Source organism: Diadema antillarum, unplaced genomic scaffold, assembly GCF_040938485.1.
Source record: "Diadema antillarum isolate AM-2024a unplaced genomic scaffold, OU_Dant_1.0 seq00000829_RagTag, whole genome shotgun sequence".
In the NCBI taxonomy this organism is placed as follows: Eukaryota; Metazoa; Echinodermata; class Echinoidea; order Diadematoida; family Diadematidae; genus Diadema; species Diadema antillarum.
Genome location: NW_027271705.1, coordinates 73 through 72,161, shown reverse-complemented (window position 1 = coordinate 72,161; position 72,089 = coordinate 73). Strand labels below are relative to the sequence as shown.

At 38.8% G+C, this 72,089-nt stretch overlaps 3 protein-coding genes across 3 annotated transcripts; 1 reads left to right on the top strand and 2 right to left on the bottom strand.

The window, feature by feature from the left end:
- Nucleotides 1-5,646: 5,646 nt before the first annotated feature.
- LOC139740044 (uncharacterized) lies at nucleotides 5,647-15,608 on the bottom strand. The gene is made up of 4 exons (XM_071650636.1): nucleotides 15,563-15,608; nucleotides 6,621-7,136; nucleotides 6,405-6,473; nucleotides 5,647-6,374 (listed from the first exon to the last, which is right to left on the bottom strand). Exons 1-4 carry the CDS (start codon nucleotides 15,600-15,602, stop codon nucleotides 5,647-5,649), a joined length of 1,353 nt encoding a protein of 450 aa, XP_071506737.1. The 5' UTR covers nucleotides 15,603-15,608.
- Nucleotides 15,609-35,720: 20,112 nt separating this feature from the next.
- Nucleotides 35,721-65,070, bottom strand: LOC139740053 (uncharacterized). Its single transcript, XM_071650645.1, has 11 exons — nucleotides 64,766-65,070; nucleotides 62,875-63,034; nucleotides 62,311-62,481; nucleotides 61,718-61,809; nucleotides 60,456-60,687; nucleotides 59,636-59,881; nucleotides 57,031-57,253; nucleotides 56,478-56,567; nucleotides 55,576-55,784; nucleotides 54,890-55,093; nucleotides 35,721-36,120 (listed from the first exon to the last, which is right to left on the bottom strand). Exons 1-11 carry the CDS (start codon nucleotides 65,017-65,019, stop codon nucleotides 35,821-35,823), a joined length of 2,181 nt encoding a protein of 726 aa, XP_071506746.1. The 5' UTR covers nucleotides 65,020-65,070; the 3' UTR covers nucleotides 35,721-35,820.
- A 2,753-nt stretch (nucleotides 65,071-67,823) lies between these two features.
- On the top strand, nucleotides 67,824-68,399 carry LOC139740043 (uncharacterized protein B0403.1-like). The gene has a single exon (XM_071650635.1). It carries the CDS (start codon nucleotides 67,824-67,826, stop codon nucleotides 68,397-68,399), a length of 576 nt encoding a protein of 191 aa, XP_071506736.1.
- Nucleotides 68,400-72,089: the final 3,690 nt, after the last annotated feature.

Below are 72,089 nucleotides of genomic sequence, written 5' to 3'. Positions count from 1 at the left end.
TCACACTGATACACAAAATAACACTCAACGTACAAACCAAGATTCATCCCAACACAATGCACACCGCACTGCACCGCACGCCCTTCGCACAATTACTTCCCACTCAGTGAGTGGCAAGATTTTCTTTATGTATCTCTTCGTTGAGCCCATTGCACAATTACCCCCCACTCAGTGAGTGGCAAGATTTTCTTTATGTATCTCTTTACCTGGGGCCATCATCCTCGTCAAGCTTAGCTTATGATGATGGTCCCCTGCATTTCATTTTTATCATTTCCTATTGCTTCCTTTCATATATGATATTCGTTCTTGAAAAAAAAAGAAAAAGAAAATGTATGTAAGATCCAAACGTTACGAATATTAGCTGTGTAAATGACTATGTAAGTATTTTGTTGATTTGTTGATTTGTATTGATTTTGAAATGCAGAAATAAAAACTGAACTGAACTGAACTGAACCTTAGAAACAACGCCACAAATTTTCGGATTAACGAACATCTAGGTATCGGGAATTTGTGTCTTTCGGAATAACGAACCTTACTTTTTTTTCGTAATAACGAACATCATCCCTTTCTATGGACCTGATGCTTGCCTAACACAAAGAAGGTTCGTGTTTCTCCAACGCACTGGTCATACCGAAGCATAAAATCTATTGGCAAGTTTCAGTCATCTGGTCATTGTTCATTCCTCTATCTCACTCATAATCATTTACCTATAAACATAATTATTTGTACGCCTTCCCTACTGGTAGATGATATTTCCTAAGGTTTAGCACCATCGAGATGCAGTGAATGAACGCTAGGGTGCAGAGTTTGTGTGAGGTGAATGCTTGAAGACTTGTCAACGTGCACAACTTTATAGAACATGACATTACTGTTCGGTGTAGCGCTTCGTCTCATCTGACGAATTGGTACCAACATACAGGTCTCTTTAATCGCGGGAAATGAGGTAACTACGCCAGAGTTTCCTGCTGTTTCCTGACTTTCATCAATAGGTTGCTATGACAACCACGTTCCTCTTCCAGCTATGGCATGACGCATGCTTTAGCAAGTCGAACTGGCTTACAAACGTATCATCAGACAGCTTCGGGGCGAGAACTAACTGGAAGTGTGTTTGAATCTTGTGACTTACGTTTACGATTTATGCAAGTATTTCTTTGTCATTTTCTTGAGTTAGGCACATGAGTTTAGTACAACTAACTTTATAAATATTGATTACACTGATGATTCTGATGATGGATCTTGAAGCAAATGTACCAAATTTCCTTATATGTTTCTTGTGTATAGATTATAAAAAACAGTAATTACAATCTTTCTCCACTTGTGAACACATTGTTATGGTCATGTTTTATTGTTTGTTAGGTTATTTTCAACTGTGAAACGAATTTGAGTGAGAAACAGTAAAGTAATATTTGATATCCTTACAATGTTTTTTCTTATTATCAAGGATAAATATGTGATGCATACATCGCATGCATATGAAGAGAGACATAATACAAAATCTTCGTATTGTTTAATCCCAAAACTAAAAGGATTAAGCTTTAAAAGAGAGATAAGGGGAAAAAGCACATTGTTCTCTTAATAGAAGACAGCTGGTAGGGGCTGCTACGGTCACATATTCCTCCTACATCTCACGAAAGGCAATTTGTTTTCCCACATTTATTTTCTATCATTTTTCGAAAAGGTAACGGACTTGATTCTTAACTTCAATTTCATGTTTCCATGCAAAGAAAAGAAATATCCGTCAAAAGAAAGTGTTCAGAACTTTACTATTACTATCCCGCGATTATATTCTATTACCTTGTTTTTTCACATTTTTTCTCGACATACTTTTGAAGAGATCGCTGTCTCTGATGAACGTTTTTGTCTGTTCTGTCGTCTCATTCATTGTTAAGTTAGTTTTGTTTCATTCTGTCTCGTCTCGTAGTGAACTCTCCGTTGTACTGTTGCTCCTATTTCAGTCTCGTTTCATGTTTTCTTGTGTGTACATGTGTCTGTTTTTGTTGATCTGTCTTTCTAGTGGGCTTACAGACTTTTTCTTTGCTTTCAACTGATGTTTTTCTTCTCAGGGGCCCACATCCTACAAGCTTTGTCTTTTTAGTCGGTCCCTCAATTTTTCGAATTGGGCATATTGTTTACTTACTTCTAATCGCTTGAGTTTTATGACTATGTATAATTATCGTAAGGTGCTACAATCATTGTACATTCTTTTCGTCCTGTATACATAGTTTTACGCCTCTTATTTTCTGTTACAAAAAAAAAGTGATGTCTATTATGTTCTTGTCGAAATGAGAAATAAAAATTGAATTGAATTGAATTAAATTGAATTAAACAAAATCGTGTTTTGGGTTTTTTTATATTTAGAATTAAAGGTTGAAGAGAAAACATCAAATTTCTTTCAGATAAACCATTCAGAAGGTAAAAGCGCATGTTATCCTTTACTGAGTCATTCTGAAAGCTTTTTAATCGGCGAAACCTCGCCAGTAAAAAAATGAGTCCAGCTTTGACAATGCGCTATATCACATAATGATTACCATAAGAAAATACTTCTCTCAATAGTTGCGAAGTCCATAAGCCCACAAAAGTACGTATAAGGGGAAAATCTTCTTTTTTTTCTGGACGATTATAGAGGCCGAGAACACAACTAGACTTCCCGAGATTAAACATTCCACGCTTGTATGTTAGAGGAAAAATATCTCTTATCAAGGTTTCACCTTGCTTTTAGGAATCTTCTTGGAATCAGCTCTGCCAAGCAAACAAATGTTGCTTTTGTTCGTTTACTTGGCAAAATGATTTATGTTTTCCGTGTACTATTAATTGGAGGAGCCTCGAATGATTGATATGATTATCATACTTACAATCACACTCGTGACATCGAGAAGTTTGTTGGTTGTGTCTTAGGGTTCTGTTTGCAGAACTCACTACGACGATTAAGGCGTTTTAACTGTCCTTTCAAATTCTGATGTAAAGTCTTCAATGAGTGTGGATATTGTGCATAATGTAACGAGGTTATCATTTTCTGGGGATTGTTTTTCATGAGATTGCAGCTGTCTCTGATTTACTGATCAGCGATCTTAGACCTATATCTCTCTGAAAGATTAGTACCTTAGTGGAAAAAGACTTTACGGTTCTTGTTGACGAATCTAAAATGATCATATCTGTTTTATCATCCTTGAGCCCCTATTCTCGTAAAGGTTATAAAATCATTGATACTGAATATCTGGGGATGTCTGCGCAGAATGGAAAACATGAGTTTCGTCTGTCTTCTTCAACACATACTTTCCTGGCTTCTCTTGTTTTCTCCTACTTATCTTCTTTTTCAAAGTGATCCTTCTTTTTCTCCAATAACAATGCATTTAAAAGCCTTCGACTCCATGCCGTTATCATTCTCATTCTCCGATATACGCACATTTTTTTTTTCGTATAGCATATTGCTGTATGCATGACATTGTGTGTGCAAGGGATTGTATTTAATACTCATGTGCAAGTAATTTGTCTTTTGATCTTTATAAAACGACCCAATCATGTTAACGATTTTTTTAATAGCGCAACGTCATCATTGCTTACTTCAGCGAGTGATAGTCGATGTTTGCATGCAATATGAACCGCTCACTCTAGAAGAATAAGGAAATATGACTTTGTAATATCAACTTTTCAATCTATGCCGAGGTTATTTCTGCCCAAGTCTCGAACTTTTCAAGGATGGCTTGACATTCTCAAGTCATGCTGGCCTCACACTTCCCTCCCTATTTTTACGGTCAGAATGACAACATGCTGGTTAATCTAAAAACTATTTCCCTCCTTACCGACATTCTAGTCCTAGTTCTTCCGTGTTTGGAATGGTGTAGCTCACGGAGGAGATGACAAGACGATTAAAGGAGGTGTGGTCGTTTGTGAATCATTTTCGTTCACTGAATGGGATTAGGTCCCCGCTGATTACGTTTTAATGAACTTCATATGCGGATTATGCCCTTTGTTGTTGGCTCATGTCGTCAATAGTTTGTCCCATGCATTGGAAGACACGTGAATGATTAAAAATAACATGTCATCCAAGCTTATAAAAATAGCAACGGCTTTATTTCACAACTTGAATTGTCACATGACTGTGATAAGACAAAATTATTTCATTATGGACAAAACGGAGAACAGTGCATGATATCATCCGAAGCAATTCCTGCGTTGGTGTCAGTTTATCGTCGAGATACCATGACTAGGTTGTGTGGATACAATGAGGGTAGAATAATGCATCGTCAAATCAATTGAGAATATAGATAACATGAACAGCATTGGTTAGTTGAAGTAATACCCTAGCTAACGGGAATACACTGTCATGTATACCTAAATAAATCATTGTCTTTCGTGAAACTGCTATAAGCCGCAATACATTGTTCAAACGCACAAGATTGATACAGTGCACTCCCGTTATAACGAACACGGTTATAACGAAATTCTGGTTACAACGATGTAAAGATTCAGTCCGCACATTACCCGCTCTTATGTATTTCTATTGTTTAACTGTTCGGTAACAACGAAATTTCGATATAACGAAAGAAAACTGCCGGTCCCGAGGACTTCGTTATAACGGGAGTCCACTGTATATGGTTAGATAGGCCACTTTCGATGATTACAAATAGGGGTTGGAACCGTGGTCTTTATATCGCTTATTAGATTGGATGACAATTTCGCCAAGCAGAACAGTATCATAGCCGACTGTTACATAGACTTTCTTTAACGAAAGCCGATAGCGGTATAACTCATAGTTGAGATTAACCTTTTGGTGACACGAATCTATCGAATAGATCAATTTCATTGTGGCGCGCGACACCATAATTTCAAGTACAAAATACAAGCACGTAAGTAAACAAATGTCGACTTAATGAAAGAGATCACATTCCCAATGATTTTGATACGGCAGCATTTTGTTGTAATTACTCACTATACAGTTGCATAGACTAGTGTTTTCATAAAAGTTACGCAAGTTTTCAAGGCTCAGAGACAATTAAATCACATTTTTGTGAACATTACCGCCTTGCCTTGTATTTCTTCCTCCAGGAAATGTCATCATTCTCCGCTATGGCAATTCCAACTCTTTGGATCGTTTGTTTACTTTTCAGTTTAATAGCAGAACAGGTACATCAGACACAATCAAAATGTAAGTAATAATCATCACACATTGTTAGCGCCCTTTTAGCAGGAGGTAATATAGACATTTTCTTGAGATATCTTTGCGCGTGATGTGATACAGTGTAAACAAATAAAACAGAAAAGAATCAACGTACCTGGAATGATTTCATGCATGTGCACTACGCTGAAACATCATAAACATAGACCAACTTATATTGCGCATCATGCTTATAACAAGGATCAAAAGTCAATGCATTACAAGATAGCATGTTATTTCATTTGTCAATTTACAACTGAAACTGAGATCAACTTTTCCCACAAAACCGTACGCGATAGACTGATAAACCAGGTCGGGAGCACTGTCAGATTTGATTTTCATTGAGTCTATGATAATTTGTGAAGCAGTGACACCAGATGTGAGTAAAACTTTTCGCGGATTTGAAATCTCTTACTTCTGTGTAGTGTTTCATTATGATCAACAAACGCTAGCATAGTTCTTTTAAATTAAAAGTCTATGATATTCCTGTATCATGCATCTCCGGAGGATGATGCTCTTGGCGGCATTGTCTGGTAGTTTGATGACGTAGGTATGTTACGTTGTCTCCATTTTCTATAGCCAAATATTGCCGCAGCTACTGATCCAATGGCAACAGTTAATGACCCCACTGTGCTGGCTAACACAGCCGCGACAGACGCTTTCTTTCTTCTCATCTGGTTCACGTGGTTTACGACGGGACCAATAGTTTGAGGAATAAAGGGGACCTGGGGACCGGCTCCACCCCCGATAGTGGGATTAGTAGGTATTTTAGGTACTGGTTTTATAGGGAAATTGGAGCCTGGTCTAGCAGGGTATCCTGGCCGCCGAGTGGGCACGCCAGGCGCCGAGGTTTCAGAGTTAATAGGTTGTTTTGTTAGCTGTGGGAAGATGGGAAATATCGTAGGTGAGTTTCCTCCCGCGCTTCCACCTCTTCCTCCCGTTCCTCCTCCCGTTCCTCCTCCTTGCCCTCCTGCGTTGCCGGTACCACCTTGGCCACCTGTCGAGCCTCCATTTGACCCACCTGCCCCTGTGCGTTCACCCATACCCCCTCCGGCTGATCCCGTCCCACCATTTCCACCAGTTCCGGTGCCACCAGCACCTCCACCGGTTCCTGAGCCAACTGTTCCACCACTGCCGCTGCCAGTACCGCTTCCCGAACCGCCTCCTCTCCCAGATGTGGCACCTCCACTTCCTCCTGCTCCTCCTACTCCACCTCCCACTGTTCCACCGCCACTATTTCCTGTCCCACTTCTTGAACCTCCTGCACCTCCTGCTCCTGCACCTCCTGCTCCTGCACCTCCTGTTCCACCTCCAGTACCTCCCGTATCTCCTGCTCCTGCTCCTCCTACACCTCTTGTTCCACCTCCAGCGCCTCCTCCTGCACCTCCTCCTGTACCTACACTTCCTGTCCCTCCTGCACCTCTTCCTGCACCTCCTACACCTCCTCCTACACCTCCTCCTGCACCTCCTGTTCCTGCACCTCCTCCTGTTCCTGTACCTCCTCCTCCTGCTCCTCCTGCTCCTGCACCTCCTCCTGCTCCTCCTGTTCCTGCACCCCCTCCTGTACCTACACCTCCTGTCCCTCCTGCACCCCCTGCTCCTCCTCGGCCACCGTTTGCGCCACTTCCAGGGACATTTGGCAGAATTACAGTAGGGTATGGGTGCTCCTCCCAGTCGGGAAGGTTTGGTTCGGGAGGTTCATATTCCACGCTGGGGTTAAATTCTTCGCTGGAGTCACCGAACCTCTGTCGAATGTATCCCCAAGGCCCGATTAGTGGTGCTGGACCCCCCATTCGAGCTCTCAACATAGCAACATTTTTCCCGGTGACTTCCACGGGCTTGGCTTCTTGTAAATTAATCGTTTTTGTTGACTTGTCCATGTGTCTGGTACAGTTGCCGGTCAGTGTCACGAAGCATGGTATGTCCCCTTTGTTAGTCTTTGCTGTACCTTTGAAGACTGGCAAGGCTGATACGGCATAAACTGAAATGATAAAGGGGAAAAAAGCAAATAATATAAGCATATAGACTCGGTACTTTATGAGAAGGAGCGTAGTTTTGTACGAAAACATGAAGACAGTTGATAACTGTCTACAGATATAATTCTCCAAATTGTATCATCTCTCATTTCTTTTTTTAATTACTCCATAGTTGTATCCTTATGATCAAATGGTATTTGTTTCTGTCTGTACATTTCATTGCCGTCTGCAGTGGGAGGGGAGGCGGAGGGAATTGCCTCCCCCGGAAATGTTTAAAACCCTCTTTTTCACATAGAAGCGGATATATTGGATTATCAAATTCATGATTTTGCTAATTACACTTCTTGATATTCTAATTGAGAATAAATGACATTATTGTGATTATCTGTCGCCACTCCGTTTAATGCCATTTATTTTTCGGTAGCAGTGAGCGCTATCCACCTTCATAGACTTAGCACAGGAAGGTGAAGACGCGCACGCGGAACAAGAGGTGACACGTTCCATGATTTAGCCATCACATCAATGACATACATGAATTATACATTGTGATATGATTGTTGAAATCATTCGTTAAAGCTGTTACTTTCTTTTAGCAGTCCATATTATGGCTTTGTAGATTATTCATGATGACAGTGATGTCCAGAGCATTCTGATTGTAGGCCTATTTATCAAATTTCAATACTCGAATACAAAACATCCGTTAATACCGAGCAATTGTAAACTGTAACGGTAACTATGTAAGGATGTGCCCTTTATTTGTATTGAATCAAATTCACCTGCCGGTAAGTGTCACAAAGCAAACAACTCAACTTGGTCCAAAGGTATATTCATGCTCCGTATATATTTTTCTATGGACACGATTTCCACCTAGACATTAACGCTTACCAAGCTTACTTTTCATAGGGCCCATCCTATTTCTTTTACCTTTTCACTCAGGTTTGAATTATGTTATCATATTTGTTAAATTTGACGTATTTTCATTGCGAAATATGAAAATATATCAAAACTTAAATTCTAATTGAAATTGAAATATTGAATACAAAACGATACTGTATGAAAACGAAAAAGCAAACTGCTATCAGAAATATCGTCAATGAAACCTGGCACAAAATTTAAACTTCTCAGAGAGAAGTCAAAAAATGTGAAAAAAAAATGTAACAACAGCAATATCAAAAGTTGCGCACAAGAATTTATGATTCATGGTTTGGGGTTGGTCGAAATAAGCGATCGAAATAAGCGATGCCTGCGTAAAATACTAAAAGTATAATGCCGTCGAAGAACAATATCATATTCCCGCAGATTGTATCTTCCTACAGGGTGCAGTGGCCTGGATATTTTTCGACACCTGAGTATCACATGACGCGAGATAGAGTTTTTCCTTATGATCATCCGGACCTAGCATGGACAGAGTTATGATTGCAGTCACCCTCAAGGAACATTTTCCATGGGGAAAAAATCTCACACTTGGAAGACTTGCTGTAGATATCGCAGTAGCTATGAAAGGCAAGTGTTCATGCTGACAGGACCCTGTTCTCCACTTCTTCACTGTTTTAGGCATTTCACTTATTTGATAAGTATGACAAAGATTGCTGAAAGTGGGCCATGTGGCAATAAAAATTTACGTATTTCATGAGTACACTTATTGATATGTTTGCTATTACACTAAACTGAAATATGTTGTATAGCGTAGCAAAAGTATCTATATAGTTAATGTAATGTTATCTGTAATATGTATTGAGCAGTATTCAAGTTTGCTGATCAAACAAGCAAAAATACATAGGTCCTACTACACCTACCGTGACTTCAAAGTGTTTTATTATATCAATACCACAAGTTCACTAATTTGATTAGCAAAGATGAGAATCTAATGAAAACAAGTTATAGCCCTCTACGCCATGTAAACAACATTTGATTGATGTATTGACGCACGATCATGGCGTGTATTGGATGTCAAATCCCTTAAATGTCCAAACCTCGAGAAGTTACAGAAAAATAATAGACTTTTTAATGATTGATAGAATTTACTTTTAAGTATCGGTTATTAACCACAGCGTTATCACTCTCACCTGGTCGCTCCATTAGGCAGGGGTGGTTTGCGTTTCTTCTGTATTGCTAATTATAGGATCAACAAATTACTTGTTTCCGAAAAAATACCACGAAAACCTGCGACCTGTGGATTTTGTTGTTGTTGTGTGTGTGTGGATTTTTTAATATTTTTACAATTTGAAGGTTTCAGATAACAATCGAATCTTCCATTATTTGTGTTGGAAAAAATAATTTTGAAATGTTAATACCACACTCTTTTTGTAACAATAAGAGAAAAGACTATACCTGCCACACTTCAACAAGGCCAACATTGTAAGTAACAGATGCCAACAACAAAGTTAATGTGGTTCCAAAAAGGTGTCTCATGGAATGAATTCGTATTAGCGAGTTATTATCACATACTAAATCGGCCAAGCGCCATGAAGGCGGGAAATTTCAAACGATCTTGGCGTCATATCAGGCTGCGATGTTCATTCACTCGTGTGCGATTTCGAACACGTGTTGGCGGATGACAGGCGGCTGAGTCTCACACGATTAGGGAAGATCTCAAAGATGAATGAGATGAAAGGTAACCTAGATGACGTGCCTGTGAACCTTGGTGTCTCTGACATGAGGCTTGCACTCGCCGTGGATGTCGCAGTATCCTCATAACGCCGCAACGAAACAGCCGAGGAAATTTAATCCCATTCTTTCTATAATCTGGCAATTTTGAAACATGCGTTCATGATCAATTTCCCAAAACAACTTTAAGCGCTGAATGACTCTTCAAAGAAATGTAGGTCACTAGTAATGGCAAAGCAAATTCAGCACGTGCAAATTAATTTGCCACAGCGTGACACATTTCCTAGTGCTGCTTCGAGATCTTTTCTTTCCTGGCCTCCTTCTTATGCTTTGCCATTATTTTACAATATTTGACATAACGATGTCACGTAGAATACTTTTACACCTAACAGTTTAAGTGTTGCTCTAACTTTAACATTGTTTAAGCTGCAAAGAATGCATTTCAATACTTTCAAGTTTGGACACATACTACCCTGAATGTATCGTGCCATTGTGACCCCTCCATTTCCGTCGCATTGTAATTTCGCAAACTAACACTGCGTAGGTGTAAAGATTTAGAGAGAAAACTTGAGTCAGTGGCCCTACTTACGATAACGTCAATTTGTAAGGACAGTAACCATATGGTTAGTTAGTGAAGGCGGAGGATCCGGGTTCGATTCCCGCCCAGTGCTTACGTCTTTGGAGGCGTTTTTATGACCCTCTCGACTCAGGTGTATAAATGGGTACCTGGCAACGCTAGGGTAATGATAATGGCAGGACCGTCTGGTAGAGCAGTGGCAACACTGAAGAGGCTTCCCTGGATTAAAAAAAAAAAGACATTTTTTTTTTCTACTACTGCTACTACTACTACTACTACTATGATTATTATGGATAGTTCATCTCGTAGCCGGTATAGGATTTGGCAATCAGTATTTCAATAAGGAGCGTGCATTGCTGGGTGGGTATCTGGGAAATTGCATCACCTGTCGATAGATCAAGTAGTCCGGTATGAGGAAGCATCGGTCATCATTACTTTGGCAACGACTACAGGAAAAGCTATGCGAAAACGAGAGAAAGAAAGCTGAGCCAAAATGTCCGTGGAACACGCACAGTTTGAATGTTATTCCCATGGACTGAACGTAACGCTTGAGAGGATATTAAAGGCAGTATCTCTCTTCTCCAACACCTAAAAATTTGGCACCAATGTCGTTGGTTTTAAAATCAAATCAACAGGTGTCCAGACCGCCTTCAACGTAACCGAGGGGAAACTAATCACGAAATCACTGTGTTATTTTTACTATATTTCTTTGGTTTTACAGTCTGTCAATTTTACCTCGATTTCCAATCACACTTACAAATAAAAAATGAGATAATCATGACAATTAAAATGTGACATAATTCCAAATGCTTCATGCTTTCAGGTACTTCATGTCGGATACATATTTGGCTTTTGAGAAACATTCAAAAGTTTTCAGCGATTGATGCTCCAATGATCTTGAAAGCAGCTATCTCCTCCCAACATTTCAAACAATCATGTCATGTACGTTCCTTTGTAATCGTAAGATGAAAGGAAAGCCTTCATAGGCCCCGCCCCATCTCTCTCCCTCTCTCCCCCTCTTCCTCCCCCCTCTCTCTCTTTCTCTCCCTCTTTCTCTCTCTCTATTTCTGTCTATCTGTCTGTCTGTCTGTCTCTGTCTCTCAACTTCCCTTTCCTGTACCAATTGCTTCGTGATATTCACCTTGACTTTAGAGGCATTTACAGCACGCTAAACAGGGTGGTTGCTTAATGTGTCGACCGTGAGAAAATACTACCGCTTTGGAAAAGAAAACTGTGACTCATACACAGCTTTCTTGATCAATCAAATAACGTATCAAGGACAATCGATGTCAGCCCTTACATTTCGTCTTGCCCCGACAGCATACCCCTTTGCCACAAGCTGTCATCTCTACCGTCTCCTGAAGAACAGATGCTTCATTTTTTCTTCATATTCATTTTTAGATGTACATCACTACATTAACATTTGCACATTCCATCGTTATTACACTGCGTAAGGGTATAGGTGTGGATGTTGTCTTGATGATTTTTGCTTTCGCTTGGTTAGTGACATTACTAGTCTTATTATCGCATTGTATCTTTTAGAAGTTACTTTGAACAACTACTATTGTCCTACTACCACTAATAATAATGTTTTGCTGTACTAATCCCGCAATATTCGTATTACTAATGACAATCGCAACAAAAAATGCTTATACATATAACAACACATAGACAATGAACAAGAAGAATGATAATCGATTACTAACATAAGGGAATGATATTGCGGTGTGAATAATGAAAGTGAAGTTACACTTTTCCTTCGGCCGAAATTACCTGTTAGTTCGTAAAAGACCTAAAAGATATGTGCAGTCAGAGAATTGCCTTAATTGAAAATACCATCATTCCCAATTTTACTTAAAGATTTTCTCAAGTAACTTCTGAACCTTCTTTCTCACCCTCCTCCTCCCTTCCTTTCTTCCTTCCTCCCCAAGGACCGAGAGCCACAGTTTGATTGCCTGTTTGATGGAGGATGTCAGCAGACGACAAGGTTTTGGCGGGAAATGAGTCAGGCCGTGCAGAAGGAGTAAGACACTAACAACTGACAGGGAGTGACTACGTGACGCGAGTAGAGTGAAGCCATTAATGCCCCATGTAAAGGCTCATGTCACAGTATTACACATTCTAAAGTACCCGTTGACATTCCCCAGTTTGTAGTGATAACAGAAGGGGAAAGCCATATTACAAGTATTGAGTTTTGATTAAAGCTTATTGAAAAACCTACTCGTGACATACATAAATGAATCGAAATTTTACTATCTTTGTGGGTTTCACAAAGAATATGGAATCTTTATATTGATACAGGTAAAAGAAAACATCCTTTTTTTCACTAAGTCGATACAAAATCAGCAAAATTTGTTGGTTTGTTTGATTTCATTTCTGCATTTTTCATTATTTCAATACAAAATAACAATGAAATTGGTGTTAAACTTTTGATCTCAATACAAGATATTTACCTCCGGAATTTAACAGCTGAAAATTCCAGAGGTAAATATCTTGTATTGAGATCAAAAGTTTAATACCAATTTCAGTTGAATTTCCAATACGGATGAACTTCTACTCTATCAAATTAACATTAAAAATATATATATATTTTTATTTCAATACAAAATACCATCATTGATAATATTTTTTCCAACATTACGGACAAGATGTACAGGTTAAACATAACTTGCAAATCTATTAGCAACAACTATTTTCGACGTCAAATAAAAGGAATGTTCATGATGAGAAAATGCATCAGACCACATATCGTAAGCGTATGCTTGAAATAACAGTGGCCTGAGAATGTGGAAGTGGAGAGAGGGAAACGAAAAAGGAGTGGAAATATTGTGCATCGTGACGTTCTATTTGGGGACATGAAAAGAGCATGGACCATATAATAATACTTACTTATCGAAAAAAAAAACAAATATGATTTAACGAGTCCGTATAACTAATAGTCATCAAACGGGATTCAGAAATAATTGCATTAAAACCGTGATGCAAATACTTAAAATCAAATTCCTATGTCATATTTGCACAAGGAACACACAATATTTTGAACTAAGTCTATTTCATTATATAAGGGTGATTGACCATCTCTCTGATTTCTTTTTAACAACTGTATGAAAAAAAAAATCATAATTTTGCGGCAGAGGCAGTTAGCCCATCACCGACGGTTTCCATTCTTCTGATTTTGTTGTTTTCTTTTTACAGGCAAATGATATCATCATTGGAAACGAGACTTTCCAATGAAGAGGTGTTTTTTTTCTTAACCAAGAGCGCAGAAATGTCAACCATTTGCTAATTCTGCAGTTACTATATTTGAACCAAGTTCTATTTAAGGACGTGAAAAGGGAAGTGACCACATCCTCGGTGCAGAAGAGTCCAGACGGTTGCTGAGGAATGACTTGGGCGTGGCTGAGGGGTATTATAGGTGTTGTTGCGTCCCTAGTCACATGAGGGAGGTATAGGAGATGATGGATTTGAGGGGAGCGGTATAGAGAGGGTTGGTAATCGGTCTGATCCAGCGGTGACACGACTTTACACAAAACCATGCGTGCGGTCACTCAAGAACTTTAACAGTCATTTGTTTGCCCTCCCCTCCCTCCCCCTCATCGTCCTCTTCAACACTATAATTAACATCTCCCCCTACGTCACGAGGCAATGTACAAAATCACTTCTGTATAGATCTACATGTTGTACATAGTGCAAAGTGTACATGATTTGACTTTAGATTAGCTGATTGTTAAAGGGATAGTATAGTATTGATGGCGATGAAAATTGGGTTTTTAACTTTTTTGCGATATATCAAGAAACCACTTATGAAATAATTTAACGCTTATCATTCTACTCACAGTTTATTAAACGAAAATCGGTTTTGGAATGGCTGAGACATCCAAAAACAAAGTAAAACAAAGCGATCATAATAAAAGGTGGGTCCCACCTTTTATTAGGATTACTCTGTTTTGAATATCTCAGCCATTTCAAAATCAATTTTCATCAAATAAACGATGAATCCCTTTTAGAATTACATGCTCTTTCATATTTCATAAGAGGTTTCTCGTTATGTCACCAAAAAGTATTAGAAACCTGGCAGTAGGTCTCAACAAAAAATATGCGCTCCCTTTAAGTTTGGAATAAGCTCCTGTTTGCTGCATCTTGGGAAGTGACCAAGCACGTAATAAGCTGTTTGTTTTTTAGTGCTTCAAAAGTATTTCATATTATGAATGAAATATACTTCAAGTTCATAAAAGGCAAACAAGTGGAAGGCAATAAGGAAAAAACAGACAGAGATGCCATTATGCTACCTTTCGAACTTCGATTGCTTTCAAGTATTGCCACGTCTAAGACTGAGGTCACAGATAACTGTAAGAGACTATACTATTTGGTAAATCGCTCACCCAGATCATGAAGAGTCATAATATAGATTTGGCTAATCAATAAAACTTAATTACTAGCATAAAAAACAACACTGCACTGCTGGACAGATCCATCGAAACAAATTAGAACAATAATGGTTCCTATGGCAGCTGTGAGGGTTAAACGAAAAGTGTTTATTATCAATTCGGCTATACACGTTTCAGTTTCATTTTACATTCAATTGATCCAAGTAAATATAAGTCACCAGAAAGCCCTTTCGTCAATTTCTTAAGTCTAAGTTTTGTCTAAGTCTTATTTCAGAACAGTAGACAAGAGAGATTAAACGTTGTGATTTAAAATAACCAGGAAGGTCTAATTATAACCACTACCTTCGCTATATTTGGCGTTGATACTAGCAACGTAAACGAAATTAATTCGTTTCCTTCGTGTAATCCATCGCCGGTTGTCTTTTACTATGTAGCCAGCCGATTCGAATTTGCGAACACTTTTAGAAGTCGATCGCAGGTTATGATTCCCATCTGCGTTGACAATTTCAGTGACATATTTATGTGACAAATAGTTAACAGAAATATCGCTCTGAATGAAAAAAAAAAATTAAATGAATAAATAAAAAAATCTACCTGGAGGGCATCTTCGGTTGGTCTCGCATACCGACGCAAAATGATAACATAATAATCGATGTTCGTTCATTATTCAAGCATTACCCACTCATGATCAGAAGACATGGTTACCAAAACAAAAAGCAAGTTTTCACAACACTTGTTTCAAATCATTCGAAGACGGGATATGAAGACCAGCTTAAACAACCCAAGAGAAATGAGATTGAAATCTAAACAAGAAACGAACATTTATATTTGAAACAACATTACAGCAGTGAACACTCACCTGTCAAGAGAAATATGGTCACAGAGTAAAGTCCTTCCATTTTTTCCTATACCACAGTAGTAATTGTCCCTCTTTTATGACAGTTAGCAAAGCTGTCTGGACAATATACGGAGTACGTCTCAAGTAAGTAACTCTGAGAGAAACCACACGACCTTCAAAATGATATTTGAACTCTTTACTCCACAGCTCCAAGCAGGATATTGTCGTCTATAGTCACCCTTTAGATATCCATCATGGGTCTAGGGGCTGACTTCTTGCTCCCGCGATGTTTCTTGTCAGTCTTCCGACATACTGCTTAAGGGTTGCTCCTTTTAACTGCTTCCTCTGCACGCACATTGGTCTCTGCCCTGTCCCCCCCCCCCCCCATCCCCTCTCCCTTCCACAAATTATCATTTTATTTTAGCCTTACCCTGAAAGTTTGGGTTTCGCTGTCGCGTGCATGATGCGTGAGGGCGCTTGATATCTCAGGGGAACCCCCTTACATCGTTGGATTTGTAATTGCGTTAAAAGTTTGCAACGTGCGTCACCACTTTAAGAGCTCTTGACAAGTGCTAATGGACTTCGCTTGTGCCAACTGAAATCGGTCATATTGCACAATATCATTCCCTCTCGTAAAGTACATATTATTTCACTTTAGATGGCTTGATTTCCACACAGCCATAGTAAACAGCAATGTCCCGTGTTTTCTACAGATGAGGCCTCATGTTTTTTACCGTTGAGGCCACGGGAGCATCGAGCTATGGGAGAGGTGCCGTCACAGATAGCACCCTTACATGTACATGACGACAAGAGGGATAACAGCTGCGCATTAGGAGAACAAAAATATTGACTCATCTGAGAGATGAGCTTTTCAGACGTGCTTTTCATTTGCTGAACGCTAATTGGAATTCTGAAGTAAACGTGAAATGCGCTCCAGAGTATCATACTGTGGCACAATTAACATCGTTGTGTATCTCCTCAAAGTTACTCCCGACCGCTTTCGCCAACATTCAGAGAACCCCTGCCCGAGACATACTCAAGACTTTGATGCACTGGTAATTCTTCACAACAATGTTGCACGCACGTGCGCTCATTTTTTTAATGATTCTTTATTCTTTCATACAAGAATGGTTTTAGCACGTTTTGCGATACACATGCGAACAAAAGTAAAAAAATATGCAACTGTGATTCAGAGCTTAGGATAAACACTTGACACAATATTGCAAGCACAGAGTTTCTTTAGCACTACACTGGAGTAACCAGCAAAATATTGATGATAGATATGAGTGTGTGTATCATGGGCTTGTGTGGTACAATATAGGGCATACATTTATCAAAATCATGTTATAAGTATAAATACTTCTATTGTTCAATTTTTTGTCGCTAGTCTATCAGCATATTTGACACCATCTCATGAATAGCATTTTTTGTGATTGGTATTTATAATGTCAGCAAGATAATAAGATCGGGTAAATGCATATTTTCATGTGTGTTATAAGCTATTTTACGTAATATTATGTTCGTAGTTTCCACCTTGACTGCTTTCCGAAATTTTAACAAAAATAGCAACAACAACAAAAAAGCACAAATTGATTTTGACACTACAATATTCCTTCACCTGTATACTTTCACATGTTGTAATATATCTGGAGAAGGAGCTCGTGTTTTACATTTTCAGCCCAAACCTGGAAAGATAATTATGTATAACTGTTCACTCCAACTGTTCCCTTTTGGTGGCAGAAACAACTTGAAATCCTAAAATATTCATTTTTTTTTTGCGTGATACGATCCTCCTCCGCTACATAATCACTGCTGGTGTAATAGGAGCTTGAATGTCGAGCCCTCGTGTTGAAATATAAATGACTCATAAGAACGAGGTCTCATGACAATTTCCCCCGAAGTCATGACGAATTAACATTACATTCGATTGCAGTGAAAAAAAAAAAAGAGATAAGTAGATCGAGAGGGGTTACCCCCACCTACACAGACGTGTAAGTAAAGAACAGCCATACTTTCATATTATATCTAAAAGGGAGAAGTAAATAGGTTTTTGAAATTTGAAAGGCAAGCTTGGCCATTGATTGTTTTCTTTTAACTACATTTTTATCATTATATTCAATGATTCTCTTTTACGTTTAATGCTTACTGAAAGGTTGATTACGACAAAATTTACGGGATACATTTGTATTCTGTACATACATCTAAAGGTAGTGTGTTGGATGATTGATCCGGATGCTGGGTTTCATCTAACCTCCTAAAGAACAATGCCACACGATGCTCATGTTTACTTTCATAAATGAAGTGAAATCAGACAAACAGGTTGGTAGAAGTTTGTATCAAATAATAAGATGAGAGAAATGCAACTTTAACATTTATCATATTCTAATGACAAGGTGATATTAGTCGCATATGCAAATTAAATGCAAACGAACGAACGATGATGACATCACCTCTCAAGTCGTCCTTTGGACTATAACGGGACAGTGGAAAACTTGAATACCAAGGTAGTCCGTAACAATAAACAAAAGGTCATGTTGCGTTAGACCAGTTCTGGAAAGTCATTTAATACGGAGAGAGTAAGTGAAGTTTACAACATTTGTCTTTTCTTTTTTGTATCAGTCTGAATTTTGTATCTTCATAGTGCAAAGCAATTAGAGGTTTCATTTAGGAATTATCGGTTGCAGTTCGTTATTCCGAAGAATCGTGTTTTTTTTTCTGGAGGTTCATAATTCCGAAAGTGAAATAATTTCGCTATTTCGAGGGTTACAATATTCCGAAGTTTCCTTATTTCGGAGGTTCGTTAATGCAAGAATGAAATAAATGGTTTGCAATTCCGAAGGTACGTCAGTGCTCACTTTATTCATATTCGGAAACCTAAACCTTATTTCATTTTCGGAGTAACGGACCTTCGAAATTTCGACCCCCCCCCCCCCCCCCCCCCCCCCCCATTTTTGGACGAACGAACCTCCGGAATAGCGAACCTTCGGAATAACTACACACTTAATGTTCGGACTAAGAAGGCCAATTTTATTATCGGATTAACGAATATCTGAGCATACAGAATGTATGTGTCAAGAAGAACGATCCTTTCATTTTTCATCAATTCATTTTGAGATTAACGAACCTTCGGAATAACGAATATCACCCCAGATTCTTGTATTTTCAAACCAAAGTATCCCCTAGTGACGTATTAGAGGACATAGCGTGTGATGCACCTATGTGATATGACCGTAATCGAGTGTGTGAATTTGCTCGCGCGGTGAAAAGATCGTAACCGACTGTATGGTTAGAGAGAAATCCACGGGAAATCATGTGTTTCTATACGGCGAATGGCAAACACGTCGAATCTCACCAACAGAATACCGTCATTACAGACAGATTAGAGCGAGGAAGTTGCTGTTACAGAAAAAGTGTCTTGCTCTAATCCTCTCTCCCCACACCCCATATTCCATATTCTCGTCTTCTCATCTGCTTATCACCTAACAACGGCTGCGGCGTCTCTGCGACGTCGCCTTGCGTTTACAGACAACATAATTCAAGTATGCGGAAAAGAAAAACACCATTTCATAAACTTTGAAAATGTCATCGCTTTTCTACTTTCATTTTATTTCCGCACAAGCTACAGAACTCATGTTGTTGCTGCTGTTGTTGTTGTTGCTGTTGTTGTTGCTGCTGCTACTGTTGTTGTTGTTGTTCTTCTTCTTCTTCTTCTTCTTCTTCTTCTTCTTCTTCTTCTTCTTCTTCTTCTTCTTCTTCTTCTTCTTCTTCTTCTGGCAACATCACTCAACCATTCCGACGGCGGTCGATGTTGAAACACTACAATAACTTCTATAGGATTAGAACCCAGTAGATTTTCAGATTTGCACTAATAAACCTCAACTCGCGTTAAACTAATTTATACAAAATGAACCATCATACACACTTCTCATCTTCGACGATTCATCGCAATGGAATCCATGGCGATGCTGCCAAAGTGTCGCGTTTAATTTCGTACAAGCCGTAATCCAAACTATTACGTGGCAATTAATGGGCTGCCACAATGGAGGAGGCTTTCGCTATCATAGTCACGTGTTCTGAAATGAATGTCTGCCAAGTCTTGGAAATGGAGGTTAATGATTATCTCCCATCACAGAAATGGGTTGTCTTATATAAATGCAAGTTGCTTGAACGATTCTTTCCTTCTGTCCTTCCTTCTTCTTCTCATATCATTTATCTGTCGTCTATTCAAACATGCATTTCTTTGATATTATGTCCTTTTGTTCATGTTTTCTTTCATTATATTACTTGTTACATTCGTCACGTCATTCATGTATTCTTGTGTTCATTCAGTCATTCTCTACCACCTCATCCATGTATATCCGTTCACTTAAGTAGACAATATTATGACAAGTTCATTGATTCTTAAACCAGATATTCTAATTATACACCAGAACTACAACATCGTTACTTTTTCTTGTCATTTGTTTTCATGTTGGCATTTTGCTTTTATGTTTTTTTCCCAACGATCAGACGTGACAAATAGCATGAGATAAGTGATACGTAATCCTCTGCCTACCCCCCCCACACACACACACTCACACACACACACACACACACACACACACACACACACACACACACACACACACACAAAGACGCTAAAAGTGAAGCGGAGAAAGATACAGAATGAGTTACAACTATAGGGATGAACTTGAGATGGACTCTATTGTGGGAAGGATTGGAAAAAGTCAAGGTGATGTCAGTTTTGAAATTCATATCAAGATGTACGACAAAGTCTCGACCCATTTTTATCGCCTTGTGTCCTAAAACGAGACCACTGAAGCAAGTCACGTCAGAAATAGACTTCCGCATCCAGAAAGACGACGAGCAGGTTTTTAATAGACGCATTGTGCCCGCAAAGTGCTGATTGTTCGTCACCACAGAGAGGAACTCTTTTCCCCATCTCGCCCTCCATCTCTCACCCTCTCTCCCCCTCCCTCCCGCAACTTACTCCTGGCTTTGTCTCGAATGAGGAAGAAGTTGAACCAATATCCTTATCAGTCATACGTTCTTTGAGTCAGTCTCAAGGTTTCTCACAGTGAAGCTCAACCACATGCTCACTTTTACGATGATGAACTGAACAGCAAGATCTTCATCTAAATGAGACAAAAATGTGAAAAGTTATTTAGTCAAACATACATCTTCGAAACAATAAAATCGTCCACACTCATCATACATAATCCGATAAGGTGATGACGTCATTGTTTCACAAGTATTCCATTCGCTGATATCTTTGTAACAAATAATTCCCCAGTTGTTATAATTTACCAATACAGAATTTTGAAAATAGCGTTACCAAATTAGGATTATGACTGACATTCTATAATGTTTCACGGTGATTTTTTTTTGTATGTTAGGGAAGGGGGATCTGATTTGGTCGAAACATAAACGGGCCTTCTCTCGTAAGCTTGTTAAATGATGCACATTTATCTTGATATTCACTTATAATGGATACGCACATCGAAATAGAGTCATTTGATGACGATGATTATAATGACGCTGATCATGATATACAAAAATCATTGTCATTAATTGCTGTTTATTTCAGTCTTACATAAGGCGCAGGAAGTACTACTGCAAAGTGATCTATATAAGTGAAAACAGACAATTTGACTCTTATCTGATACGTATGACAATCGGCTATATAGCCGCTGGTATATCAGAATCTTCAATACAGTGGTTTCCGTGTCTTTTAAGAGAATATCTTGGGATTAGAAAAACACGTTGATAAACTTATCCATATATTTTCAGATTAGAAATTGCTTTCTGTCTTATTCTGACCCGCACTTGAGCTAGTCCCTGTATAGTTCGTTGCCACGACAACGGAAAGCACATTACCCGAAACGACTCAGACTCCAGAAGAAGGATGCTCCGTATTAAGGCCACGGAGACGTTGTGGGAGCGTACGTTTATAACAACCTCATCCCCTCTGACAAGGCGTTTCCGGTAAGACGGTTTGCTGGAGCTATTTTCTTTCCGATGGCAGACATTATGCATAAGAACTTTAATGCCCAAAATAGATTTTTGCGATGAGTGGTTAAATAGCTATCGGAGAGAAAATTTAGTGCAGAATGATTGGTTATGCAAAGCTCCATTAATTCTTAACATGATGAATTTGAAGAGACAGATACAAAATCGTTAAACCTACTGAAGGGCGGGATAGCTAATAGATCGATTCCAGATAGCTAATAGTTGGGCATTCAGATTCGAACAATAACTTTCCCATTTTTTTTATCATAATGGTATGAAAAATAAACATTCTTTTAAAAAGTCTAGATTGGAGAGGACTAATGTCAGTAGGTACATGATGCTGAGGTATCAATTGTTGAAGGCGCACTAATACTAATTATACAAGTCAGCTGATCAGGATTGAGAATCAATTGATCTCAATCGATTCGTGCAACTGTTTATTACTGTCTTGTAAATTTCTAAGTTTTCAGAACATCTAATATTCCACTGTAAAAGAAATCATGAAGAATTCAAGTCATTCTGAAAACAAGAGCACGAGCTTTTCAGCGAATCATATTCTTGGAAACACACAATAGGTATTTTCTTCCCCTTGCGGCCTAATTAAATAACGCCTGATTAATAGGATGTTCTTCGTAGCATCGTGTTAGTTGTTGCAATCTCTGATACTTCAGCACCGTAATGTATGTATTGTCATTCAACTGACATTTAGTAATCAGCAGAGTTAACGCAACACTTTGATTTCCAAGCAGATTTTCTGGAAAGAAAATGTAAATTCATGTAAGCAAGCAAGGGTCCGGATCAGATGGTTTAACAACTCATTCAACAAACTGATTAGACAAAATTTGTAATGATGCCCTTTTACGGCATTGGGGAGGAGCATTAGAAAACATTTTCGGAGTATTATATGCGTGTTCTCGTCAGTCGTCTATCAGACGAAACGTATGCCACAATAATTATGCTCGTCGGAGATGATGATTGCTATCTTTTTTATCAAGAGAAACAGGAGACAAAGCTTTATGGTCGAAAACGAGCAATCGCTCACAGAATTTATTCATACACCGTTGTCTCTTCAAATGTGACCTTTGTGAGAAATACTGTCTCCCGCGCATAGGTCTGTTCAGTCAAAAGTGATGCTGCTCCGGCAACTAGGATACTACACAATCATGGTCATTCTTGGTCGAGAGGTATATTAAAAAGTCGAGAGGCATGTTAAAAATTACGGTTTTCTGCTCAGAGCTTTTGAAAGGCAAGGGTGAATGAAACTTCGTGAGAGACTGATATTAAACAAATTTTCGCCCATGGGGCCTTGTCAAGTTATTGATAAGAAAATTGCCTTGGCAGTATAGTACATCATTACTTTATTGAAGTATGTCACACAAAGGAAAATATTCTTAAAATTTCGTCAAAAAAAGAAAGAAATTGTAATGCACGCTCTCATGAAGCACAAGATCGAGCGCAAGCATGGATGGGAGCAATTTAACTGACATGAAAAAGAAGCACTGTGTATACTACATACATTGGTAGTTTGAGCAAGGAGGACCGCCTTGGTTTGAGCCCCTCCACGTCATGGGACCCAGTGGTGACCCGCTGAGTATACTCGGATGTAGCAGGGAAAGGTAAAAGGGCCGACTCATTACTGTGTTACTGACACAGAATGCCCATCACATCATGCCCGTCGTGGGCCTCATAGGCGGATGAGACCGTTTACATTCAAATGCCACTTTCAATAACTTAAGCAACTGCTTAAGATAACGATCTCCTTCATGTTTGAACTTCCCTCTTAAAGAGTGCAACAAAACTATACGTGTTATACAGATGTTGTCATGTTGCTCTGTGTTATTAAGTACCATGCATGACAGCAGTGAGGAAAGTTATCTAGCATCGTAGGCAGGTAGCGCGATAATTTACAATACTGTGTGATGTAATAAAACAATATCACTTATCATGATTTTCAGCGTTGATGCCATTCGCTTCTACCATTTCAGCCTTATAGAGAATTATTTTTTATAAGACTTCCCTTTGTTTCAGTTCATTTGAGAAAATAAAAAGCGAGTGCAGTAAGTTTGTTATCGCCATATGCTCTCTTGAATATTTCCAAACCCTCTATTGCTGTTTGTAAGAACTGGTGGACTTTCTGTATAGATGAGTGACGAAGATGGTAGATCTGGAGGATAACACAGCTGAAGAGGCGGTATCAGATTCGAAGAGCTACAAAATAAAAACATGTGAAATTGTATTTTTATGTCATGGTTACCCTGATATAATTTACATTCACTGTTCGTTCCCAAAGAGTATATAGTATATGAGCTGTTATAAAATGTGTTTTGCAGACAATGATACACATGCAGGACATTATTTAGCCTAGGTGAAGGTACAACAATCCATGAGACTCCTTTGGGGAGACTTATTAGCCCGATGGATGTACCTCCAGTAAGTTGAAGGGCAAACTTGGTACACAAACTCCGATTCTATCGCCTAGTTGTCCACGTGCTAACGGGTAATCTCCCTCAACTACTAGCCACGTGCCTCGCTCTCCCCGGTGTGAGTGGGAGTGGACTGGTATCGGGAGATTATATTCCTGGAAGATGACATCATTTTCTATTATTTCTCAGCATGACCGGGTTGTCCTCCTCAGTTCGTTGATGCAAAGTTGCCATCATGCTTTTGTCTCGAAGACTTTACTTAGATTTAAGGGATCTTTCATTGCTTAGAAAGAAATTATGTGCAAATGTGATTACCGAAATGTCATGCTCATTCTTCACGTTACTTAGTGTTATATTAGCCGGTTATTACGTATCTGTTTAATATAAGTATGTGCTCGTCCAGCTCAAAACCCACAAAAATTAGACCAAAATGAATTTACACTTTCTACATAGTTTAAAGCGTATCTTTGGCCAAAAAATTATTTTGGATATGTGAAAGAGACACATTTCAGTAATCCATTGCACCATCTTTCAGAGAAAATGGGTCATTAATCAGTGAAATAATGCACCTCAAAGTTTCTTAACACACTGTGTCTGGGAGATTCAGGAACCGCTGTGGTTCCGTAACCCACTGCAAACAATAGGGTTTGCTGTAGTCTTGCCTCCCAGACCCATTGTGTTTAGAAACTTTCAGATGCATTATTTGACTAATTAATGACCCCTTTTCTCTCAAAGTTGGTGCAATGGACTACTGAAATGTGTCTCTTTCACATATCGAAAATAATTTTTTGGGCAAAGATACAATTTAAAAGAGTAAGCTAAGAGTGAGCTCTAAGCCTTAAAATGATAAATAACTTGTAAAAATTGTCCCATCCTAATCCATTCAACAGGTGATTGAAATAAGAGAGAGTTTCAAAGAAAGACGAGAAAAGATGATTTAAAGATTGAGTTCACTCCTCAAGGTGTGCTGTGCAGAAATATCAATGAAAAAAAAATCCAATAAAATCGTTATAATATCTCAATTTACCAAGGTACAGAAAAAATTATCCTCTCAGGTAAGACAAAGTTTAAAATTTGAATTGGTCAACCCAAATGATATATTTCTGTGCATTACAAAGAACCCTAATCTGCGAGTTTTTCATGGGTTTTGAGCTGGGTGGTCACAAATTGATTTATTTAACATATCTGTCCAATATCTGTTAAAATACAATTTTACGCCAATGATCTGACGGGAGTTGCCATCAAATAAACTTGCTTTAATGTATGTATGTAGGCATATAGGCCCTACTTTTTTCCTGTTGCCCTTAATGTCCTTACATATTATCATCATTAACTATATATTTGTATGTATATGCTTAGTAAAGTTAGTCAGTTTTATTGATTGTGTTATCTCAAAATTTTCTTCATTTGAGAAATATAAAAATGAATAGCTGGAATGACGATAACACAGCAGTCAAGTTACATGCTGGCAAATTATGTATCATTATCATCTTTTTTGAAACTATGAATTCACAATCTCCATGTGTTGAGAATGTGTGGAAAAAAATACGCAATGGAACTAACAAAAATACAGGCGACAGAGGAAAAAATGGAGACGAATTCAAGGAGACTGTTTGTAATCACGAGTTTTGCCCAATTTCACTCAAGACTAGTATAACGAGTAGCACACGGAATTCATTTAAAAATAGTTTTCGATGAATGTTACTATAAGCCTTCCTAAAGCACCGAAGAACAACTTCAAGAGTAAGAGTGACGCATGTGAAAAAAAAAAAAAATCATTTTCGCTGTCGTCATTTGTCCTGTTGTAGATAATGTGGTTTCCCTCATAGAAAACGCAATGAAGTCACCAAAATCTGTCTTGCTTTTGACAATCACGTAAGAGGGCATGTCATATAGTTTCGAAATGGAATGGATCTTCTCAAACTTTTGACACGAAATCCGTTCATCTTGTTAATACGGAAAGGTGAAGAGGTAAACCTGAAACCCTGTCAAGGGAGAAATTTAATTCAAAGATGACGGTCATTGGAATTAAAGGGGCATAAAAGTGAAGTGAAGTTTTTGAAGGCTGAGTCAGATAATGCGAAGCAAGGATGTGTGAACTTAAAAGGTGAAATCTGGCTTTTTTCTGAGTGCGCTTTTCCGTTGCTTCGTAAAACCCATCGAGACTTAGACCAGGTCCTTCTCGATTTAGAACATCAAAATCACCACTTAATACACACACAGAGAGAGAGAGAGAGAGAGAGAGAGAGAGAGAGAGAGAGAGACAGTCACCGGGAAAGGAATCATCTCAGTTTGCAACTATAAATACAACTGTGCTGTTTATCTCAGGGACATCTCTGAGAAGAAAACGAGTGGTTTTACACCTCTCCCCCCCCCCCCAAACCAATGTTATTTTTGTGTGCATGGGTCAGATAAAATGCTTCCAATCTGTTTAAAGGAAAAAATAGATATTTTCAAAAGTACATAATACGGTCTGCGCCATTCACCTCTGTCCTGACCAACTTTGGAAATATCTCTGTATCTTAAATGTTCTTCCAAAGGTTCTTTATTCCGAATGTATGTTATACGAAACACACACATTCCTTATATCTCGATTTTCGTTAATACGAAAATAAAATAGGGTTCCTTTATCTGAACATTGTGGCGTTATTCCAAAGATTCGTTGGTACCACTACGAAAGTGAAATGAAGTTTGTTATTCCGAATGTTTGTTAATCTGACATAAAAAAGTGTGTACGAACGAAACTTCGCAATTACGAACATTATTTCACTTTCGGATTAACGAATTTTCGGAATAAAGAATCCATTTTTTTTTTTTTTTTTTTGATTAACGAACCTTCGGAACAACGAACCTCATTACATTTCTGATATACGAACATTTGGAATAACGAATTTTTGGAACAATGAACCTCAATAACAAATCGGAACCCTTAAATGCTCCCTCTTACACTTAGAAACTTAGATCGCATGGATGACACGAAATTCACGTTTGCCTATTATATTTTCCATGCAAGAAATATCTTCGTCTACGTTTCTCGGACTGGGTCTACATTAAGTTGCAACCTGTTCGTATGTCGTGTAGTGAACAGCCTTATCTTTAGAACGCATCCCATATTAAATATCATGTTCAGATTCGTCAAATACCCGCCGTTCTAGATATCCCAAATCTTTACCGACAGAGGGGGAAACGTTGCCGGAGAAGTCGCTTTTCGCGTTGAAAAGTCATTATGCTTCTTAGAATCATGTTATTTGATTACCGTGGTAATTTCATTCCATAGATCAGCTTAACTTTTCACGTCAGAGCCTATATTTCATCAGCTCTGGATCAGAAATTACTATGCATCACATACCATTTTTCCTATCATGGACATGTTCCACCTTAAAAGGTCACTAACCTCACATGATACGACATGAACAAACTTGCCTTTTAAGAACGCTCACTCCGAGGGAAATGGAGATCTATGTCATTCACTCACATAAAACTCTAAAAGAAGTGTAACCCACTGAAATCAGGAGAGAAAAAAAAGAATGATTTCAAAAATATCAGCTCTACACAACGACAAGATAGACGTGATGACGATGATGATGATGATGATGATGATGATGATGTGTGTGTGTGTGTGTGTGTGCGTGTGTGTGTGTGTGTGTGTGTGTGTGTGTGTGTGTGTGTGTGTGTGTGTGTGTGTGTGTGTGCATGTGTGCTCTAATAATCTTAGCCATGAGAGTTGGTATTGCCATTGGTTGGTAAAAAGATTGTAGATGCGCACTCCACCATGCATTTTCATATTCCCTTCCTCTCCCATCCTGCAAGTATGACTGCATGGCTATCCCTGTATTATTCCTTCTGTTTTAACCCTTTCCTATACTGTCCCCCTTTTTTCTTCTCTCAATGATGTATGTACAGATTCATAGTCGCCTCTCTGCATGTAACTCAACCCTACCTTCCCGTGGCACAAACTAGATGCCTGGGCTTTGCGGCCTGGGTAGCAGACAGGGGTTCTGGTTAGGGACTAGGGAGGGGTAGCGGTAGTCCGGCAAATACTAGAAAAGGCTACAGAAAGGCGTATTCCACTACATTGGAATTTTGTAGCCTTTAAAGTTTGATACTGTATGGAGGGAAGCACGGTGGAAATGCCTCCGCCAAAGGAGTGGAAAGAGGCTTGGTTCATCTTATCAGTGTATGAACAATCCAAATGTGATGTGCTCGTCAATGGGAAAGTTACAAAGTGGTTCACGGTTTAGACAGGCCTCAGACAAGGATCTCTCTTATCCCCAAGCCTATTCAACATCTTTATCGAGTTTGTAATGACAGATATTTAAAAAAAAATAGACAGTAGAGTGAAGATGGGTAGTATGCGCATTAACAAAATCAACTATGCTGATGATACTACCTTGCTCGAGCTGGGTCTTTGAAAAACTTCATACCATCTGCCAAAGTAGAGGAAGCCTGTGGGGAGTGGGGTATGAATATAAACACCTCAAAGTGTAAAGATATGACGTCCAGAGATGATGTCATAACAATTAATGACACTTGTTTAGACAAAGAGAAAAACGTTTCATTCCTTGGTAGCGAGGTACCTTGAACAGACGCGCTGCTCTTGCTGCCTGGTAATTTGGCAGACTAAGGAATACCATATGGACCAACAAGGACATCACCAGATTGCTGAAAGAAAGCAGGTGATACAGAGGGCTCATAAGACCTAGTGCAACATATGGGGCGGAAAGCTGGACATTGAGGAAAACAGAAAGGGGCAGGTTGCCGGTTTTCGAGATAAGATGCCTAAGAACTATTGCCGGGTCACATATGGACAAAATAAAGAACAGTGACATCAGAAGCCAACTTCAAATCACGATTACCATCAACGATGAAGTGGCTAAAAGACAACATAAATGATTCGGTCATGTTATACGAATGCCAGGGAACCGTATGACCCAGATGGCTTACAGGAACATATCTTTGATACTCCCAGACCGTCTGGACGTCGTCTCCCATTCTGCTGGGGTGACCAGATTAGAAACAGTAGAATACAGGAAGCTGAGGAACTGGCCAAGGATAGAGGCATATGGAGGCGGACCACCCGAAGGAGCGCTAGCGCTATGGGACACCACGTCCTGTGCCTCAGTCAAGTAAGTCAAACCCATTGCCTAGATTTCACTTTGCACAACAGGAGGGAATAACTCAGAAAGTCAGACTCTCTATACATCGATTGTGTATGCATTACGTGGTGATGTTGGTGGCGAGTGTTCTCTTTTTGTTTTCCTTTTTTCTTTATAATATGATTATCCATTCATTTTTTGTATTGATTTATCTGCATCTTTCTACCTCCAATTATTTAGAGAGCAATATAGTGTATCTATTTATTAATTTGCCTAGTACTTATGACACTGAAATTACTGCAGAATGTGGGGCAATCAGGTCACCAATGTCAATCTGACTACCAAGGCAAGCGATTCAGCAGAAAAATCTTGCAGTGAATATGTTCTGTGTGAGAATTACAAATGCACGTAATGGAGAGGGGGGAAATATTCTTGAAGTCTTGCAAGATGAGAAATTCTGAGGAAAACACTTGATATATCAAGAAACCGTGGATTTCCCTTCGGAACAAGGCGTAAAGTTGTCGTTTTCGTAAAACGTCAGAGGTGTGAATCACAATGACGCGCTGGGCCGACAAATCAGCATGTCGCAATGATGATGTCACAGTTTTGCGGTCGAAATCCTGGATTACAGGTCAGTCTCTACATCATGCGGAGGAGTCTGGTAGCTACACATCGCTATGTCACGTCTGAGAAAATAAGGTCGTGTTTTATTGCTCATGACGAACAATATGGGCTGCACACATGGTATCCAACTCATGATGAAGTGAATCAACCTTTCTTGACAAAAAAAAAAAAATCAGTACATCATAATATTATGGAAGTTTACTGAAAATTTTCAGACTTCATTGGTAAACTTTCTTCGCGATAGTTAAAAGAAACTACCAAGAACAACGGCCAACAGACAAGCACTTTGAAAAGTAAATAAAGATCTGACGGAACAGGAGGAATCTGAAAATCGTGCCAACCACATTGACCTCCTTGGTAATATCTAAGGCCTGGTTAATGTTTTAGCGTCTTGTTCTTTGCAATTTCATGGTTGCAGGGAGAACTCTATTCTCCTCAGGGCTGAGATCTTGCTGCATATTGCTCACTTTCTCACCCTTTATTTGGCTACGTACGTGAATTATACCATCCGTCCACCAATTGGTCAACATGATCTACAGTATAAGCACTGAACTCAGACGATATTATGTTTTATCATTATCTTCTCTTAAACGTTAAACTGGAATATCGCAGAAAATGGTAAACAACATTGTTTTCTTATAGGTAACTGATTGTCTCTTTGGGAGCCATTGAGAGAGAACACTCTGTGCATCTTTTTTTTTCTTTCTTTCTTTCTTTTTTATCGTGTTCTATGTTCAATGCTCTATTGTGAACTTCATCATGTTACAATTAGGCACTAGCTAAATTCACTCCTTGTCAGTGCAGCTATCGTGGCAGACTATAATTCTAGTAGTCATTTTTAACTGTATTCTGAATCCACTAGAGTAAATACAAAGTTCATTTTCTTCTTTTTTTTTTCATAACTACAATATAGTACTATAATTCAGTGCATGATTCATATAACCTTAAAAAATAGGCCAATTTGCGACTAGCCAGGCAATGATTTAATCAGCTCAAAACTGCGATTGCAAATCAGTTTCTATATCTAGCTTGTAGTTGATTCTAATTTACTAATGTAGGAGACATAGAAGAGTTTTTCAGCTGTTGCACCCCCACAGTATACTTTTTTTTCTACTTTAAACGTCTTCAATGGAAATACATTCACAAATGAAGAGCTCTCATCCAAAAGGCTCTAAATCCATTGATAAATGTTGGATTTAGCGCCTCTTGGAAGCAAGCTCTTCAAATACATGCTGCTGTAAACGCGCATCTGTGACGTCATTTCCATCCTGGCAATTTCGAGAAAGATACAATTGCTTCAGAGTACATTTCATTCTCTGTTTGTTTGTTTGTTTGTTTGTTTGTTTGTTTGTTTGTTTGTTTGTTTGTTATTGTTGGTTTTTTCTAGGGGGAGATGTATTATTCGATAATAGCCATTATTGATTTATGACTGAAACATAGAAAAAAATAGTTATCCTTCGTTTACCTTCGATATTTTGAATTTCCCCGAGACTAGAATCAACCAGGCTCCGATTGTAAACGGGTTGAATGTCTTTCTGATTATGTGGTAACTACAGAGGAAAGGGGCACAAAAATAGTAATCTTCTATTCATACTCGTGTACTTGCAAATTGAACATCTTGTACTTGTATAGCGAAGATATTTTCTGAGCATATACACTAACTTAAAATTTGACCTCTTCCTCTTTAACATTGCATCAAAAGGATAACCCAAAATATTATCTGGCTGTAGAAATTAACACCACGACCGTAAGCCACAGTGAAAACATAAATAAAGTAGTGAAAGGACAAACCTGTGTGAGAATTCTGATGTGGTGATGCATTTTCACCCTATCTGATTTTCTAAAAGATCAACGTTTCATGCAGATGTAACAGAAGTTACAATTCAATCAACTGTTCCTTTCTTTTTTATATAACAATGTATAAGTCAAACTGTCACTATTCCGCTTTATCTTTATTCGTTTGTACTTCTTAAGTAGAAGTTCAGACAATGAATACCACTTCGTTCAGTAGACGTGGTCGGAGGCACAGCACCGTGGCCAGTGATTTGCTTCATTGCAGACTGGACTTCCGCTACTCTTACTCTCTAAAATGACAAGAAGGCATGTTTGACTTCATCCTGACGTCATAATTCAGGCCGACAGAGAAACTGGGACGTACGCTATTATTGGCAAGTTGTCAATAACTGATATAGTATTACACTTGGCCAGGTGGTTCAGATAGACTGTGGTAAATTATCGTGGCAACTTATTTTGTGAATTGACCTCAACCCTGAGTCTTTACTTCCGGGTGACACCCAGGGCGTTTTCTTCTTTACAATTCAGAAATCAGAGGACCATACACCCGGTAATTGATGTGGTCTTCACCGTGCATGACAGACCTGTGTCAACTTGATAGAGAGGATTTGACACAAATTATTAAATGCAGAACAATTATTTCACTTAAGGCCTTTATAGCATTGGCAAAAGACAACTATAGACGCTCATACTGTATTTTTGTAACTCCTCTAGAGTATGTGTCAGGTAACGTTTAATTATCACTTCATAACTCCCAGGTCACGAAGATAGCCAATTCAGCCCATTTCACTGTTGTCACTTTTATTAAACCAGTGAGGATATTTCACAGCCTCAGTCGAATGGTTCGGAAAAAAATTGCGTAAATGATAATTCGCGACTCCCCTTCACGGTTATGGCTTACGATGGTATAGCCGGACAACATTGAGCTCACTCAACTGTTGCTTTACACCGTCAAGTAATTTTAGAAGGATCGGATAACAGTTATAATTGCAACAACAGCGAGCCCATGGTTCTCCCTAATACTCCGTCCATTACCGAAATCCTTAGAAAAACTAAAGACAGGCTGTATGAAGGATGCATTTCTCCAAGAAGCGAAATGCAAAATAATCGTCTAGCACATATACAAGCCGAAGTAAAGTTTGGTGTCAGCTTTCATTGTCGTTGGAGAGCTAATATTCACCATTATTTCAAATTCATCTTTACATAAAGTGGGCACTCGTAAAGACGCTGATATAATACATTACAGACATAACAAACTCATTCATCTTCCCCTACTATTTCTGGTCCACTGTTTTCGACATATCTAATATCGTGTGCATATGTTTGTGTGCGTGTCTGTATGTATACATACACATAATTATGGATATATACGTAATACGTGCATATTCATGTATATAATTTATATACATGTATGTATAAATCATACAAACATCGCGTATGCAGCTTCAAGAGACAGAGAGAGTGAGGGAGAAGGAGGTCTGGTCAAAACGCATTTCACAAAGAATTCTTTTGAAGTTTTACTAGGCCGCGAATCCTTTTTTGGTCTTCCTGCAGCCGGGCCCAGCTTCCTCTCCCCCACCCGTTTGAGTTTCCCCTTGTCACCCCAAATCAGGGGCGGCGAGGGGTCAAGCTAAAACCAGACTTGCCGCAATGGTCCATAAGTCATATAGACATCGGGGCTTAATTTGTTTTATTTACAGCACAGTCTTGACAATCCGTCTTGTGGGAAGGAGGTTGGAAGAGGGTAAAGAAGGCGGTTAGATGTTAACTAGACCACCACTAATTTCCCATAGTAATCCAGATATCATCCTATCTCCCCCTCTTCTGTCTTTCTCTATGTGCCTCTCTTCCTCCCTCTCTCTCATTCTCTCCCCCCCCCCCCCCGCTATCTATCTATACCTTGACATTGACTTACATATAAACATAATGACATCATTTTTAATATGATATAAATCAAATGGGAATCAAAATTATAAAATATGCCGAATTTTGAGGCCAAATTATACTGTTGATCATAGTGTGTGACTGAATAACTAATTCAACATAGCAGAACTATTGAGAAAAAAAAATGCAGTTACAGGTGTAGTTTTACTCTAACTGGGGCAGATCCAGGAATTACATAAAAAGAGGGGGCGCCTTTACACCACTGAAGGGGGTGCACGCACCCCACCCCCCTTTTTTCTTTTTATTTCTTTTGTTTTAACAAAAAATAAAGGGGGTGTGCACCCGGTGCACCCCAACCTGGATCCACCACTGTCTAATATGCCCTACAGTCAACTTGAATGTTTAAGATATACTGTATCTTCAGGCTATATGAATTAGCAAAGAACAATTACCAAGAACAACTAGACTTAAATGCATTTGTGTACAAAATTAGAACTTTTTAATTTCAAGAACATCAGCTGTACCTTCAATCTCATACATACATGCTTTAATGGCATAGCAATTCATCAAATCTGACAGAAATCTCAAAGCTCATGGTAAGATTATACCTAATGCACATTACACATAAATAAGTCCATGAAAATACAATATGTGATGACATTTTTGATTGCCAACAGAGCATTTTCATTTTTGATTGCCAACAGAACATTTTTCAAAATTCCTCATCTCTTATTTACCTGCTTCAAAGATAAAGTGACAGAATTCTGACAAATATTATCACAGCATTCTTTTTTTTTATTGTATAAAAAGTCATAATTGTGGCATACAATGTCACTATTGTAAAATAATGAATGCCTGCATTTTAAGATTGATAAAGAAATTGTACACACACAAATATTTCTGCATGGCTTATAATACATGTAGTAGGAAACACAACCTCTCATTTCATTTCATCAAGTTAACACACACAATAAAGGTAGCCTCCCACTAAATCATCAATATGGAATGATATTGAGGGAAAGAAGAGCATCTTTAAAAAGATAATATGAATTTGAGCTTGATAATACCCCCTTTAAACAAAGCACAGGATATGATGATGATGGTATAATTTACCCAGGGCAGCCTCTTCAGTGTGAATGGTCTTATCCCAGGGGGCTCCTTATCACTTTCCCAGTACTGGCACTTACATGTACCCATTTATACACCACACCCTGGTCAAGCAGGAGGGGGATAGTTAGAATAAAAATCTAGTCAAAAGATGTAGGCAGTGGGTTGGATTTGACCATGTAACCTCCTATTCATGAGTCATCAACCTTATTAAATATATCACAGTGCCCCCATAATATCTTTACAGTGAGGTTGAATTTAAAACAGTGCTCCAAAGGGGAGGATTGTGCAGTGTATGGCACCATATAAGTAGCTACAGTACCTGCTAGTTGGCATAATACTATTATAGATATTGTAGGTCCAAACTGGAGCAAATCCATCACTGTCTCCAAAGTAGTTAATTAAATCTAAATATGATTATTTCACCTTCAATACTACAATGTAGTTTAAGAGGAGAGAAATAGGCAAACTGGATTACTCACAAACATTTCTATTGAAAAAAAGTTAATTGCAGATTCTCCACGTTTGTGTTACTGGTTTATGTAGTTGTTACATTGTATTATTTGTTTGTTTGTTTGTTTGTTGTGTTTTGTGTTGTTGTTTTTTGTTTTTGTTTTTGTTTTTGTTTTTGTTTGTTTTTGTGGGTTTTTTTTTTTTTTGGGGGGGGGGGGGTATTCATATACTCTTATCTCACTGTTATGAGATAACACTGGCAAAGATATTCCCATAACTGCTTTACATAGCAGTGGTCGTTTAATCTACCATTAATACCAGACACCGTTTGTACAGCACACCTTGCAAACACTATCTAGTGTACAAACTCTTAAGTACATACAGTGTCGTGGAAATATTAATTTTTGATCCAACACATTGATGATAGGATATTAGAAAAAACATTTGGCAGCTGTCCCAATTTGTGTGTGAAGGTTTTGGGGTTTGTTTTTGTTGGTGGGGGTGGGGAAGTTAGCACCAAAAAAGTCTGCAACAACTGCTCTTTATGATGGAGACTCTCACAGACTTGATGTTTCTGTCATTTTGGAACCCATACCCCCCCCCCCCACCACCACCCCCAAGTACTGACAGCATGTAATAATCTGTAGGAACTCAATAAAGTATCAAGAATATACATTCTTTAAATGGTTAGAGACTGGGTAGGATCATCAATAATAAAAAAGCACACAAAGAAATGCACTGTAGGTAGCAAAAAGTAAACAAATAAGACAGAGACAATATTGCAGGCAGGTTAAATTTTCTCTCCTGGCAGCATTCAACCCTAACAGTTCATGCCTCCTCTCAACCAATCCTTAGCCGGAAAGCAGACTGAGTCAGCTTTCTGCATCCACTACCCAGGATAGGGGCACTTTGACAAAGGAGTTGCAGCACCTACAATCTGGAACTTTGAGGAAAGCACATTGGAGGGAACTTTCACTTTTTGTCCTGGTTGCTGGCCGCCTACATACACCTCAACGGTGCAGGGCTCCAGAACCCATTCATCAGTGTATACCGCCATGACTCTTGGGACGATCTTGAACTCTGCGACAATGCTCTTCCCTGCTTGAACCTCCCTCCTGGCAAAATCAACCAGCTGGATCCTTGGTGTCGGGACGCTGACACCCTGCCAGCTGATGTACACCTGTATTACCTGGAGGACAATCAAGGAGAAAGAGGGTTGTTTGATGAGAGGAACTAGAATATCCCAGGGCAGCTAATAATCACTCATCACAAACTCGAGGGGATTCCAAAGCAGTGGCAGATCCAGAGGGGGGCGCACTGGGCACGCCCCCCTCTTATTTTTTGTGAAAACAAATGAAATAAAAAGCAAAAAATGGGGTGGGCGCGTGTGTCCCCCCCCCCCCCCCCCCTTTAATTTAGTAAAGGCGCTTCCCCTTTATGGAATTCCTGGATCCGCCCCTGCAAAGAGCATGATTTTCATATTTGGGAGGCTTTTCATATGTCTCAACAGGAAGAGATAATTTCATATCCAAGTTTTCATGAACCTCCTGCAGGATCAGGGAGACTAGAAAGCTTTTGTGCCTTTCCCTTAACTCCACACAGAGAGAAAACATTTTATGGTTCTCTCTATTAACAAAATAATAATGATAAACAAATGAATAAAATATATATGGCTACAGTGATCTCCATGCTTCACAGTGTATAATTTCTTCTTGTGAGAACACTATTCATTCTTGCTAAAAAATGTCCAGAAAGTATAAATACATGGATACATATTAGTGCTCTCATGTTTATTCATGAAGTTTAGAAATTTGCCTAATAACCACCCTTCAACATCTTTTGCACAAAGATGCAAATTACATGTACACAGTGTTATGTGATAATGGTAAAATTGAGGTATAATGGAATATCACAACATCATATCTTTGTATAATTGCATGCCCACATTCTCAAATCTTCAGTATTTTTCTATGATAACATTTGTATGCAATTCATTGAAATTCTGTATACCTACATGTACATTGTAGGAATGCACTTTTTAAATGTAAAACAGCAAAATGGGTGTAGGTGGTTGACAAACATTTATGAATTTGCATGCATTCACTGGTTGCACTTCGCTACTGAAATGGGCTTGAGCCGCACATTTGGTCTGCTCTCAAATTGAATTTGAGGAATGAATACATGATTAGATCAAATCTTATCAATTTGGTAATTAATTTATTGGGTATACAATCATACTCCCCAACAGATGTTAAAGTGGTGTTATCACTGATCTTCCTTTACTATCTAAACTAATTTTTTTTCTGCTAAATTGACTCATGAATTTTACAAATGAGGTATTCGTCACACAAAGCAGCACCTGTTACACAAAAACCCTTTATGACGGACAAGCATGAGAGCAAAACAATTGAGGTTGACTCATTTTCAGCAGAAAAAAAAAATTTGTGTGCAGATTGGAGAAGTTTTTTCCACAAAAATGTTTCCCCTTAGTTTAGTAGGCAACATCATGGCTCTTTGACACAATTTCCATTAAATGGCTACACTTAAATTAACCAGAACTACTATGGCATCTTTGGAAAACCAAAAAGCTTGTCAACTGTTGTTCTGGTGGTTAAAGTTAACTCATGACTGTCACTTAGACAAGGTTATCCTCACTGTGATATTGATAACAAGATTGATAATGATGATGATGATAATAGTGATGATCATAATAATGATGATGATGATGATGATGATGGTGATATTGATAACTATAATACTGATGGTCATGATGATTATGAAGATAATGATTTTATCCACCTAGGGCAGCCTCTGCAATACTAACACTTCTCTTCCAGAGGGTCTTGCCATTATCATTAACCCGTTGAGGACGAGTCCCGAGTCTACTCGGGCAAGTGTCTATGGGATGGACATGTTGTAGTAAAATCAGCTCGTCTTCAATGGGTTAACCTATAATCACCAGGTACCCAGCTTAATAGATAGGTCGAGACAGACACTGAGGGTAAGAGCATCTTCTCCAAGGATGTTTTCGCCAGGCAGAACTAGGTCTAATGATTTCCTGTATAGGAGTTTGAAGGCTCATCAATTTTACCACAGGGCCCCCATGTACAGCACATGTCCTTTTCATGTTTTCTGTATGTCATCCTTTGGCAGATGTTTGGTGAGTTTGTACAAGGGGGCTGCTGCACATTAACTCATAGCCTGTAGGATTAAACAACATCCAGAGACTTTGCAAAGGACACATCACATTCCCATCATCAATGGGTTAAAGCTCTTGAATGAGTAATTTGGGAGAACTTGGATTATTAAAGGCAAAAGTAGGCCAACACAAGGCACCCAGCTTTTCTGTCATGAGCTTAGGCCCCTGAAGAAGATTCAAAATTTGGGAAAGGAGAAGTTTTGCAGATGTCTCCCAGACTCAAGTATAGTATAATTGATCTGGGGTGAAATTTCAATGCTGCAGACAGCACTTTTGCCCTTGGAGAAACAATTGAAAAATGAATCATTTCCAGCATCAGTTCCTATCCTTCTTCTCCTTAATTATAGAAAAGAGTCACACTTTTATTGCCCTTTTCAAAATCAAAGGTACATAAAGACTAAAAGATCATCACACATGGATTTCATGAGGGCTTCACTCATGATGATTTGACTATGATAATAACAACAGTTAATGATGATGATAATAGCATAATGCATCTGACTCAATTACTCAGGTCACTCGTGACGATACTATCAATGCCCTGATAGTGTACTGAATTAATATCATAACCATTTATTGTCATGACATAAACTACACTCATTCATTACAGAAATTGGAGAAAAAAAAACCCAAAAGGAATAGAAACATTTTCTTCTCAGGGCCTATTGTGGTAAATTCATTTGGTTGCTATTGCGGACCGTGAGTGAACTTTTCCTTTAACAGACACAATTCTGTCCTCTCTATAATGAAACAAATGAATCATAATCATCGATCACCTGGCTATGTTTAAAATCATACATCCTTCAATGATTAGTTCACACACACACACATGGTTACTGCTTGTCTAAATATAGCACAGAAGTCACTGAAATAATTATCATTTACTCCAGCTGCCATTGAACCATAGTGGAGGTAACTAATCACTAAAGCCGTTCTAAAAATCTTTCTATTTATTCAAATAGCAGATATTCTGTATATCCTGCCCATATTTTTGGGCCTACGCTAGATCCCCATGAGTACCATAATGAGACAGCATCTGGATTTTATTTCTCTGTTCACATTATCAACCCCACTTGGAAATCCTCTGGATATTTCCCTTAATTCCCGTGTGTCTGTATCAATCAATTATGCAGCTGGGACTGAGCCAAAAAGCTAAAAACCAACAACAACTGTGGTTCATTATTGTAACAGCAATTGCTCAGCAAACATTAATGAAGGCACTTCCCCATGATGACAATTGCTTTGTCACTTTTTTTCTTTTTTTTTCAATTTGCAATGTAAATGAACAAGCATGGACTCAGAGTTTGTAACAAGGCTGCCATTGCAAAATGATCACCTCAGATGAATTTCCTATGCAATACTGCATGGGAAATTCATCTGAGGATACACAATAATTAAAAACTAGAATTATCACTGAAGGTGATTAATACCCCCGCCCCTAGTGTTGCTTAATAGTATGTGATGTCATGAGGGCAATGACGTTAATACCAAGTTTGTGCACTTGTCGAATTGGAAACAGAATAATTTTAGTTTACTGTACAATTACAGAGTTGACACTGAGTACAAAACTTACAGCAAATGGAAACATGCTTTCCCCCAGCATCACTACACTTAAAGACAATCATACACACCAAATTTGACCTTCATAGCTTGAATGGTTTATTCTGACACAAAAATGAGTGGTTACCATGGCAACACATTTTCCTTAAACTAAAACATTGGTGTCTTGCAAAAACTACACTTCTAGATCATGATACATACTAAATTTGACTTTAATTGCTTGAATGATGGAAAAGTTATTTGATCTGCAAGGTTTTGGTAAAATTTCGGTTACCATGGCAACGGTTTGTGTGACAAACACAAAAATTATGTGCTCCACATCTATACCTCAGGGCCATAATGCCTACCAAATTTGGTTTCAATAGCTTGAAAACTGTGGAAGAAGTTCACTCCACAGGATGAAAAACAAACAAACATGCAGTTACCATGGCAACGCATTGTCATATACAAATACAAAGGACATTTTGCAAAACTACACTTGGTAAAGACCATCATACACACCAAATTCACCTTCATAGATTAAATGGTTCAATATGATACAAAAATGAGTGGTTACCATGGCAATACATTTTTCTTATATTAACACATTGGTGTCTTGCATAACTACACCTCCCGATCATCATAAATACTAAATTTGACCGTAATTGCTTGAATGATGTGGAAGTTATTCAATCCACAAGGTTTTGGTAAAATTATGGTTACCATGGCAACGCTTTGTCCGACTAACACAAAAGATTATGTGTTCCACATCTATGCCTCAAGGCCATAATGCCTACCAAATTTGATTTCAATTGCTTCAAAACTGTGGAAGTTGTTCACTCCACAAGATTTCAAAGAAAACATGCGGTTACCACGGCAACGCTTTGTCAAGTACAAACACAAAGAGTGTCTTGCATAACTACACCTATAGATCATCACAGATGCCAATTTTGAGATTAATTGCTTAAATACTACGGAAGTTATTCAATCCACAAGGTTTTGGTAAAATTATGGCTACCATGGCAACGCATTGTCCGACTAACACAAAAAACATGTCTTGCACATCTATACGCTGTACCTCAATATCATCATTTACCCTAAGTTTCATTTAAATTGCTTCAAAACTGTAGGAGGAGTTCGCGACGCAAGATTTTGCAAAAGACCGACCGACCGCCCGACCGCCCGACCGCCCGACCGCCCAACCGCCCGACCGCCCGACCAACATCACGGTGATTCCTATACCCCCTTCACACTATGTGTGGTGGGGGTATGATAAGGTCACCTCTTCTTTTACAGTTATAATTATATCATGTGTTAGCGTAACAGGTGTAAAATCAGAATGCTGCAAGGGAACAAAATATGAATGAGTAATGTTGCACTTAGTTGCTTTTTTTCATTTTCAATTTTGCCATTATTGCAATCTTTCAAGATGAGGCTTCATAGTAGACAAGTGAGAAAGAGAGATATCTTTAAATGATACCATTGGACATGACTGGATTAAAATGTACAGTAGGTATACAGGACAATATTGTGTACAGTGTCTGCGCTATCATGCATGCACACACAGGGGTTGCATCTGGGCACATGAGCATGCAGAGGCTAGTAAAGTACATGTGTCACACTCATACCTTTGAAATAAAAGCGTGAATAGAATCAATGGTGTGGTAAAATATTTATCTTGTGTATCAATAGATGAAAGCCATGAACCAAAGCTAGGGATGTGATATCTCAAAGAAAAAAAAGAAGTTTTTGTTGTCTATTCTGTATTTTTTTCTTTCTTGTATCAGGATGAAATGCATTGATGTCTTTTTGTCATGATCCTCTCATACTAGTCATACTGTACATATTAATCCTCTATTTATAACATCAAACCAACTGATGTACTAGATCCAGCTTCTTGGCCTCCAGTCTAATTATGCTTTATAGTACTTGGGGTCCGCCTTCAAGATCACTGTCTGCTATGACAATGACAGCATCATGTGTGAGATTCCTGACATGCACGCCAAGAAAACCTCATGCTTATGGGGACGACGCTCAGCAGACCAATTCACACAGCCACCAATAATCATGATTATTTGAGTTGTGATTTGAAATTGGGATTCAAAGACCTTTTTTTTTTTTTTTTTGGTATGTGTGGACATAATATAGTGACTATTGGTGAGATTCAAATCGTCATCCACATACCACTAAAAGTGCAATGTTTCTGAAATTGTCACACTTTTTTCTGAATTGATGTAATTATTCATGATACAAAGTATGAATGAACACTGTGCAAAATTGCACAGTATTTTGATATCCCATGATGCAACGTGTGAGGGATAGTTGGGTCAAAGTAAGGTCAAACTGTGAGACTCATTCATGTGCAGTTTGGCTCCGCTTGAACAGGTGCAATTTGAGTTGTGATTTTTCTTATTGAATTGCTGCAGTTTAGATAGTGATTTTTTTCTTGCCTGTGAATGTGTGAACCAGAGTGCACAAAGGTGTGATTTAAATCGCGATTCAACCCACGCTTTTTTTTTTTTTGACGTGTGTGAATGAGCCTAGTGTCACTGAGACATCTTGAGATCTCTGACTCTCTGGAGAGGAAGAGATCAAGGAGGCTCAAAGAAGGAATTCTTATCCTGGACAGACTCAGACTCAAAATAGATCACCTCAACCATTCAATATTGGACTTCAGCCCAAAACTCTGCCATCCTTGCCATCATTCATAAGCATTTTCCAAGGATGCCTCAGCTGTGATTACTCACAGAATGAGAAAATATCAAGGCTAAGGAACTATTCAATTGCATTAATGGGGAATGGGGAAAATTTTGGTCACAATCAAGGTTGTCCATGAGTTGTATGTTGGTTAACTTTCTTTGTTCAAGCTAATTTTACAGACATCCAAACTATGACAAAACTTCAGTATGATCAAGCATCAAACCAAATTCAAATAACAAAGACTTGATTCCCATTGATCAAATATCCCATCAACCATCTAAAATGTATAGTTAACATTTATGCCTATATCCAGGGCTTGACACTAACGGTGGCCCGGTGGCCCGGGGCCACCAAAAATGAAAATCGGGCGACCAAACAAAAGAGTTAGTGTCGAGCCATGCTATATCCATTACAACATTGGATATTTTTTTTTTTAAAGCACAAACACAATCACGACCCTATCCCATGCCATAAATCTACTAGAATATTAGTAAACCCTATCCCATAACCATCACTGCACATCAACCTGTCTCCAGAAACCTTGAGGAGCTGAGGGGTGTTCACTTTGCCCGTCCACTGAGTCACATGTGATTCAGATCCTCCCCCCCCCCCCTCCTCCTCCCCCTCTCCATGGCTTATCACAAAGTAAAATCCCTTGAGTGGCAGTCCCTAAACTTGGGTCTCGCCTGCTTGACGGCCTTCCTGAGGAATACGTTATTTTGAGGGATGCTTGCAACTCTCCTGCGACTATTGCATGCAGGATTGGAGTTCACCTTGAGAACTCTAGTGAGGGATCACACACTGATTGTAATCAAACATTGGGACTGCTGTTGACAGATTTTGCCATACTGAGAGTGATTCAGTAATTCAATGCTTCCTGATTTTGACAGGATATTCATATGCCTAACATTAATCTTGAGTAATTGAACACTTTTTTTCACAGCAAAATGTAAACATTATCTTTGTAGAATGATACATTTCTAAAAGTATTTCCAGATATGAGCAAGAGATATCTCTCCTCTGAACACTTTGTTGTTCACTTCAAAATGTCAGAGTGTATAAATGGTTGGCTAATATACAGTGTAAGCAGGTTCCACAATTATCAACTTTGCAGCTTTGCATCACCAAACCTAGGAATGCAGAGTATATAGATGTATTGTTGTTTTTATACAAATGATGCACAGGATAGAGTGCGTTAGTGGAGATGTAGCGCTCGAGGGTATTTACAATTGTGAAACATGCACGAGGCGAAGCAGAGTGCATGTTGCACTACATTGTAAATACCCGAGAGTGAGCTGCATCTCCACTAAGGCCACGAAATAATCCTGTGCATCATTTGTTTTATAAAATGGGTCGAAAACTAACAGCCTTTTTCACGTACCTTTGTCGGTCAATACCAGTCAAAGAGTCAAGATGTCCGAAGATGTTCGTCCCAAACATTTACGTACGTCGCACTCGGAAATCCCGCACATACAAGTATAAGTACTGTACGTATAAGAGTATACGTACGCCACACGTGTTATGCACACAAGAATGGCCGGCCGGCAGCCCGAACTAGAAGTTCTGTTTACAGGATTGACAGCGCGTATAGTAGCGCGTGACGCACTTGTAACAACTGATTGAGTGCGCACTGCTAGTGTAAACATTGTGACGTCAGGCCGTGCATGTTAGTGAGAAATTAATACAGGCACACGTGACTCATTTCAGCGCTTCCAATTGGCTACATTCTTGAACCCATTTTATAATAACCATTTAATGCATTGCCAAAAGCTCTGTCTACACAATTCAAGTGTCATCCATGCAGAAATAGCAATGAAATAAATTAATCAATTTGGGGGGGAAATTCTAGATTACAGCAGAGGGAATCATAAAGTTACCACAACGCAAGCACTCACTATTACTGAAATCCTTAGATACCTGCAATAAGATTACTATAACAACCAGCTACAAAAAAAGCATGAATATTCAAAACTGATTGGCACATGCTTAAAATATAAAAATAACAGCAACACCTACTGGATAAAATTGATTATAAGTGCAACAAGCAGCAGCCTATCTTGCAGTCAGTGAACCCAAATTGCCATCAGTTTTTACAATTCCCATCACTATCTTGCAACCACAGGAATACTTCCTTTGATTTTTTTACCGATTACCTAAATGTTTCAGCAAGGTGACAAGACACAAACAAATAAACGACTCTATTCTTTACCATTCACGGGAATCAACCTCACACCCACTGTGCACTCACTCCACTTCCTGGGTAGCATTACATCCAGACCCCTTTTCCCTTCCTTGTCTAATAAACAAAATCAAACAAAAACAATTACTAGTCAAAACATAGATACTATATGATTACACAAAGCAACAATAATATGTTATTTAAAAGACTTTACCATAAAATGGAACATAATTTTATTTTCCTTTTTGGTACATGATGCTACAAATGTATATAATCTCACTGGTTAACACCAACACTCTTTTCTTTTATTGGATTATAAGGTGAAGTATCATTATGCCTAGAGCTGTTTAGGAGTCATAATTGGTAGGCTGTAATATAAGCAATAACCTTTTGCCAGTAGTAATATGGTCTTGAAATGACTGTATGAAAGTTTTCTTTTGAAGTTACGATAACTCCAAGAAAGCTGGAACCCTGTGAAAGTGAGAGGGGAACCATGGTCTAGGGAGTCTTCACACTCAACTGACAATCTACAGGATCCCTGTTTCTTTCCTGTTCTTTAACACCCGCCAGCGTTCCTGAGACCATAGAAGTGATATTGTAGCACCCTCTCTGGACACTTTTAACATATGCACTTCACCATAAGCTTGCATGTCATTATTGGTTTACATGGCGACAAAAAACAGAAACTACAATCACTTGACATTAGCAGTAGCCCAGTGGACTGGGGCCACTAAAAATTGATGTCAGGCTACCAAACTTCCAAAAAGCTTCCCAAAAATGTTGAGAGTATTTAACCCTTTGAGGACGAGTCCCGAGTATAATCAGGCAGGTATTTGTAGGAAATGCGTGTTATAGCAAAATCAGCCCGTCCTCAATGGGTTAAAGTCACAACCATGGAATAAGGAAATTGACGGAAATATGTACATGTGCACATCCCATTCATGTTGGAATCAGAGTTAATATTTTCCTGTTTTAAAATAAGCAAATAGCACTGGACTCACAAAATACATGGCATTATGGAATCATAAATTTGCTCAAGATTCATCAAAATACTCTTACTATTATTACACACGACAAGATCTTTAGCGTGCATTGTAGTTTTGCGAAACTCGGCTCGCGCGAAATTCACCAAATTAAAATGCATGCAAAAATTCCTCTTTTTACAGTAATGAGTTGCTTTGGAGTATTTTGAGATCAGAAGTGTGAAATGATAAAAGATGGTGTACTCGTGAAGCACCTCTATGTTCAGTAGTGGGTATGTAGAATGCTACAAGTACATGATGATCGGATCATGCCCTAGCAGTAGTATTGAATCACATACAGCTGACAAGCTGCATGCCCAATTTATTGTAATTAAAATGTAATTGAATATAAAACAGCAGTAAGATTGCATTACTCTTGGCGTACCTTTTCAGGTAATATTTAACATTTTTGTCATTATCCAAGTAAAATTGTGGTATCACACTGTTATTTCACATATTTCTTATCTAAATATGTCTCCATTTTAGAGCAGAAATTGACAGTTTCTGCAGTCACATGGAAACCATGTTTTGTTGTACCTTTAAACACTGAGCATGAGTAAAACAAAGGCCTATGTCTTGCACACCACTGAAAGTTGTATAGTATGCAAATATGGCACACAGACAGTAAAATTCTATCATTGGCAACCTCTTGGGTTTTGCTTTACAAACAAGACAACCTGATGACCCAACGTGTACAAAATATTTCATGCCCTTAATGCGTATGGATGTGACTTCTTATCTCGGATGGGCAGACTTGATACCAACTTTGACCTAGCTGATCTCAAGATCAATGCTTGCCTTTTGACAAGGAAGCAGAGGAACACACAACAAATGGACTGTTTGGTCTTCAAAGGTTAATCACAGAAATACCTCACCTTGAACACAGTGATGTAACCGGCACAGATCCTTTTGTGACTGCCCAGCTCAACCCCCCTCCAAAAAAAAAAAAAAAAAAAGTAGAGCCACAATGACATTCCACTTTTTCTAGATAGTTTTAATGAGTAAGCTCTTTGCTTTAAAATGATAACATGGTAACATTTGACCATCCTAACCCATTCAAAAGTGATTGAAACATGACAGAGTTAGGAGACGAGCAGTTTCATAAAAAGGAGAAAAACGAGAATTTAAAGATTGGATTCACTCTGGCATGCTGTGTAGAAGTATCAATGATAACATATTCTATTTCCCAGTGTACGCAGCACCTGTCTGAAAACAATATGGTCCAGAAAAACTGCTAATATCTTGATTTTGGTTTCGCTTTAAGCCACCAAATTTTGACAGTAGGTAGAGAAACAATTACTCTCCCAGGTAAAGACAACCTTCAAATGACATATTTTGGTCCATTACAGAGAATCCTAATCTGCGATTTTTTGTGGGTTTAAGCTGGGCGTCACATGTCATAACCTGTGTTAGGCCATCAGCAGGAGTCATCAAAGTGTATTCAGATTTGAGGTATTCACCACACAATGATGAAGAATGATTAGTAGGGTATTTGCCAAGAGCCCTGGATATTACCCTCCTGCTTGGCCGGGGTACTACATTTTGTAGATAGCTGGAAAACTCTTGATTGCATGACACAGACGGGCTGGCCATAACTAATCCTTCAATGGGCCGCACAAAAGCCACAAAGCTCAAAAGCATAGTATCCTACAATATCTATTCTTTTGGAATGCTGGGATTTATACATTCCAGCTGCATCCAATATATAGAGAGAATTAATTTTCTAATTGTAAGGAAAGTACACCCAACAAAACCACCAGTGTTTTGTTTTGTGCTGTGTCATTGCTCTCATTTTTGAAAATTGCATTTGCTATGCAAATTTCTTGCCCATTGGAAGAGAATATCATTTCATCACTCTGATTTGTTTCATGTAAGCAATCATATTTTCATCTATTTATCTAGAATAATAGTTGTGATTTGTTATTTATCATGGAGCATATATCCCTGTAGTACATGACTAATAAGTGACCAGAGATTGGCACTGGGACCCAGCTCAAAGAAGGCATTCAATGTACACACAACACACTTGTAGGATTAACCTCACATCCACACCATGTCTGGCAAATTTTGTGCAAAAGTCCATTGAGGTCAGAGGTTTACATGGCTGACAAAGTAATGTGTCTATGAAAGGGCTGGAGTCTCGAGCCATGCTGTTGATAACCTACACTACGTTTAGATTGACCCAATTATTACAAGCAGCAGTTAGTTAAAAAGATTTCTACACAATGGCCCGAATTCGTAAAGGTGGTACAATTGAAACCATGGTTTAAACCATGGACAATTTGTATGGAGCGCCAAGTGTCGCATGGCCTATTTTGTTACAAAATCATTCATTTCGTTGACGAAATATTGTCATTTCGTTACAAAATGGTCATTTCGTCGACAAAATGACTGATTTCGTAACGAAATAGGCCATGCGACACTTGGCGCTCCATACAAATTGTTCCTAATTTAAATCATGCTTTCAATTGTACCACCTTCATGAATTCGGGCCTAAATGGCTGGCATTTCAAGTACTTAGTGATCCAAAGAGGCTATGAAGGGAAGGGTGCAAAAGAAGTGGCAACAAGTAGGTTCCTATATGGAGGGTCAACGTGAGGTGTGTGAGTCAGAGAGTTTGTGAAGCAAAAGCATACATGAAACTAAGCCTGTTCAGAGCTATAGACATTGAAAGCTATCCCTCCGTGGGGTTGGGTGTTTACAAAGAAAATGAGAACATAATTTAGGAAGAAGAGAGAATCTATGCAAATCCACTGAATAGAAGATATTGAAATCTGTGTTTACTTTGAGTCACTAGATACACTGCAAGTACTTCCATGAATGTAAACTGCAGTTGTTTGATTCTGAAAATAATGTGGTGAAGCTGCTCCTCAATGTTATCTAGTTCTGCTGCCTGTTTTCTTGTTTACTAGTTTGTGTACCTGCAAGTTTGTTGTTTGATTCTTTGTCTCTTTGTTTGTGAATGAGTAAGAGAGTGTGTTTGTTACATGAGATAGATATTTATGTAATCCCTCAGATCATATCAAACCTACTGGAAAACATTTGATCACATGACTTCAACACCTCATTCCATCAAGTCACATGACAAAGCCAGAAGCAAAGGAGGACCTAAATGATGACCAGTGGCGTATCTAGGGAAAACGGCGCCCGGGGCAAGCGCGAAAATTGCGCCCCTAATTTCTGAAAAAGTGTTCAACCCCAACCCCATCCCGGTAGGGACTTTAAACAAAGTCCACATGATATGCTTTTCAAGCACTTTAAAGGGGTCTTTTGAGGGTGATTTAAATGTAATGAATTTTGATAAATTTTGGCGAGCGAGCGCAGCGAGCGGGCCGAAAATTTTGGTATTTCAGCTTACAAAACATGGAATTCTTGTCATTTTTTGCTAATCAAATCTTACAATTTCAATCAAGATGTAGTGACGGCCTTATAGATAACGATTTATACCAACAAACTGCATAAGGAATTTCAAAAGTAACCTAAATTAGTACGCGCGAGTTAGCCGAAATTTGTATATTTCCACGTCATCATCACGTTTTGTTCTTATCTCTTTTTTCTTTTTTTTTTCTTGATAAATTTTGGCGAGCGAGCGCAGCGAGCGAGCCGGAAATTTTTGTATTTCAGCTTACAAAACATGGAATTCTTGTCATTTTTTGCTTATCAAATCTTACAATTCTAATCAAGATATAGTTACGACCTTATAGATAACGATTTATACCAACTGAGGACTTACAATACTAGTACATGTACTCTGAATTAGTACGAGCGAGTGAGCCGAAATTTGCATATTTCCGCGTCATCATTACGTTTTGTTCTTATCTTTTTTGATTCGGTTTTTTTTCGCGCCCCCCCCCATATTTTCGAAACCGTTGGCGTCCTCTCTTGATCCAATCGGCGATCGCTTCAGAACAAAAGAAATTGCAGCCGCTGCTCCGTGTAACATTTTTCTGCTTAATATAAAATGACATGTGTGAACACAATAGACATTGTCATTTTGTGCGCGTCATCGTCACGTTTTGTTCTTATCTTCTTCTTTTCTTCTTTTTTTTTGGATAAATTTTGGCGAGCGAGCGCAGCGAGCGAGCCGAAAATTTTTGTATTTCAGCTTACAAAACATTGAATTCTTGTCATTTTTTGCTTATTTAATCTTACAATCCTAATCAATCCTAATCCTAATTCCACGTACTCGAACAATTTTCGCTAAAAAAACGATAATGTATACGGGCCCTAGATACTGGAATGACCTCTCCCCCGAAATAACAAGCTGCTCGTCTTTACATTCCTTTAAACGTAAATTAAAAGAGTTTTTATTGAGTGCATATTTTGCAGACACTGAACAGTCGTAATGTCTTATGTAATACTGTGGTATGTTATTGTCCAATCAAACATTTTGTCAACACGTTACAGATTCCATTTAGGGTCTTGCCATGGGGCTCTCTGAATTCATCATTAGCAATTCCACACTCTACTTCGTTTCCCTCTCTTCCTCTTTCCCTCTGCCCCTCTCTAACCTTCTATGCAGAGCTTGACGGCAGGCACCAAATGGCTTAATAGTTGTACATGTTACTTTTTGTGTCTTACTGATCATATCCTGGTGAAAGTTTTAATGCAACAATAGTTTATAGTATATACACCAAAGTAGGCTGTATAATAATGATGGCTCGGTCACAGTAAGTTCATATTAATGTATAGTTTGTTTGTTTTTCTTCTACTTCTTTCTTCTTCTTTTTTATTACATAAAATTTGGCAACCTTACATCATCATTCTGGTCTTCTATCCGTTCTCCGTTTCTTTTTCACAAACACTGATTACTCGGGGCTTACAGCCAAACAAGCTAGCTTTCATGTAGGTCCCGTCATACTTCTCTTTGATCAACCCCATTTCGATTTCGATTTTGACCAGTTATCATTACATGTAATTACTGTGTTATCACCATGTATATTGTTTGTTTTCTGCACATTGTTCACAAGGTAAAAGAACTTGTCTGGTTTCTGTTGTAATGTTCATAAATGAGAAGTATGAAAAAAAAATGAATTGAAGATAATAGTGACGGCCTTATAGATAACGATTTATACCAACAAACTGTGGATTTGAAAAAAAATACTCTAAATTGTACGAGCGAGTGAGCCGAAATTTGCACATTTCCTCGTCATCATTACGTTTTGTTCTTATCTTGCTTGATTTTTTTGCGCCCCCTTCCCCCCCCCCCCCCGTATGTTCGACACCGTTGGCGCATTCTTTTGATCCAATTGGCGATCGCTTCAGAACGAAAGAAATTGTAGCCGCTGCTCCGTGAAACATTTTGCTTGCTAAGTATAAAATGACTGAAAATTTTTGTATTTCAGCGGACAGAACATGGAATTCTTGTGTGAACACAATAAACATTGTCATTTTGTACGCGTCATCATCATGTTTTGTTTTTATCTTGTTTGATTTGGTTTTCTGCCCCCCCCCCCCATTCTCCCTCCCCCCTTTCAGGGCGAGTTTTTTTTTTCTTCTTCTTCTTCTTCTTCTTTTCTTTTTTCTTTTTTCTTCTTCTTCGTTTTTTTTTCTTTTTCTTCTTCTTTTTTTTTCGTTTTTTTTTTCGTTTTTTGCGCCCCCAAGGAGTGGCGCCCGGGGCACGTGCCCCCCTTGCCCCCCCCTAGATACGCCACTGATGATGACAGTAGTAGACATGTAGCTGTCATCACATCTCTGTTTAGAATCTCATCATTACTTCCGTCAAGGAAGGAGGCTAAAGTGATCATCGGCATTGGTTTGCCTGTTTGCAAAATTACTCAAAAAGCTGTGAACAGATTTGAATGAGATTTGCAGGAAAAGTCAATAATAAGACAAGGAACAGATCATTAAATTTTGGTAGAAGTGATCTGGGAGGTTTTTTTTATCTTTTGCCATTTAAGGTCCATGAACTTCAGAGTTCAAGCTGTGTGTCCTGGAGATTTACACATGCCCACTAAAGCGCATGTTCTCCGCAAATTGCCATGCAGCTGAAACCTGATGATGTATAAAACAAAAGGCTTCTACGTGTGCAGTTGTCTATTGGAAAACTACATGCATGTATGGGGGAAATGAGTTGCTGGCTTGGCAGAGGTCTGCGCTCTCTGAGTGCTTTTCTAGTTTCATTTTTAAACTTTGGCAATGGGAAAATATGTTTCAGTACAATCAGTTACTCATTTCTTCATTGTGCACTTAATAAAGAAGAATAGATTTACATGTAAATAGATAAAATTAAATGAGGCATAATTTCACTGAATTTGATGACTTGACACCCACTCTCACCCTTAGAGGAATTTCCTTATCTCGTCAGTAAAGCTCACAGGTGATATCTATCCAAACACAAGACTACGCCCCTTTCATTCCATCGCCTGTAGAATCTCCAGGCACACAACTCCCCCCTCCCCACTGCCTGCCCCACCCTCCACCCTCCACCCTCCACCCTCTGAAACATCCGGGGCAGGTGACCTTAGAAGAAAAACAATGGGCAACTTCATTGCTGGATTCCTGGTGCGTCAAGTCTAGACGCTTTCTATAGCCCAGGTGTGTGGACGAGTAAGATCAGTCTTCTATAAGTCATGGGTGCTACAACTCATTGGTCAGCAAACAGCCCACTCAATGTTGTTTGGGACAATCTCATGGTTATAAATGGCAATGAAAGCCTCATGATACCTTATTTTCATTAAGGAGATCAATTAAAGTTTGTCCTGGAAATTAATCCCCTCGTCAAGGGAAGACTGTTGCTAAAACAAAGTGGGTTGGGTCTACAAGGAAGCAACTCTAATTTGCAAGGAACAGACATGGCTGCCCTACAATGACTTTCAAAATAGAAGATTTATCTTCCTGCCAAGTGGCTAGACAATAAATTTCTAACAACATATAATGAGACATCTTCTTTGTTCTTTCTCAGAGTAATCTCATGATATATTGTTGTGCGTATAGCAGAATGTTGTTATAAACCCTATGCACACTCCTACAGCCTAGCAACAATCTGCCATGCGCAGGGAAGCATGTTAACGACAATGTGCCATGTGTGCAACGATATATGAAATCATGATATACATTGCGGGATCATGAAAATCATTGTAATGTATCAACCTCATCAGCATCATAGGGAGATTAAACTGCATAAATATATCATATCCATTCTTATCCATTAAACAATACACTGCTAAAGTTAGATGTCACAGGCACAATTAACTAATTGGGACTGCAAAGAGTATTATCATTTATCATCATTATCATCAAAATCATTCAAACTATAATCATTAATACCAGTTGTACTGTCAGGCATTCAGCTATTTTATGTATAAAATAAATAAAAGATATTAACCAATTAAGTCAAGTCTAAATTAAATCCTTACAGCTGGTTGATTGCTGCTAATTGGCAACATAAAAACTGTATTGTTCCTTTGACTGTTTTGGGGTGCTTCCTGATATTGAGCCTACACGTCTGTTGTAGTAATCAAGCAAATTATTCCTTGAATTTTCCTTACATTCTATTGAATTCCTGAGACATTTTCATGATGCCTACACATACCAGCCTTTTCACTTCAGCATTTGGTTATTAGATCATGAATGGACGGTCATATACCAACAGATCCCATTCCAAGAAATGCAAATTCTGAAATACCCACAGACTTTTCATGTGACCCATCAGATTTACAATAACGAATCACTACATGTATTAACCCGTTGAAGACGAGTCCCAAGTATACTCAGGCAGGTGTCTATGGGAAATGCGTGTTGTAGCAAAATCAGCCCATCCTCAGCGGGTTAAACTATAGATATGAACAATGAGAAACTTTCATTTGTGTGAGATTCCAGCGATACAAATTGAAAGAGAGAGTTCTGTTTTTTTTTTATTTTTTCCATCATCAGATGCAAGTACATCTTCTGCCTCCTTTCCACCCACTATTCAATTGTGAAGTCATTAAAAAAAAAAAAAATAGCCCAAACAAAAACATGTGGCTCATCGCTTTATCTAACAAGCGACTTGCCCAGTGTCAATGGCTTCTCACCACAACCAACCACAAGACCAGCAAAGCAAACCATCCCACTATGGCACCGACATCACATGACCTTAACAAGCGTCACAGCTCTGAAAACCACCTCACTCCCAGCATGCACACTGATAAAGGATAACAAGAATACATGTGGGCCTCCTACCCCTGCGATAAGATTTAGAAACCATTCCACACACTTATCTTGTCGGAGGAGTGCCCTCATGTAACCAACAAACTTCCTGTCACAAGGTTTTCTCTCAAGCAGCAAGAGTTGCCTTCTTTGAGTACCTTGTCAAATCATTCACAATGCTGGAATATAGATTTGGTTCTTCTTTTTTTTCATTTTACACCATATTATCTGGACTGAAAAATTTTACTTGCCAGTAAACATCACTATTGTTTATACAGTCAAACCTGTCTATAGCAGTCACCCACGGGAGATGAAAAAGTGGGGTTTCAATACAGACAGCTGACGACTACAGACAGGTTGTGCAATGTTTCATGGATATCACATTAATGTACATGTATTATCGTGGTATGTACAAATACTTTAAGTATTGAAAGAAAGAAAGATAGAGGGAGACAAAGTGAAGAAACTCGCAAATGAACTTTAAGTATTCTTGTGTACTTGTATTAATGAGTAGAAAACATTTTGTACATCGAACATTGCTATTATAATTACAAGTTATTGCATACTAGCATGCCAAAGCAAGCAAGATTTTCACGACTGCACATATTATGCCTACATGGTGGATGAATGTGATAATTGGAACTGTTCACTATGCATGACTGGCACAGCGAAAAAGTAGAAAAACACGCTAAATTACAGCCTCAGCTGTGGCTCTGTAGGCTGTGGTCACTATTACACAGTTAAAACACTACTGCAGAATTCAAAATGGTGACCACTGGCAGCATTAGACAGGTGACTTCAATACACAGGGTCTTTGACTGGGCTTTTCTCCTGGGGATTTCTCAGTGGCTGCTATAGACAGGTGGCCATTTAGGCAGGTTTGTCTATATATCAAATTATTTTCTACTTAAATCATACTGGATGTGATTGTAACTTTAATCAGGTAGGCTAGATGTATTTACATGTATGAGTGGATATTTGTGGGAGGAACATTAATTTTTCTATGCTCAATGCTGAGAAAGTTCAACAGTGGAGAATCGAAACAGTGCAGTCTCCTGCAAAATTTGATGAAATAGAACATGCATTATATTTCATTCAGTAGCTAAGCAAAAGGAGGTAATATATTCTGCAGTCAGACTCATGAAAGTAGAGATAAAGTAAGAGAGGAGGAAAAGGTCAGTCATCTCACCTCATCCCCTGTGATGTTTCCTATGTTCGTCACGGTGACGTTCACTGTTACATTTTGGCACGGATGAATGCTGGCTGGAGTGAGGACAAGCTTGGAGTAGTTGAACTTTGTGTAGGACAAACCATAACCAAATGGAAGGAGCGGATCACCATCAAAGTACCGATATGTACGCCCAGCCATGGAATAGTTCTCCATTGGTGGTATCTTGAAATGATAAATAAGAATTAGGGCTGGTGTTAATTCATAATGTATATCACTGGAGAATGAAAGAAGTGCCATCAAAAAAAAAAAAGTCATATGAAGAGCAATATGAAAATTATGATATCCAGAGGACTTTATGGCATTATCAAACACTAATACACATGCACACACACACACACACACACACACACACACACACACTTGTATATGTCCTTTCAGCTTTATACACTTCTCCACCTATACTGACTAGTAATAAACATCCCATGGGTTGTTTTTATCACTTTCATTGTCTCCTACATTTCATTTCAGTAATAGACCCCTACAATGTTCACATACTTGGTATGTAAAATCTTACTATTACTTATTATAAACACAGAAGTATTGAAAACAAATTAAGCACTGCCCTCGATAAAACCAATCAATCAATGCGAGAGAGTGCCACTGTTCAACCAATCAATCATGAAATATAAATTAGATGAGTTCACCTGCTGTTCAGTGGCAGGCCAGGTAAAGGGAAGCCTGCCCCCAGGGTTGGCTCCTGGAGAGTTTTGGAACATTTGTCGGAGAGCAACCCCAGTGGCCTGGGCAGGAAAGAAGCACTCCACAATTGCGTGTACAGAAGGACTGGCGAGTGCCCAGGTAATATTGACGGGACCAGCATTGAAGAGAAGTAGGACAACCGGCTTGCCTGCAGCTAGATACATTTACAAGGTTGTAAGTACAACACAGGCATTATATACATAGCTGGTGTTAGATGATACTACAATGTGTAAAACAATATCAATGACTTTATATTTAGGTCTACTCTTCTACTTGAAGATTTCAGTTTAATACCACATTCCACATTGCCCTCACTTAAACAGCTAAACCACACCCCACAGAAATACAAGACACACACAACAATGAAACTTTGATTCAATAGTACACAGCATTACGGTATCTCTTCTGCATTTCAATTCTGAATAACACATTCCTGCACTGACAGAGAAAACAAGGAAAATGGACATTTTTACAGTGTGACAATTTCCATGCATTTCGCCCAACAAGAAACTCGCACAAAAATAACAGCATGAAAACAATTTGTTGTTATAATATTAAAATAATATTTCATATTTTGATTCCCCTGAATCAAAACACACAAAATCTATCCTATCCAGCTTGGGCAAAAAAAAAATTCCACTTTTCACTTCCATCATCTTACATAAAAGTATCCTGCAAAGAAAAAAAAATAATTAAATAAAGCAAAATCATGGAATCTGGGGATAAGGTCAAATGACAGGTGCATGCAAGTCACATCTCGGACTGAGGTCATCACATCACACTCTGCATGATCAATCTCTCAGGCAGTGTCTAGGAGAAGCAACAAAAACACAAAAACCACACTTACCAGTTTTGACAGCTTCTTGAAGTAGCTGCAGCTGTTTGCCAGGTAACAACATGTCTTGTCTGTCCTTTGACTCGGCTTCAACCCCAATACCTGTCAAGAAGAATGTACACTCACACTCTGTGAATCATGCAGTCCAGCTGACCAATACATCCTAACAGACTCTCTTTGTTTTCATTGAAGCACTCTCTTGTTTCATTCTACAATTATTCTACGTTAATACCATGTTAGTAGTTTACCAACTATTGTGTTTGCTCTGGATTGTTCCAATATACTGCTGATGTGTGTAGACTTTCAAACAAGACATAAAACTGCACTGTATTACAGTAAATAATAAAAACAACAAGATTTCATCACTGGAATAAATTTGTCTGCCATAAAGACTTTTATAGTGTTATTCATAATGTCTTTCCTTTATCATTATAAAGATTACTCAGAGTCATTTCACATAGGAAATGTAATCAAAAAAATATAAAATAAATGAATAAATAGAAAATATACACATAACATACATATACTGCTGGTAGACGTAGTTGCATTGTATGGTCCTTCTCACCTGTTCCCAAGCATACCACCACTAAATCTGCCCCATCCGCAGCAGCTGAGATGGACGTCTGATTGAAGGATGGACACTTCGGATACTCGCATCCCGCGGCAAATCTGGTCTCAGTTGCTAAGGGAGACAGTCCACTCAGAACATTGGTAATGTAGGTGCGATCAGTGTTGGCATGGTAATTTCCAAACAGGAGGTCAGTGGCATTAGCAAATGGGCCAACAACCTAAGATGATAAACATCACAAATGCTTCGTATAAGTCACATTACAGTACCAATAAAACAAATATTTGGCATGAATGCGAAGGAATAAATGTGTCATGCAGAAGAGAATTCAGTTATCTTGGGGATGATTAGAGAGGAGCAAAGGAGTCAAATTTTGAGCCTTTAACCCTAACCAGGCCTGGCTTTTTTGGCCTGTTCTATGGCCGGGGGAGGGTTGATTCAACCCCCCAACCCCCCCCCCCCCCCCCCCCCCCCCCCCCGAGATATCCAAGCTACCAAACTATCTACCAAACTATAAAAGAGAAAAATTGAATTTTCCTTTTTTAATATTTTATATCAATTAATATGCATGAAATCATACATTTTGCTCTAATTCAAAAAATAAATCTAACAGCATCCTTATTTTTGGTGACATTATTCATTGTAGCATTCCTAACAATGTATTTGAAAAAAAATCTGGTATCAAAATCAACTTCTTATGTATTCTATTGTTTTATGAAATTCTTATGTATTTCTGTGTTTTTCGACCTTTTTTTTTTCTTTTTTTCCACAAACTTTATTACAGAACCTAATTTAAGCATAATTGTGCTAAAATTAATTGATTTCAGCCATTGAAAGTGAAAATAATCATATCTTTTTGAATAAGGTGAGAAAACTCTATTTGCATAGACTTTGTACACAAAATCACGCTTTTGAGCCATTTTCGGTCTGACAGGCATGTACAAAAGGTCGTGCAGCGTCATAACGGAATGTCCAATTTTTCGCGAAAATGGAGTCATAAGATGTGCAAGACTTGAAAGTAAAAAGTCAGCGAGCGGCGCGGTCAAAAAAATTCGCACGGCAAAATGGTCGCGGAAAATGTCAAGGAGGGTTGATTCAATACCATCATCATCCCCTGCTTTGTTCTGTTTCCCTTCTTTGCTGAAATGAGAGCAAAAAACAAGGAATGTGATGCAATTTCCTATAACAATTTTGTTTTAATGTTAACAGTAAAAACAGATCTTGAGTGAAGATAGAACACTACAAAGTGCTCTATTCTGACATAGTTTGACTCAGACATTCCTTACAACATGACAAAAGATCTGTATCTTCAAAAGCATTTAATAAATCATGGGGAAAATAAATCACTTATCAAAATTGTATCAGTGTGATTCAAGGTACATTATATGGGGGCTGTTGTGGCTCAGCAGATAAGATGATAGACTATCATTGATCACAAAGTTCCTGGTTTGAGTTTCTGCCTGCAGCAATGCACTTCATCATAATGGCCTAGTCCTTCAGAGGGGAATTATGGGGGCTCATGGGTGCTTGTTTTTAAGCATCCACTGCTTCCTTGGCAGATATGTAGTATTTATCAGTTTAAAGTCAAATACTGTAAAAGTTGAAATTTTCGCAGTGTTGACATTTTTGTGCATTTCACACAACCAGAAACTAGCACCAAAATTAAAGCATGCAAATATTTTTGCTGCCATATGTTCCCGTATTTGATATTTTGATTCCACAGAATTAAAAACATGCGATACAGGCAAAAATATCCTCTTTTACAGTAGATTATACCCTATGAAGAAATACATGGAAGTCAAACCATAGACAATGATGACGTTTTTTTTTTTTGTTTTTTTTTTTTTACTTCTTGGAGGGACACATTGGTTGAGTGACTACAAGATTCACGTGAATATGTCTGCATTCATATCATATTCCTATTCATAAAACCTGTTGAGGAAAAGTTCCTAGTATACTTGGGCAAGTGCCTATGGGAAATGCATGCTGTAGCAAAATCAACCCACCTTCAATGGGTTAGGATTAGATGCAAAACCATCTTTGTACCTATTTCTTCATACTGCATCTGCAAATTCATGGGATAGTTTCACTCTCCTCTTCTCCATTACAACTTTTCTGACTAAACAAGAACTCAACACTGTATGATGCATATTAAGTCATGGCACAGCAAAGCTACCATTGCAGGGTTTTTGTTTATGGTGTTTTTTGTTTTGCTTTGTTTTTAATGGATTTATTAACAAATGGCAGTGTCCTCAACTACGAATGTGCAACACTAAACACGGTATTCAAGGCACAAGAAATGTGTCAGCAACAAGCAAGTAAGAACATAGTAAAAAAAATGTTTCTACAACATTGCATGTACTGCTGCCTGTGCATTCTTTTTACAAAATTTTTCTTAAAAATAGAACCACTCAGTGCAAAATATTGCAGTTCCTTTTTTTCACATTTGCTGAGAATAAATCAAATATAATACCTTGTCAACAAGTTTTGAGGATTGGTTATGTTACACAAGCAGATCGAGGGAGCCTGATGTCTGGAGTTTAATCTACTTAATAGAACTCTGGACACTTCAAAAGTCCACTGAAATTATTTGGTATCTCACCGCAAGTGTCTTAATGCTGCCCTCTACTGGCAAGGTGTCTTTCTCATTCTTGAGCAGCACAAAACTCTTGAGGGCAGCCTTCACTGCTAGGTCCTGGTGGTAGGGAGACTCAACCACTTCCTGCACTGTCAGTGCCTTGTAAGGATTTCGGTGGTCTGGGTCAAACTCCCCTAGACGTAGACGAGTGTAGAACAACGGACGCAAACTCTCCTGTAGTTCTTGTGGTGTCAGCATTCCCAGTTGAACCTATACACATGCCAGCAAGAATCGAAAGATGAGGATAACTCTGGCAGATTTTTTGTTTCATGCATTTCATAGTCTGTTCTTATAGAAGGAACAGTCATTTAATGTATTTCATGTATTCTGCATGTGTCAAAATTTTTGATTCTTTGTAAGATCAAAAAAAAAAAATCAGACAATACTTTGGTGGTATGTGCAGCATTCCTACATAGCAGAGAATGATGCTGTGCCTTTTCATTACAATTCATATTTTAAAAAAAGACCTCTGTAATATTCACAATTGTTTGTATCGGATGCAGATTATTTTTTAAGCCTGTTTATTGCAAAATTCAACACTGATTTTAAAATAGGCCACATTTTAGATAATTACAATTCCTATTTTTGTCTCACATTGTTATTTTCTTCTTTTTAACCTGCTGAGCATGGTCTGACTTTGCTATAACATGCATTTCCCACAGACACCTGCACGAGTAAACTCTGGACTCATCTTTAATGGCTTAATTTCCTTCTGATTTTCTGCAACTATTTTTCCCCAGAGCTTGATGAGTTTACACAATACACTCTGGAAGAAATAGCTTACAGCTTCCATGAGGTGTGCATACACCGGTGGTAGGGAGTGTCCAAGCTCTAGGTTGCATCCTGCCTTCAGGCTCCTCACAGCTGTTTCCAGGGGCGATGAGGTGTAGTGATGAGTCGTCTGGATCCGCTCCAGAGCTTGTTGATCACTGACGACGTAGCCCTTGAAGCCCCACTCCTTGCGTAGGATGTTGGTCAGGAGATATGTATTGGCACAGGCTGGAATACCATTCACACTATAAGGTTTATAACAAAACATTGTGAATCATATGCCATCCTAACACCAGTTGGCAGATAATTCACATGGATTTCATCCTTTACAGTTACTGACTTAATTATCTTCGTTTGACTATATGCTGACAATAGTTTAATTACACAGACTGTGGTAATGGATAACCTATATGTGACCCGCTACAACAAAAGGATCCAAAAGTCGCGGAGGACAATTTTCTTAAAATGGCATGACATTATTCCCTTACTCTTCTACTTTCATTTCTTATATAGCACAACTCATAAAATTACTCGGTTGCGGAAATATCGATGATTTTATTAGCGCATGTCAAGTGGTTGAGAAAATCAGAGTTTCAAGAAAAACGCCTTCAAAGTTTACCTTCCGACGCAATCATGATCAAGGGGAGGTGAGACAGTTTTCACCGCTTGACAATAGAAGGCATGCTCCTAGCGACCTCCGTGATGTTCATTCAAGCTTAGCGCCAGCGATCTACGCACGACCAATCAGTAATTAGGATGCCACGCACTGACCAATAAGATCACTCCCTCGTTGCTAGGGGCGGAGTCTAGCTGCGGCAATATTCAAATCTTCGAGACGTTTCTGTTACGTTGAAAGTCGGAAAATCAAAACAGAATTCGATTGTTTTGACCAATTTTGATGATGCGACTTCAAACTCGATTTTCTCGGCTCAGCCGTCAGCGACTTTAGGATCCTTTTGTTGTAGCGGGTCACATATGAGAAGACTAAAAGAAAAATATCCAATCAGGTTTACACATTTCCAGTGCATGGTTTCTTGGACATGTAATACGAACTCTCAAAAATGCCCCATCCTAATTTATAGGGTTAAATTGTATATAAAAGGAAGCAGAAAAGGAAGCAGAAGAAAGGTTATACAAGCAAACAGATTGTGTAGACCAAATACATGTATCTGTTTCTCACCACATACATTCTGTATACCATGGAAGTTCACTGACCTCTTCAGCTTTTATCTGTACACTGTATTTGTTAAATGTCTACCTCTATTTGTCCATTACCTATTATAGCTGCACATGATGCTGTAGGTTCCCGCTTTGACACATTCTTTGAATGCTGAGATGTACGTCACCTGCATATCTCTATCACTAACCTGTAGAGATATGGAATGTGTGCACATGTATGTAACGATAAAAAGAAACTGAACACCAGCACTGCTGACTCAGGACATTCTCATTTTGATCATAATAACTTTAATAGAGCATTATAATCATTACGTCTATCACTATAAGTAATGCTGCTCTATCATTACTTTAACTTCTTTTCATATTATTGTTATCATTAGTAGTAGTATTATCACCAGTATCATTACCATTACCATTATTATTAATGTTACTCTTATCATTATAACTATTATTATCAAATGTACCTTGGTACTTGTATATAACTATAATTATCATTACCATTTTCATCATCATAAATAACATCAGCAAAAAAAGAAAGAAAAAAAAATGATGTAAGAACTGAATGCTGTTCTTACAGCATAAAGTTGAGCAAACTTTATGGTTTTGCCAAATGGCCCTTATACCAATACTCAGATTTTATGCACATTCATCTACAGGCATCATGTTGTGAATGGAGTTGGGGTTGATACCTTTGCATCAAAGGTAAATCTAGATGAAGGGATGTCTTCCGGTCCCGAGTAAGCAGCGAAGTGTTTGCATCCTGCATTGGCTAGGATGTATCGAGGGTGGCTGCCCTGCAAACCCCAGACAAAATTTTTGGCCAGTTCCCCTGTGAGATACGGATCCTCTCCATACGTTTCCTGTAGCCAACATTCAATATGATATCAATGAAAATAAACAGATATATAAAAAATGATAGTCAAATTACATTTGACAGACTTATCGTAATTTGGGGAAATCCTTTCCATGTCACAGGAACATTCACATCCAATGCATACAACTACATAACATATGTTTTGAAATGAATGTTTAAATATGAGTGCTGAATGTAAAGATTAAAGACCTAGTAGAGTCTTTGGTCAGTGGAAAGTTATCTGTAAGAAGCTACCTCGGAACTTTTTTAGTTGTTGCTTCAATTTTTTCTGATACCAATCACTGAATAAAAAAAAAACAACTGTCACATTATAATGTTGTGATTCATAAAAAGAACTTTTTTCCACTGTCTACGCTCTAGATAACATGAGGTTACAAACCTGATTTCTTCCCCAGTAAGGATGTCTCATTATGTTAATGACAGGACTGAAGCAGCTTGATCCTTGATGGTCAGAAAACTCTGCATGCTCTGTGTAGTAGTTATTCTTTGCTCTCACTTCATAGCCTGTTGCATTTGCAACCTCATGAACAAGTCCCCGGCTGCAACACAAAATTACCATATTCCATGAAATAGAAATCAAAGGTGTCACTCAAAGTGTTGTATCCTAGTATTGTTAATGACATCAAAATGATCATACTGTTGCATAAACTACAATGTACGCTTGTTGTTTGCTTAGTAAAACGGATGTCCCTTGAAAGTTATTTGAATAGAACATTACAGGGCAATTCTAAAAAAAAAAAAATGGAAATTTTTCCTACACATCATAAATCTGCAAGTACAATGTAATTTGAAAAATATGTGAGCTACAGAGACAGATTTAGTATCAAATGCTAGAGCTTGTAAAGTTATTTCATTTGAGTCAGTGGTATTTTAATTTGTGCATGCAGGCATTCTTTTCTTTAAAAAAAAAAAAAAAAAAAACATTTTGGGGCAATAATTATGGTTGGGGTTTTTTTTTGTATAAAAACACACTATCTTTGAGTCTATCTTTGCCATATTCATCCACACTTCAGAATTTATTTCGAAGTAATTTATGCTTAAGAATGGACCAAAAAATACTAATATTGGCCTTGTCTAAAGCCTCTCTTACATCCCGTCATGCGTGTTTAGAGATCGTGCGCACTCGGAGTTCCTGTCAGGCGTGGAGTTGTCGCAGGGTGAAAATCAAATCGGAGGGGAAGTATGTAGTAAGTACTTAATGAGTGGGTGTGTCTTGCTCAAAAAGTGTGGCCCGCAAGTGGTCTGTACGCCTTTTTGGAAGTAGGAAGAAGTAAGGAGCACGTAAGATCTCTACTTCTGTCGCACACAATTAGTGGGATAATTGTACATGAATTGCAAGTGAAGCGTGCGTTTTCAGAAATCGCACTTACGAAGTAAGAGAAACATAAGAGAAACGTAAGGAGCACAGGAGTGTTAAGCAAGACAATTGTGCGTCAAATTGGAAGAACGCACAGATAATCACAATAATATAAAAGGGTGCACTGAGTCTCTTCATCATTCATGTGGACTCACTGTAGAAAATGTCGACGCGGAACTGAAAGCACGCTGTCCATATCAGCTTTCCTGTATATAGGAGCACGATGCACCAGAGCATGTCTCAACATGTACTTCTGACGCACTTTCTATCGTGCTGATCACGTTCATCGTCTGAGTGTGACGTACTTCATAAGTACGGTAGTAGTACTCACCACGCATTTTGGAAGTAGGTAATACGCACATAGGAAGTGTGCTCACCCCCCTTTTGTTAACACGTACATTGAAAGCAAGTGGAAAGTAAAAGCCTCTTGCGTGGTAAGTACGCCTTCGTGGGAAAATACCCCCCCCCCCCCCCCCCCCGAAATAGTACTTTTGTTTTGCGTACTCCGAGCGTGCCCCACGCGTGCTAATTGTCACAGCCAGGTCGTAGCGAACAACTGGCTCGCCAGTTTTCAGGCTGCGTGCTATGCGTCGTGTTTGCGACCACCAAAAAAAGTACTTTCCACTTGCGTGCATCTCACTACTTGGCCCACTTTTGGCACGCAAACCACTCGTAGTAGCAGCACGACCGGTTGTAAGAGAGTCTTTAGATAAGAACTGTACTGGTACTGAAGAGCTCTGTTATGTCCGTAAAGCTACATTTGTGAACCTGTTGAGTAAAATTAATGCTGAATCTGTTGACTAACTGTTGCACACAATTATCGATATATGACAAAACAAAACAAAAACAGGCTGTTCAGTTTTCGAATTAGATCTAATCTAGTGCAAGTAAATTACCAAAGCAGACATTGTACCTAAAAGCTGCTGCTAATCCGATGGCTTGAGGAAAGGCCGTCGCATTTCCAGTCGCCTGTGCATCTCCATGCAGACATTCCGTGTTCCATACGTACCGCTGGATCCTAAGGCGAGAGATCGGCGGGGATGGCCCGTTCGGACCTGCGCCACCCTTGGCGAGCTGGTATGTCATTTCATCTACTTTCAAGCGGCTTAGCAAGTCGTCTAACCTTTGGTCCCATGACAAAGTGTCGTTCCAGAAAGGTATTTTCATATGTCCAATAGACAGACATTCTCCAGATCTGAAGTTTGAGACGAACGCAGCAATAAAGCAGAAAATCAGCGACTGCTTCATTTTCGTGATCATGTGTGTTTTGGTCAGAGCAGAAGATCACCACAGGCGCGGCCTGACCGCAGGCGCAGTCCGTCCAGCAGCAGGCCGCGCCTGTCTAATACAAAATAGCATCATGTATCAGGTGACTCCGGATAGGAGGTCACCTGATATTTCAGTAGAAAAGCCTCACGTGACCATGGAGTTCAGAGTCAGACAGCTCCACGCTTTGTATTTTTAACCAATGCAAATAGTTAAACACGTTGTATTCTTATAACATCATTATGAATTTGACATATTGACTGTATATCCACTTTCTGCTTGTGACCGACCAGAATGAAATGAATGGCAGAACTCTTTTTGGCCTTCCCAACACAGTGTACAAAAACCGGAGATCACATAATATAGAACATTTAAGAAAAAAAAAAAAGATTTTTCTTGAATTCAATTCAATTCAATTCAACAGGGCCTAGTTTACATTTGTTCCCAATATAAGAGTCTTGTGAAACAGTTCCTATTTCTCCAGAGGAGTGATTGATCCCTTTGATTCTGATAGGCCTATATGTTCCCCCGCCATCGGTGTTCCAATGAGTTTCACTCGCCTCTTCGAACGATTTTAGCTATAAGAACACACTTATTCTGGTCCAAACTTCTGAAATTCTCTGATTCATCAACTACTCCATCTATATACTCATTTAAAAAGAGATTGAAGTTTTCTTTTTACAATTTCATATAATTCCTCAGAATCGGACTTGGTTGTGGGCGGATTTTGTTACTAGCTCGTAGAATCTGCATCGCCACCTCTATGTACTATCGCCACAATAATTGCCCGAATACTATTAAGGTAGGAATAAGGTTCATATCGCAGTTATCCATTTATTTTTCCTTTGTTTACAAAGGTGTCACAGTACTATTATTTCTTTTTACAAACTTCAAAGATTGCTGTCTCTGTTGTCTTGTTATCATGTTCGCCTCGTCATTTTTTTTTTCTGATATAGTCTTCTTGTTGTCCTCCATTTTTTGCTCAGTGCATAATATTGTTTATACACGGTACTTCATGGGCGTCACGGGGGGGGGGGGGTGCGTTGGGTGCGAACGCACCCCCCTTCAGCCCCTTAAAAAAAAAAAAAAAAAAAAAAAAATGGTCTGCGAGCGACCTCAACGCCGGACACCAAATAATTATTCTTTTTTTTTTTGCACCAGGGACAACAAATTTGTGGGCAAAAACAATTCGCACCCCTGGCTCTGGCAGCACTGATTTTAAACATATCTACTAAACTCAATGTCCCAGATTTATCTACAATAAGGGTGACTATGATGGACTTAGACGTGATCTCCAGGAAGTTGATTGGACAAAACAAGACAACTTAGATGTTAATGACTCGTGGGATTTTTTCGCCAGTGAAGTGAGGAAAGCAATGAAAAATAACATACCCCAAACCAAGCCTGTTGTCAATAGAAGTACCCAGAAAAGGCGAAAAAAGTCTATGTGGATGTGTAAGGAGGTTCTTGCAAAAGTAAAAAAGAAACACCGGGCATGAAAGAGATATATGATGAGTAAACAGAAGAAGGATCATCAAAATTACGTCTTAGCCAGAAACGAGGCAACCAAAGCAGTGAGGAATGCCAAGAGACAGTTTGAGAAAAAAATGGCAAGGGAGATCAAAGACTGTCCGAAGAGTTTTTGGAGCTACGTCAGAACGAAAACTAAAGTGAAAAGTGGTATTAGTGATCTGACCAAAGAAGATGGCACCAAAACTCAGTCAGATGATGAGAAAGCGGATCTGTTAAACAGTGTTTTCACACAGGAAGACACATCTTCTATTCCTGATCCAGACATAAAGTACCCTGGCATGCCGATCCAAAACCTAAAAATAAGTAAAGAGGAGGTACTTGAGAAGTTGTTAAAGCTGAATCCATCTAAGTCACCCGGCCCAGACAAAATACATCCAAGAGTTCTCAAGGAAGGAGCAGAAATATTAGAAGACCCGCTGACAGAAATTTTCAACAAATCTCTGGAAAATGGTATAGTCCCAGATGGATGGAAAGAAGCACATGTTACTGCCATTTTCAAGAAGGGCAAATCTTCCGATCCAGGAAATTACCGACCAGTAAGTTTGACATCAGTGGTCAGTAAAATAATGGAATCCATCATTAGGGATTATATAATGAGATTCTTGGAAGATAATAAGCTCTTAAGTGAGCATCAGCACGGTTTTCGTCCAGGGAGATCATGTGTGACACAGCTTATCGAGGTTCTGGATACATGGACTAGGATGCTTGATGAAGGCGTAGGAGTAGACGTAGCCTACCTGGACTTTAGCAAAGCCTTTGATTCTGTCCCTCATCAGCGACTTCTAAAGAAAATAGAAGCCATGGGTATCCGTGGGAACATATCAAATTGGATCAGAAATTTCCTAACTGATCGCACACAACGTGTGGTGGTGAGTGGGAAAATGTCTTCATGGGCAAGGGTCACAAGCGGAATTCCGCAAGGAAGTGTTTTAGGGCCATGTTTGTTTGTGATGTATATAAATGACCTTCCTGATAATCTGAGGGGTCATGCAGAGATGTTTGCCGACGACACTAAAATATTTGCCCATATCAAGGACCCACAGGATTTCGATGTACTACAAGAGGATTTGAATAGCTTGAGTGACTGGGCAGAGAAATGGCAATTGAAATTCAACGTTGGGAAATGTGGCATCATGCATTATGGGAAACAACATTCCCCCAGCACATATAACATGAGAGATGGAATAACACGTACCAAAATTGAGACAAGAGAGGAAGAGAAGGATCTGGGAGTAACATTTGATCCCACACTTAAGTTTAGTAAGCATGTAGGAAGAGTGGCAAATAAAGCTAATAGCATTGTGGGCCTTATCAGAAGGACTTTTGACTATATCGATGAAGGTATGTTCTCCCTCCTCTTCAAATCATTACTGAGACCCCATCTTGAATATGGCAATAGTGTTTGGTGCCCACAACTCAAGCGTGACATAAGTACCATAGAAAAGGTCCAAAGAAGAGCAACAAAAATAATACCTCACCTACATAATCTGTCTTATGCTGAAAGATTAGAGAAATTGAAACTGCCTACTCTTGCCTACAGAAGACTCAGAGGTGACATGATCCAAGTCTTCAAAATCATGAATGGCTTCGCTGACACCAACAGTTCTAAGCTCTTTAAGACAAAGGAAGAGAAAGTTTCCCTTCGGGGCCATAATTCAAAGATCCAGAAACAGCATGCACGTCTGAACATCAGGAAAAATAATTTTACTCACAGGGTAGTAACTCATTGGAACAGGGCTCCCGTCTGAACGTAACTATTAGTTACGTTCAGACGGGAGCTCTTAACCTCGAAGTTAGGAAACTTCGAGGTTAGAGCTTGTAGTTAGGGACCGTGAAGACGCACTCGTAGTTAGGTTTGCTCGATGTTTCGAGCCACGAGAAATAGACGAAGCATCAGGTTGACATACAGTGGAAACTTGCTGGAAGTGGGAGGGCATTACAAGACTTCTGTCTTTCCAGAAGCCCGACAAGACAGGTGAATACAGGCAGTGGCGTATCTAGGGGGGGGGGGGGGGCAAGGGGGGCACGTGCCCCGGGCGCCACTCCTTGGGGGCGCAAAAAAAAACGAAAAAACGAAAAAAAAAAGAAGAAGAAGAAGAAGAAGAAGAAGAAGAAGGGAAAAAAAACAAAAGAAAACTCGCCCGGACGGGGGAGGAGGGGGGGGGGGGGGAGGGAGAAGGGGGCAGAAAACCAAATCAAACAAGATAAAAACAAAACACGATGATGACGCGGACAAATAACAATGTTTATTGTGTTATTGTGTTCACACAAGAATTCCGAATTCCATGTTTTGTAAGCTGAAATACAAAAATTTTCGGCTCGCTCGCTGCTCTCGCTCGCCAAAAATTAACAAAAAAAAAGAACAAAACGTGATGATAACGCAGAAATATACAAATGTCGACTCATTACTCGCGCATACAAATTTAGAGTATTTTTCAAGTCCTCAGTTTGTTGGTATGAATCGTTATCTATAAGGCCGTCACTATATCTTGATTAGAATTGTAAGATTTAATAAGCAAAAAAGACAAGAATTCCATGTTTTGTAAGCTGAAATACAAAAATTTTCGGCTCGCTCGCCAAAATATTTATCAAAAAAAGAAGAAGATAAGAACAAAACGTGATGATGACGCGGAAATAAACAAATTTCGACTTACTCGCGCATACTAATTTAGAGTATTTTTTCAAGTCCTTAGTTTGTTGTATAAGTCGTTATCTCTAAAGCCGTCACTATATCTTGATTAGAATTATAAGATTTAATAAGCAAAAAACAAGAATTCCATGTTTTGTAAGCTGAAATACACAAGTTTTCGGCTCGCTCGCTGCGTTCGCTCGCCAAAATGTACTTAAAAAAAGATAAGAAGAAAACGTAATGATGACGCAGAAATGTACAAATTTCGGCTGACTCGCGCATATATACTAATTTAGAGTATTTTTTCAAGTCCTTAGTTTGTTGGTATAAATCGTTATCTATAAGGCCGTCACTATATCTAGATTAGAATTGTAAGATTTAATAAGAAAAAATGACATGAATTCCATGTTTTGTAAGCTGAAATACAAAAATTTTCGGCTCGCTCGCTATGCTCGCTCGCCTAAATTTATCAAAAAAAAGAAGAAGATAAGAACAAAACGTAATGATCGGATGACGCAGAAGTATACAAATTTCGGCTGACTCGCGCATACTGATTTAGAGTATTTTTTCAAGTCCTTAGTTTGTTGTATAAATCGTTATCTCTAAAGCCGTCACTAAATCTTGATTAGAATTGTAAGATTTAATAAGCAAAAAACAACAAGAATTCCATGTTTTGTAAGCTGAAATACACAAGTTTTAGGCTCGCTCGCTGCGCTCGCTCGCCAAAATTTATCAAAAAAAAGATAAGAACAAAACGTAATGATGCCGCAGAAATATACAAATTTCGGCTGACTCGCGCATATATCATTTAGAGTATTTTTTCAAGCCCTTAGTTTGTTGGTATAAATCGTTATCTATAAGGCCGTCACTATATCTAGATTAGAATTGTAAGATTTAATAAGAAAAAATGACATGAATTCCATGTTTTGTAAGCTGAAATACAAAAATTTTTGGCTCGCTCGCTGCGCTCGCTCGCCAAAATTTATCAAAATTTATTTCATTTAAATCACCCTCAAAAGACCCCTCTTAGGTGCTTGAAAAAGCATATCATGCGGACCTTTTTTTAAAGTCCCCTACCGGGATCGGGTTGGGGTTGAACACTTTTTCAGAAATTAGGGGCGCAATTTTCGCGCTTGCCCCGGGCGCCGTTTTCCCTAGATACGCCACTGAATACAGGTGAATACTAGTATTCTATACAGTGTTTACTATTTATCGACCGTATACTGCACATCCGTACGGTACGGAGCACGTACACGTTTGCAAGTACGTGTGCTACTTAGGGTCTATGTACCGGTACGTTACTTCTGACCAATCCATATTGCCAGCCCAAGTGCGAGCCTTAGCCTCATTAAAAAGAAAAAAAAAAGAAGAAAAAAAAAATGGAGGGGCAATTAAGTATATAATTTTGTCCATCCCCCTCCATAATTCCAGAGACGAGAAGATTTCCTTGCCCCCATAAAAAATTGGAGGAGCAAGCATATTATAATTTTGCCCCCCATAATAATAATTGATAATTAATAAATGAGAAGATTTTCTTGCTTTTGAAAGAAAAAAAATGTTGCCCCCATAAGAATATTGGAAGGCACGCGCACCGTTTGCCCCACCCCACATAATCATAATTCCCGCGATGAAAAGAAATTCTTGCTTTTTTGTTAGAAATCTGTCCAATTATTTTATCCAAAAGCAGTGTCGTAACTACGGAGGGGGGGGGGGGCAATCCTCTGGTTAAAAAAAAGACTTACCAAAATGGTAATTCAAGGGTTAGTAAACTGCTTTTGAAATCGACATGAAAGGGTGATCAAGAACTATTTTTCTATGATTTCTTTTAACCATATTAATTCAAGAAGTATATAGTGTGAAACATTCTTCAAAAAGCCCGGAGCCGACAAATGATAGTGATTCAGCGTGATTCCTGGTTGGCATTCTGCATATAAGCAGGATGTGCTAAGTGTCATCCGAACGGCAAAAAGAGTCGGTGCAATGTTGCGCAATGTGGTGTAGAATGTACACCTTTGTACCTTATACGCTTCGTTATATCAAAGCTAGATCATTTTGCAGTGTTGCTTTATATACTAGTCTATATAAAAATGTCTTGCATTGCCAATAAAAAGACTTGACCAGGGTTAATTCCAAACGTTTCCATGTATATAATACACACAAACAAACACGCACAATTAGGGAATGCTCTAAAGTGCAGATTTTGGACATCCTTCCCCCGCTTGGTCACTTCGACGCCACCTCGCTGGTCATACCTCCCCCAATCATGAACATAAACCGACATCCTTGACTACCAGTGGCGGATCCAGGGGGGCGCACCGGGCGTCCCTCCCCCCTTAATTTCCAAAGCGAAAAAGTATAGCTACAAACGGCAGTTCTTGGACTGTAAAATGTCAAAATTTTCAAGCTCGCTCGCTCCGCTCGCTCTTAGTCGCAATGCCATTCTCCTGAAGTTGCTGCCAGTTATTACCAGCAGTTGCGCACGGTGCGCCCCGCCCCTTTATGTCTAAAGCGAAAAAATATAGCTACAAACGGCAGTTCTTTGGACTGTAAAATGTCAAAATTTTAAAGCTCGTTCGCTCGCATTTAATTGTTATGCCACTCTCCTGATATTGCTGCCAGTAATTGCCAGCAGTTACGCCCGGTGCCCCCCCCCCCCCTTAATTTCAAAAGCAAAAAAATATAGCTACAAACGGCAGTTTTTGGACTGTAAAATTAATGTCAAATTTTTCAAGCTCGCTCGCATTTAATCTTTATGCAATTCTCCTGATGTTACTGCCAGTAATAAGTCAGCAGTTGCGCCCGATGCGCC

What these genes read in the sequence shown, in the direction of transcription:
- LOC139740043 (XM_071650635.1), top strand. Translation starts at nt 67,824, where the DNA reads ATGAGAGATGGAATAACACGTACCAAAATTGAGACAAGAGAGGAAGAG.
- LOC139740053 (XM_071650645.1), bottom strand. Translation starts at nt 65,019, where the DNA reads ATGAAAATACCTTTCTGGAACGACACTTTGTCATGGGACCAAAGGTTA. An exon ending in GATTTACCTTTGATGCAAAG is followed by an intron (nt 61,810 to 62,310) that starts GTATCAACCCCA and finishes ATATCTCTACAG; the next exon opens with GTTAGTGATAGAGATATGCA. An exon ending in GAAACATCACAGGGGATGAG is followed by an intron (nt 36,121 to 54,889) that starts GTGAGATGACTG and finishes ATTGTCCTCCAG; the next exon opens with GTAATACAGGTGTACATCAG.
- LOC139740044 (XM_071650636.1), bottom strand. Translation starts at nt 15,602, where the DNA reads ATGGAAGGACTTTACTCTGTGACCATATTTCTCTTGACAG. An exon ending in GACCATATTTCTCTTGACAG is followed by an intron (nt 7,137 to 15,562) that starts GTGAGTGTTCAC and finishes TTATCATTTCAG; the next exon opens with TTTATGCCGTATCAGCCTTG. An exon ending in AGGAGGTGCAGGAACAGGAG is followed by an intron (nt 6,474 to 6,620) that starts GTGCAGGAGGAG and finishes GAGATACGGGAG; the next exon opens with GTACTGGAGGTGGAACAGGA.